The sequence below is a fragment of the Arvicola amphibius genome, chromosome 12 (genome assembly GCF_903992535.2).
Source record: "Arvicola amphibius chromosome 12, mArvAmp1.2, whole genome shotgun sequence".
Classification (NCBI taxonomy): domain Eukaryota; kingdom Metazoa; phylum Chordata; class Mammalia; order Rodentia; family Cricetidae; genus Arvicola; species Arvicola amphibius.
Window position 1 is genome coordinate 110,485,034 of NC_052058.2, and position 72,089 is coordinate 110,557,122.

General features: G+C 39.1%; 2 protein-coding genes across 5 annotated transcripts; one reads left to right on the forward strand and one right to left on the reverse strand.

Annotated features, from left to right (window-relative positions):
- Window positions 1-15,950: 15,950 nt before the first annotated feature.
- Window positions 15,951-28,960, forward strand: Serpinb13 (serpin family B member 13). Of its 2 annotated transcripts, none has more exons than XM_038350191.1 (7): window positions 15,951-16,115; window positions 16,794-16,859; window positions 24,525-24,653; window positions 25,020-25,137; window positions 26,718-26,860; window positions 27,028-27,183; window positions 28,559-28,960. In XM_038350191.1, the coding sequence occupies exons 1-7, from the start codon at window positions 15,951-15,953 to the stop codon at window positions 28,958-28,960; spliced, it is 1,179 nt and encodes a 392-aa protein (XP_038206119.1). The 2 variants fall into 2 exon arrangements, with proteins under 2 accessions (XP_038206119.1, XP_038206120.1); XM_038350192.1 differs by having other exon boundaries at window positions 16,794-16,850.
- Window positions 28,961-60,052: 31,092 nt separating this feature from the next.
- Window positions 60,053-65,351, reverse strand: LOC119828016 (serpin B4-like). Of its 3 annotated transcripts, none has more exons than XM_038350028.1 (7): window positions 65,190-65,351; window positions 64,597-64,653; window positions 63,398-63,526; window positions 62,570-62,687; window positions 61,520-61,662; window positions 61,083-61,175; window positions 60,053-60,457 (listed from the first exon to the last, which is right to left on the reverse strand). In XM_038350028.1, the coding sequence occupies exons 1-7, from the start codon at window positions 65,349-65,351 to the stop codon at window positions 60,053-60,055; spliced, it is 1,107 nt and encodes a 368-aa protein (XP_038205956.1). The 3 variants fall into 3 exon arrangements, with proteins under 3 accessions (XP_038205956.1, XP_038205955.1, XP_038205957.1); XM_038350027.1 differs by having other exon boundaries at window positions 61,083-61,238; XM_038350029.1 differs by lacking the exons at window positions 63,398-63,526; window positions 64,597-64,653 and having other exon boundaries at window positions 61,083-61,238.
- Between the last annotated feature and the right edge of the window lie 6,738 nt (window positions 65,352-72,089).

A 72,089-nucleotide genomic window follows, 5' to 3' on the forward strand; every position in this document is an offset into this window, starting at 1 on the left:
GACAAAGGGCCTACCTTGCTGCAGGCAGCAGGCTAATGCTGGTGTAGAGATTTTTAAACTCTGTTGTTCCTCTGAGTGTCTGGGGATGTGGTTCAGTTAGTAGAGGATTTGCATAGCAGGTAAGAGTGCTGGACTTGATCCCCAGTACCCCATAAAGAGGGCCTGGTGCATATATCTGTAACCCCAATGTGTGTGTGTGTGTGTGTGTGTGTGTGTGCGCCCGCGCGCGCACACACACACATACACACACACACACACACACTGTATAATATTCATGCATTCCATTGATTTCCATTTGCTTTTAAGAATTCTAAAGTCACTTCCCTTTCTTTCCCCCAATCCTTCCCTTTCTTCCTTTCTTTGGAAATGTTAAAGGACAAACCTACTGGATTTACCTTAGATTTCATCATGTACTGTCAGTTTTCCCAGTACATATTTCTAGGCAATTTCAATGTATAGATTCAAGATTTATTTTTTTTTGAAATACTTTCTTGGATTACAGGTTTAAATAGAATTTCTGCCCAAAGATTTTATTTTTGTTTTTTAGAGACTACAATTTCACATTTTAAATGCTTCCTTGTTTTCTCTATTTTTGTTCTGTCTGACCTTTTAACTCCACATTCTGTTTTTGTTCTTTATTTTTCTACCTCTTCTCTATTCCCCTTAAGGTACTTCACCCTGTAGGCAACTTATTTCATCTCATTTCTCGGAAGAATTATTTATTTCTATAATTTAATTTCTTAGTTTAAGACAACCATAGTTTCATAGCTTTCTTTTTATTCTTACTTTTGTTATTCACATGTGTTCCAAATCATGTTTTGGGGGCATCCTAAACATCCTTATTTCTTGTCAGATGTTACTTAGAAATTCTGGACTTCAGGTTTTCCTCCCATGGTCAAGTTCCCGAGTCCAGAAATGCTGATTTTGCTGCTTTGCACCTACCAATTTTCAGGACTTGTTTTAGACTTCATTATTCTCTGTCAGATTTTCCCAGGTTCATATTCTTAGGGTTTTTAATATCTAGATTTAGAATTTATTTTATTTTTAATTTTTTAAAAATAGATTTTAAAGGTACAGTTGCCTGTGTGTGCTAAACTGTGGAATATATTCAGACTATAAGTGACTGATATGTTATGAAAGGGACAGGGTCTGTTACTTTGTTTTTCTTGGTTCAAGACTGCCCTCTTCTGTTTGTGTAGATGGGTGCGGTTTTAGAAAGGATGCCCAGAATATGGTGATGTAGTTCCCTCAGAAGGAGAGTTAAGTACTGGCATGTGTTAAGTACCTAGTGTGTGTGAGGTTCAGAGTTCAAACTTTTGAAAAAAATATATATGTACATATACACATATGCATACATACATAAACACACACACACACACACACACACACACAATGTTGCAAGGTAAAGACTTGGAGACCACCCAGCATGACCAAAGTCCAAATTTAGAGTTAGTATTAAGCCAGACAACAACTGCCTACAGAGAAGCACGGGTTTTAAGGAGCAGACTTGAATGCATTTTACAGGGAGCTTTTAAAGGCAAAGAGCACAGAAAATCATACTTTGGTTGACAGTTACCGGGGAAGTCAAGCTAGCCAGCAGTTTAACAGAGCAAAAACTGTAGCTAGGGTATTTCTTTTTTTTTAATTTATTAAAAATTTTATTAAAAATTTCCACCTCCTACCATTTCCCTCCCCCTCTCCCCATCCTCCTCCCCTTCCCTCTCTGGTCCAAAGAGCAGTCAGGGTTCCCTGCCCTGTGGGAAGTCCAAGGTCCTCCCCCCTCCATCCAGGTCTAGGAAGGTGAGCATCCAAACAGACTAGGCTCCCACAAAGCCAGTACATGCAGTAGAATCAAAACCCAGTGCCATTGTCCTTGGCTTTTCAGTCAGCCCTCATTGTCAGCCACATTCAGAGAGTCCAGTTTGATCACATGCTCCATCAGTCCCAGTCCAGCTGGCCTTGGTGAACTCCCATTAGATCAGCCCCACCGTCTCAGTGGGTGGGCGCACCCCTCGCGGTCCTGACTTCCTTGCTCATGTTCTCCCTCTTTCTGCTCTTCATTTGGACCTTGGAAGCTCAGTCCAGTGCTCCAATGTGGGTCTCTGAAGCTAGGGTATTTCTTCCCTCAGTTTCTAGAACAGGGTTAGTATTATCCCATGGAACTTTTCACAGCAGGAGTAGAAAAGTCTTGGGGGTCAGTTTCAAGTAATATCAAAGAAGATTCCAACTGAGAGGAGATGAAGGAATTGTTGCCCCCACCTCCACGTTTATCTAAACCTTGTGTGTGTGTGTGTGTGTGTGTGTGTGTGTGTGTGCGTGTGTGTGTGGTTTTCTCAAGATTGCTGCTGTTACTAAATTTATGTTCACTGAGATTGAAGCAAAGTGGTTTCAGTTCTATCACAGTAATAAATATTGGTAAAGGGATACAAAGATGGCATTTAATAATTTATAACTCATTCTAGAAAAGTACCTATGAATAAGTTGTGAATTTATTAAGAAAGAATTATTCAAAGTGGTTAGTGAGCTATCCTTTGCAAAAAGTTGACTTACTAGCAATAATTTTACAAATTAAATCCTTTAATTAATTCATAGCACTGCAGTCTATTAGAAACTGTCTTTTGGTATTGTATTGTAGATATCTTGTCAAAAGAATGTGAATTTAATGATAAAAGACCTTTGAATCAGATCCATTACTGTACCTACTGTGGATCTAATGTAGAGTGGGTGCTCAAATGTAGAGTAAATGATGGAAAATTCCTAGGCTGATTCATAAGATAGAAAAAAACTGTGAAGCACTTGCCAATGAATCTAATCAAATGTTTTGGTATTTTAGTCAATGTTCTATTGCTGTGAAGAGACATCATGACCATTTAATTGAGACTGGCTTACAGTTTTAGAAGTTTGGTCTTTTATTAGCATGGTAGGAAGCATGGCAGCATTCATGCAGACATGGTGCTGGACAAGGGGCTGAGAGTTCTATATCTGGACCCACAGACAGCAGGAAGAGAGGAATTCTGGGCTTTGAATGAGCTTTTTGAAACTTCAACCTGCAGAGACCTCTGGCAGATAGGGCAGTGGCAGATATGGTCCAACTGGTCTCTCCCTGGGGCTGAAGAGGATGATGAGTGTCTGCTGACAACCCAGACCTCCCTGGCCACCAGAGAGAAACACACTGAGTCACGAGTGTGTCGAAGCAGGATCTCATTTTATTGTATCAGGAAGGGGGTTGTGATGGAGGTGGGAGTCTTGGGTTCCTAAGATGTCACGCCTTCTTCAGGAAGGAGTGCCGAGTTCAGGCTGAAAGAAACCAGGCTGCAAACCCCTCAACCCCCTCACCTACAGGATGCTTTCCAGAACTTCTGACCAGTTTTTCACAGGCCTTCAGCAGGCCACCATTTCCGCCCCCATCAGGATCAGGCACTGGGGCTGGGTCCCACTGAATCCCGATCTTAGGGATCACCTAAAAGGCTAGTGGGGACTTGGCCTCTTTTACAAATGGAGTGTCAGAGAGCCTCAAAAGAAAATTTCCTCCTGGTGAGCTTCCCGTGACAGGTTTGTTAGAACCTAGTCTGGGATGGGATGAACACGGATCATAAATTGGCCTGCGCTGGGCTGAGAGACCAATCCATGGGAAGATGGGTCATTGCCTTAAAGGATTTAGACTCTACCACCTACCAAATGAGGGCTATTGCATCTGCTATGCAGGCTGCCCATAAGGAGGAAATGACCACTTTGGTCAACGCTCTTCAGCAGGTTTTAATAGGGGGAAAGTGGACCTGCTTTGGATGTGGTGGAGAGGGCCATTTCAAGAGAGAGATCCCTAATAAAACCAAGGGCTCCTCGTCGGCCTCCCAATGAGATGGTGCACCCTGCAACTCACGTCTCCGCTGGGGAAAAAAAAAAAGATTTTACTGGGTCAGGGACTGTAAGTCCAAGTTCAGTCTCCAGGTGGAGCCTTTAAACTCTCCCAGGGGCCATGCTATCCCCAGCCCCATTAAATAAGAGGAAAACGGTGGTCAAAGCACACTGGATAGTGCCTCTGATAACCGGACTGAGACCAAAATTGACCCTAACAATTGGAGATAGGACCTTTAGGTTCCTTATAGACACTGGGGACAATTACACGGTCATCAGAAAAGATGGGCCTTCTCCGCCCCCCATCCCACCCCCGCCCTTGACAGCTAGTGCCAGGGCTGCCCCTACTTGGTGTGGGCAGGCAATCTACATCATGGCAGATAAGGCTGCCCTGGTCTGATCCCAATGGCAATGATTGGGAAGTGCGCTCCCTAGTGGTCTCTGGCCTGACTGCCAACCTCCTTGGTCAGGATATCCTCAGGGAGGCTGAGGCCTCTATCACTACTGACCAAAAGGCCTTTCATCAAGATTGAGAAATATGAGCAAATATTTGAAGTGGGGGGGCGCCCATCCCAATTATCAGGATGATCCATATTTGGAAAAACTCAGACAAGACTGTTCCCGGGTTCACCCCCAGTCCTAAGGGCCACTACTTGCTCTCCAGTGACAAAGATCCAATGGGCGCCTGGGAAGCCCGCATGAGTTGATCAGTGTCCTCTACCTTCTTTTAAGTTACAACAACTTGATGCCTTGGTTAAACAACTGTTATTGGGGCATGTCTGGCCATCTGTGAGCCCTTGGAGTTCCCCTGTTTTTGTCATAAGAAAAGATAATAGCTCCTGGAAACTCTTACATGACTTAAGAAAAATCAATGAGAGAATGATCCCACCTGGGACTCCCCCAGAGGGGACTCCCCTGGATACCTGCCATTTCTAATACTTATTACCTAACAATTTTTGATATTTTAGATTGCTTCTTCTCCATCCTATTACATCCAGACGACATGGAGAAGTTTGCATTCTCACTGCCCTCAGCTAACTTCTGGGGCCCAGATTAGAGGTTTGAATGGACTGTGTTATCCCAGGGATGGCTAACAGCCCACCCATACGTCAGTATTATATGTTACATATCTTTTCCTCCTTAATAGAATGTCCCGATATTTTATTCTATATTTATATGGATGACATTATTTTGGGAAGCCCCACTTCATCAGGCCTTCATGACCTCAGAGCTAATTACCTTACCATTCTAAAGGGTAATAACTTCAAGGTGGCTCCAGATAAAATTCAGTTCATCTCTCCCTGTTGTCAGGGTTTCTTTCTGCCCGGTTCCCCAGCCATTTAGTCCCAGAGAAAATCACACAAAGGTCTACAATAGATATAAACTGATTGGCCCATTAGCTCAGGCTTCTTGTTAACTCTTATAACTTATATTAGCCCACTATTCTTGTATATGTTAGCCACATGGATCAGTACCTTTTTTGGCAGGGTAGGTCACATCTTGCTTCTTTGGTGTCTGGACAGGACTGGGGAGGAATGGGCTTCCTCCTTCCCAGAATTCTCCTGTTCTATTGACCCACCTCTCCTTCCTATCTGGTTGTCCTGCCTGTACTTCCTGCCTGGCTACTGGTCAATCAGTGCTTATTTTAAAAAAAAAAATTGACAGAATATAGATAATTCTCCTGTACCACCTTCCTTTAAAATTTTGGGCTCCATCTTGTCCCTCAATTCAGTTTCTCCAGCCAAACCCCAATTACACACATTCAGCATTCCTATACCCTACCTCAACTGCAAAAGGTACTAGGAGAAATAAATTGGATGAGACCATGGATATCTGTTTTCACGGAACAGTTGGCTCCATTGTTTGAACTCCTAAGGGGCCTCAATCTCTCATGCAAAGATACTTTATCCTCTCACCATCAGCAAATCTTACATCAGGTCCAAAAGGCCATTGACACAGTCGCCCTAAAGAGGGTTGATCCTGATCTGCCTGTCTCCCAAATATCTTTCCTGGAGAAACTTTGTGTACTACACTATTAGCACAGGAAGGGGAGCCCATTCATTGGATTCACCTCTAGGTGGGCGGAGTTCCTGAGGTCTACTCCATGACCAATCAAATAGCCTAAAGCACAGGTTCCCACAGGCACCAGTTGAAGACCTCAAAATGATAGTTCAGACTTGTAAGTTCTGCAAGCCTTTCCTCCAGATTCCTCCCCTCCAAAATGTGGGGAGCAATTCCCAAGGGCTTCACCCCAATCATCTCTGAAAGATTGATGTCACACATTATTCTCCATTTGGAAAGCTTAAATATGTCTTTCTTTCCTTGAATACCTTCTCCCATGCCTGTTGGGCTTTAGTGCATGCTGGAGAAAAATCCAAACATGCTATTAGCCATGTGCTTCAAAGCTTTGCCACCCTTGGCTTACTTAGCCAAATTAAAACAGATAATGACCAATACTTTATCGATAAGGCCTTTATGGACTTTTTACAAACCTGGAAAATTTCTCATTCCACTGTATTCCATATAATCCAAGGGGCCAGGCCATCATAGAAACGTACAACCAAACAAGTCTCAATTACAAATAATGGGGAGAGTCCCTACCCTGCACAATCTATTGAGATAGGCATTATTGACGCTAAATATTCTAAATTTTTCTAGAGAAGATAAATACCTGTCTCCTTTTCAAAAACATTGGTCTTCATCAGTTACCTACAGTTCTATCTGGGTCAATTGGAAGGATCCCTTGACTGGGGCCTGGAGAGAACCAGACCCACTCCTCACTGCAGGAAGAGGGTTTGAATGTGTCTTCCCTCAAAATGAAAAGAGGCCCATTTGGGTGCTGGCTAGAGATCTTAAATATTTACCCCAACAAGGGGATGATGATAATGATGTTTCCAGGGAGTGTCCCACCCCTGAGTGTCTTTCTGCTTCTCCCCCAGAAACAATCAGAGATGTGGATGCTGCCGCTCATCCTGATATTGATGACAATGTCCAGCCTGGTGATGGAGGATTTGGAGACCCACAGGATGCCATGGCCATACTCAATAAGCAGATGGGAAAGCCCTGTGATTGCCAGGAAGGAACATATAAGACCCAGCCCATAAGCAGGCAAGTCATCCAGAAGATGACTTAAGATAGCCCTAAGATAGCCACCAACCTAATTGTTACCTCTGGATCCATGGTCTCCTCATCCAACAAATGGGTATGTATAGAAAAACCAAAGATCATACTCCAGGTAGATGGTAAGCCAGGACCTTGCCCTTGTGCTGTCTTTTATCAGACTTTCCATTCTTCAGCCTGTTACTCCACTGTAGAGCAATATACACATAGTTCCACAGGACAAATCTATTGGACTGCCACAAGAAATGGTTTGACATTCATAGGAAGAAATGAAGCTATAAGGGGAGATCCAGGACCCCAATTTTCTACCTGTATGGGAGCCCCAGGAGCCACAGTCTACTAGAAGCTCACCATCCCCATGAGCTATTCTGATGGTGGGGGTGTCCAGGACAAGATTAGAGAACAGGAAGTCCAACATAAGATAGAGAAGCTCATCTTGGCCCAATACCCAGAGCTAAATTACCATCCCATTGCCTTTCCTGAGAACCAGGGTGATCTTGATCTTGATCCAAACACAGAATCTCTTCTCCACATGGCTTTTTCTAAGCTTAACCAGACATGGGAGGAAGGCATGGAACAACCCTAATGAGATATGTCTATGTCTGGAGAGCTTGGCTATCAGATAGATCAAGGCCCCTGCTTTTAAGCAGGACCCATAATAGGGATTCCAAGGCAGAATTCTGCCTAGAAGAAGACTGCCCCGTTTCTTATGAGGGCACATTCACCCACGGACTGACTAACTGGTCAGCATTCTTCCGAAGTCCTCACAGGGGGCACCAGTCTGTCGGGATAGGCAGTGGAAGACCTGGTCCCGTTGGTCTCTCCCTGGGGTTGAGCAGGATGATGGAGTGTCTATCAATGATCCAGACTTCCTCCGGGCACCGGAGAAAAACACACTGAGTCAGGAGTCTGTCGAAGCAGGATCTTGTTTTATTGTATCAGGCACGGGGTTGTGATGGAGGTGGGAGTCTTTGGACAGGGCGAGGAGGAGAGGGGAATAAGGGCCAGTAATGTTTCACCATGTTAATGGTGGCTGGGCAGAGGCAGTCTTAGGTCGGGCTGTGCTGAGTCACTCATATCCAGAAGTTATGGCCAAAGACAGGTCACCAAACTCGAGTTAGGCTCAGGAAGTTACACTGAGCCTCAAACCCGGGCCCCATGAGGCCCATCATCCACCCTCCCCCACTTTATCCACCACATCTCCTAATCCTTACAAATAGAGGCACACCCTATGTGCCTATAGGGACTGTTTTCATTTAAACCACCAACATGAGGAATAGTATCAATGTGGGGCCATTAAAATACACATGTGTAGTTGGACATGATGGAGCATGCTGGAACCTCAGTACTCAAGAGGCTGAGGTCGGCAAACTGCAAAGTGGAGGAGAGCCCGTATTACACAGAGAGAGCTTGTTTTAAAATACAAACCACAAGTAAATGAAATTTCAAGTCTAGCTTAAACACTGTCAGAAAGTAAAGAGTTTGTAGTTGCTACAGAGGTGAAAGACGGAAGCGTTTCTTCAAAATGTCTGCCATGTGTCCTTTGCTGATGCTGTCTCTCTTGCTCGGCTTGTAGCGTTCTAGTACAGAAACCCAACTCAGAAACCCAACCATGTACTAGTATTCTTTTATACTTAGCTACTTTATAAAATACTATTTGTGAATCAATCCATTTTACTTTCTGCTGTTTTCCACAATGTGAGTAGATCACAGTTAATTTTTATTTTGTTTTAAAGTTTAAGTGAGAAGTTTATTGAGAGAAAGACAGAAAGGATGGATGAGAAGAGGCAAGGAGCGGCCTGCCTCTTCAGAAGAGCCGTAGGGGAGACCACAGCTAGTTTTAAAAATGTCGTTGATGCACATTTGGCTTCTTGGTACATGGCCATTTTGAATAGGGCTGTTGTAAACCCTTGTGCACATGACTCTTGGTGCCCTGCATGCATTTAACTAGATGCTTGCTTGAGGTGGAATTGCCAGGTCATGGGGTACATATGTTCAGTTTCAAAAGTATTTTTTGACTAATGAAAGTGTTTAAATTTTATACAGTACAATCTGCTAATCTTGAGTATTATTTTCTGTGCTTTTGTGTGTCTTTGTAGCCCTATTGAAAATGGAAATTTGCATATGGATTCTGGGAATATAGTCAAGATTTCTTTTTCCCAATGTGGGGGTATCTGATGGACTCAGTATAATTGTTGGAAAGTCCATTCTTACCTCATTGCCCTGCAGCAATAGCTTAAATCATGTGACTTTCCCAGCCCCAGCCTTCCCCACACCAGACAGGCTTAGTTATAATAATAGGTCTTCGGTCTGACAGCATAGCTCCGCTGGCCTCCTTTCTACCCCTGAAGGGTTGTTTGGCTACTCTTGGTCTTTTTCTAGTTCCTATAAGTTTGGTATCAATTTGAGTGTTTTGAGAAATAAGGCCTGGAACTGTGACGGAGATTACAGTGATGAATTTGGAAAAAATGGACATCTTTAAGATACAGAATTTTTGAAACCATAAATTGAACATGCACTTCCACTTACTTAGTCTGCTGGACTCCTTTAAAAGTATTTGTATTTTTTATTTTTAAAGTTTATACAGTTCTTGTATTTACCTAGTATATATTGATTTTTAAAATTTTGTTTTACAGGTTGACAGATAAATTGTATGTGTTGTGTATAACATGATGATTTCCATGGGTGTGCATTGCAATGACTGTGTCCAGCTATTGAGTCTCACCTTTCTCTCTTTCTTTCTTTCTTTCTTTCTTTCTTTCTTTCTTTCTTTCTTCCTTTCTTTTAGAAAGGTTCTTTCAGTGTGGTCTGGCTAGCCTGGACTCCTCTTCCTGCCTCAGTTTTCTGAGTGCTGGGATTACAGATACATGTCATCATATCCAGCATTCAATAGACTTTTGATGCTCTTTAAATTATATGCTAACATTCTCTAATACATGTTGTCAATGTATTTGATTTATATATCTATCTTGCTTTGAGTAATTTTTCTAAATTTGCCCTTTAATTATATGTTTGTTTCAATTCTTTATGAGTATATATATATATATATATATATTTGGTTTTTTGAGACAGGGTTTCTCTGCAGCTTTAGAGCCTGTCCTGGAGCTAGCACTTGTAGACCAGGCTGGTCTCGAACTCACAGAGATCCGCCTGCTTCTGCCTCCGGAAATTAGTTAATTTACTTATCAGTTAATTAGCATTTCTATTGTACTTCTGAGGGTCTCTGATTCAGTTTTGAATGGGTGTAGTGATGGTACGCACAGTCTTTTCATTCCCTTTTGTTGTGTATATAAATAATATTTATTTCCCATCAGGATCACAGTTCTTTCTTTTATATTCTGTTTATCAAAACTAAGTTATTTGAAGAAAAACATTATAGTGATCAAATGATATATACAAAAATCTTACATTTTAGAAATTCTTCAAGTCATATTTCACTTTAATTTCCTTGCTCTGATCACAAGGAGAAAACTCTTTCCTTCTATATGTTTCTGTCTCCCTTTAAGCACTACCAAGGGATGTGAAAGACAATAAACCTTTTGCACAGTGTGCAAAAATGAAAATATGTTAATTTAAAATAACCCCAATTTATATCCAAAGAATTTTTATAAGTCTTGTTGAGTCAAGAATTTATGTAAAGGAGAATATATATATATATATATATATATATATATATATATATATAAAAGAGTTGCTGAAGAATTTTGTAAATTTTGCAAACACAATGTGGTGTTTGGACTAGACTTAAAAACATGTTTGTATCAGGTCAAGAACCTTCAAAGAAAAGTCAAAGACACTTATTTTGTTTTTGCAATTTTTTGAGGGAGGAGATGCTTTGAGAACAGAAATTTGGAGCAAGGGGAAGCATTAATCATTAGTATGTTTCCACTAGAGATTTGTTTCTCTGCTACTACATGGCAAGTATAAAACCAAGACTACATGGCGGTTAGCTCTGCCTGATGCGGGCAGTGGGCACTTTCATGTAAAGACTATTTACAATTTCATGCATGGGTATGATGAGTACTAGTCATTTTACTCTCACCACCCTCCTTCATTTCTCCTTCCCTCCCACTAAACCCTTCTTTTTTATTATTCTCTCTTTACTTTCATGCCTTCTTTTGTGTGTGAGTCACTGAGTTCAACTAGAATCACTGTGGAGCATGGGTGGGAGATAACCAGATTGTGAGCATTTTTTTCCACTGTGACACTGGAGAAGATAATACTTCTCCCATTAACCACTAGCTAGCAATGGTCTCTCAGGAAGAGGTGAGGTCTCAGATTCCTGTCCTCTTCATGATGGGATGTTGAGAACGGTCAGTCTTGTGAAGGTCTTATGCTGTGGGATAACCCTCTGTACTCTGTGAATGTGTACTGCTCTAAATGGTTAATAATAAAGCTGGTTTGGCCTAATAAGACTAGGCAGGAAAGCCAAACTAAAAATAGAGAGAGGAAGAAGGGTTGAGTTGAGAGAGATGCCAGCCAGCCACCGGAGGAACAAGATATACTAGAGAACAGGTATGTGACAAAATATAGATGAATAGAATGGATTAATTTAAGTTGTAAGAGCTAGCTAGTAATAAGTCTGAGCTATAGGCCGAGCATTTATAATTAATATAAGCTTTTGTGTGTTTATTTGGACCTGGGTGGTAGGGATAAAAGAAAAGCTCTGCTTCTATTTACAGTCTTTTGCAGATACCTGAGCTGTAGTAAGTTCATGAGTGCAATGGCTGTAGCAGGCCCAGGAGACACCTTTTGCTGCATATCTCCCCATCCTCTGGCACTTACAGTGTTTCTGTCTCGTCTGCCCAGTGTTCCCAAACCTTGGAAAGGAGTTATAGACACCTCACTTAGTGCCAACCATGTCACAATAATTTTATTCTTGACACTTTGACTAATTATGAAGTTCTTGCATTAACCACCACCCACTGAAATAAGAAGTATCTTAGAAGAAGGCTGAATATCACTAGCCTTGGATGGTGGTCAGAAACTGGGTAGGAACTATCATTTCACGTCTGTTTTCTAGGGAACCACAGCTGAGTTATAAGTAGATTATAACTGGGTTATTAGATTCCATTCAGATGGGAATCATTGACTCTAGTAAAGGGCAGATGAAGGGGTAGATGTACAGGCTGTTCAAGGAATCTGATTGAGACACCAATAGCATCTAGAACAGCATTATAAACTTGAAGAACAATGCTGTAAGTATAAATAATAGACAAATAGATGCTGTAACAGAGCTGTGAACTGTGGTAGAAGTTAGGGAATTCAATAGTCTGCTTCACAGTATGTCTATTTCATCGTTTTATTCATTGGCACCAACATTTTCTTCACTGAGGCTGTTTTCAAGCTAGAAAGAAGTGACTGATAAAGTAGAAGTATAGTCCTCACAATTAAGGACTATAACAATACTGGGAATATGGAATGGGAATGTGTAACTAGGTGGAGACATTTCAGTGTCTACTAGCTTATAATAGGAGCAGTTCCTGTTGATGGCAATGGTTAATGTCTGACTGTGTAAGTAGGCCACTAAAGGACAGCAAAGAAGGCCAGAGAAATGGGAGATGCCAAGAAGACAAATAAAAAGAAACCATGGAGTGGTGGGAGCAGTTAGAAAGGACAGAGAGGCCAGGTACAGAGGACCAGAGGAGCCTACTGTTTGGAAAAGGGTCATACAATCAAGATAGTGAAGGTGTCCAAAAGGGAGCATTGAAAGTAAAGGGAGATTGGCTTGGAAGTAGCAAGAATGGGATGGAGCCATAAAGGACTATGCTTTCTGATACCAGGGTATGAATGACTGTACCCTGAGAAGACTGTGAAATGTCTGATCTCATGGGAAGACAAATTTCTTTGCAAAAGCAGAGATAATGTTTCTCAATAGAAGCAGAGGCATTTGCACGTATCTACACAGTGGGGCAGTGAGTATAGGAGCCACAGAGAAAAGATTACAGAATTAAAGTGAATAAGCAGGGCTGGAGAGATGGCTCAATGGTTAAGAGCATTGACTGCTCCTTAAGAGGACCTGGATTCAATTCCCCGCACCCACATGACAGCTCACAACTGCCTGTATTTCCAGTTTTAGAGGACCTGACACCCATGGCAAAATGCCAATGCACATAAATAGAAAAAATAAATTAAAAACAAAACAACCTCAAAAAAGTGGATAGACATACTAAAGCATGAAATATTATTGACACTCAACAATTTTATGCCATCAAAATCCAAAACATGACTGTATCATTGACATTAGGGTTAACTATAACTAATTAAAACACCTAATTTATTTCCATTTTACTGATGTCAGGGTTAACTATAATTAAATGCTAAACCTTACTTAATTTGCATATTCCCAGTGACAATTAAAAAGGTGAAGCTAATTAAATACTGCTTTGAATTTGCTTTAAAGGCAATAATAATTTTTTAAGAAATAGAAAAGCCAATTGTGAATATTAAGATGGGTCCATGAGCTGTGTCTTAAGGTCGCATCTCTCAGAAGGCCCCTCTTCAGGCTTGCTGGAGCTACATTGTCTTCCAAGGAGCAGTTGCTTAGCAACAGTGACAAACTCACATCCTTGATTAAGACTGAAGCTGAGTCCCAGTCTTTAGTATTTTTCTTGTTCTTTTGATGAGCTGGTAAAACTAGTTGTGATGTTCCAGGGTTGGCAAAACTGGATTTTGGAGGTGCAGTTTCCTACCAAGCTTTCCCTACTTTATAGATTGTTTTCCTAAACCCCATGGCGTTGTTGAATATTTATAAGCATTAGTATTTAGCACAGTGTTTGGCACATGGTAGACTCAATAATTATTTATTGAATGCATTCTGATGGGAGTTTTCTTAATTAATGGGCAAAATATTTGGTAACAATTATGGGTGTGTGTGTGTGTGTGTGTGTGTGTGTGTGTGCACTTGCACATGTATATGCCTGCAGGTTTGAAGTTGCCTGCCCAGACTGTTCTCTTTTTTCCTAGTTCATGCCTAGCATAATTATGTTCTTTAATCTTATTTGCATTTGGCGCCACAGAATAATACAAACGCCAAATAGAGCTTCATATAGTGAATGGCTTGTCAGGACCAAACACTGTTGATCGGTAGTAAATAAAGCCTACTTTAATTGGTGTTTTATTAGGCTACAAAAAGAAGTGGTGCCTAGCCTTGTCTGTGCATCCATCATAATCACGCTGGGTGATTCAAAGCCTTAATGCCGGCTCTTTCCACAGAAAGGCTTACTCTTGTAGGTCAGCGCTGGGGCACAGATGCTTAAGTTGCTCCGTAGAGTGTGATGTGTTTCTAACGTGCAAAACTGCTGCTCTACAGAGTCTTTCCCTCCCAGAACATCCCTGCTATTGTTTAAGGATAAAAAGCATCTCCTGACTTGTTCTTCTGCCTCACAGGCTGCAATTGCCCTGACCTTGCCATTGGTTGCAGCTCTATCCTCTAGCTCTGGTTTGAACATCTGCTTTCAATCTTGCTTTGTTCTCTGCTTGACTCGAATGCCTTTATGATTGGTTTCCAAGCAGAATGTCCAAAGGATCTTGAAGAAATTCACTTCCTGTGTATCTGAAGCACACATTATTTGTGTTAAAGTTGAAAATGCAGTTGCTGAATAATTTTGAGCACATGACTTTATGACCATAAGGAAAATATAAGGAATTAAGCTGTCAGTTGTCTCATAAACTTGTGTGCTATTTTTATTAGGGAAACCGTCATTGGGAAAGCAGAGGCTGTCTCACTGGAAAGACAGACTGTAATGACTGGGGAGAGGCCCAGAGAGCTTTAAATTAGAGGCCTCGGCTGCTCACTTCACATAGCTCCTGTCCAGCCACTCTGTCCCTTCAGGAGTCAGGTAAGCTCTCCCTCAGGTTCAGCTTAAGAGCCTGTGCTTTGCGAATAAGGATGTTTGCTGGTTTGAAATGAATATGTTTTATTGTGTATAGACTCTTCTTGCGGCGATTTTATTTATTTTAGTGCCCAAATGGCCAATGTAGTTTATCTTCTCCATCTTATTTGCCCGTGATTTAAATCCTCTTATTTCTGAGTAAGGACTCCCTACAGAGAACTGAGGCTGAGCCTCCAACAGTGAATGTAGGCTTGTGGATTTCACAGCAGGAGAGAGACCTAGAGTATAAGGCTCTCAGGAGCTTTATTCATTGTATTTTGCTTTGGGTTTCTTTAAAAGACTTTATGAAATAAATGTTGAAGAAAACATAAAGTGTATTTGTACTCTACTTCTTTATTTTTGATAAATATTAACTGCTCTTTGAAAATTATTTTTTTGTGTGAATTGATAACAGTAAGATTAGCTCATTGAGTAAATCAAAAACAATGCAAAAAAGAAAAGTATTGAATGTACTAAGAAAAGAAAACCAAATCCACCTAACAATCCCCAACTTACTCCACTGCCCTTTAGGAGAAAATTCAGTCCATAGTATACTTTTTGTGGGGGTAGGAATCAGGAGTTAGGGAACTTAATATGTTCTACTCTGGACTGGACTTTGATCTGTTCAGAAACAGGAAGTGTCAGATAAGAATACTACTGTTGTCATATAAATGAATCCGATTTGGATAACACTGTTTGAATGTGAGGCCAGTGAGGCTGCCTGTGCTTTGAGAACTCTGTTTTACCACAAGCTGGGTGCCTGGGTAAGGTGCAAATCAGCAAGTCAAGGGCGGGTCTGTTCAGATAGCTTATCATAAGATGTGGAGGTGGGAAGCAGACTCTGACTGTGGCTAAACAAGAGGAGAAAACCATTAAGGCATTACCCTACCTCCTGGGGAAATGAGAACTGAAAACTACTGAATGAAGCTAGAGTCCAGCTGACTTATGTCTTCTATTATGGGAGCAGAGGTAGGGATTAGGTAGCAGTTCTGAATCTCAGTGTTCTGGATAGATGAAGGAATGTGTGATCATAGCATAAAGCAGCCCAGTCCGGATGCTGTGTTGATTGTTATTGCTGTTCTAGGTAGCTTGGAAACCGTCATGGACTCACTAGACAAAGCAACTGCACAGTTTGGGTTTGATCTTTTCAAAGAGCTGGATAAAACAAATGATGGCAACGTCTTCTTTTCCCCCGTGGGCATCTCAACAGCCATTGGCATGATCCTCCTGGGGACCCGAGGAGCCACTGCCACCCAGTTACAGAAGGTGGGGAGCTTCCTTTGCTTTTGCCAAGTTTCAGGTGGAAACTTGGTTTTGTGGTTTAAACCTCTGGCATTGAAAATGTGCTCAAGCCGGGCGGTGGTGGCGCACGCCTTTAATCCCAGCACTCGGGAGGCAGAGGCAGGCGGATCTCTGTGAGTTCGAGGCCAGCCTGGTCTACAAGAGCTAGTTCCAGGACAGGCTCTAAAAAAGCTGCAGAGAAACCCTGTCTCGAAAAACCAAAAAAAAAAAAAAAGAAAAGAAAATGTGCTCATCTTGACTTGTTGGCCAGAAAATAGATAATGATGTGGAACAGTTTCAGGTCTCTCAGAGAAGGCCTCTTCCCTCTCTAGATACCGCAGTATCATTTTCTCTTTGATGCATGGAATTCCTTTGGGTGGGAGTTGTGGTGAGTGGCCTTGTCAAAAGCCACTATTCTTATATATAAAGAGAGAATATGAAAGTCCAAAGCCACTGTGATCAGCTTTTTAATTTCTATTTGGTCTACCTGACATAGTGAAGATGGTTAGGCTCCTCTGGACATTAGTGGGCAACCTAGACATTTCCCTGGCTCGTCAAAGAGATGATACCTGGGTACCTTTGAAAAGACTTTTCTAGCCTTCCCTTGGTTATGTGAAATTTTTCTCTACTCTGACAATAATGACAGTGTTTTCTCTCTATCAGGTACTTTACTCTGAAAAAGGTACAAGAAGCTCCAGAATAAAGTCTGCAGAAAATGAGGTGGGACATGTTTCTATATCCTTTAGTGTGATTCCTTCTTAGGTGTAGGATCAATGTAGGAAAGTACTAGAAAAAACATACCTCTTTTATTATCAAGCAGTAGTCACTAGAGTCAAATAATATCTCTAGGCCTGTTACTCCATTTTCTGTTGCTGTAACAAAGGACTAGGGTCTGAAAGCTTGACAAATAGGAGCTGGTTTGTTAAGCTCATGTTTTCAGAGCTTGAAAATCCCAGACTGAGTGTCTTTATGTGTTTGGTTTCCATGGAGACTCTTCTGGAATACATTATATGTGAAGGATTAGGGGATGAATGTTGGTGACACACAGAAGGGGCTAAAACTTGTGGGCTGTTCTTGCTTTGGGAGACTACCATTAATCTCTTCTGAGGGAAGTTCCTTTGGTGACCGAGTCACCTTTCCTACTAGGTTCCTTAAGGGTTTCACCACCTTAACTTAACATTGCTTTACCAGGGTTAGACTTTTAGAACATAAACTCCTGAGAGAAAACCACTTTCAATCACAGCATTTGTACTGTACACAAACAGTAGATTCTCAATAATTATAAGAGATCAGAACTTTAACACACAACAACCACTATGAATGCTAACACACCAACAGGTTGTTATAACAGTTTTGGGGTTACAGAGCATTGGGTAACGTTCTGGCTTGGATATGCCAGGACTTTGGGACTTTGGCAAGTAATTCACTTCTTTAGTCTTCTGTGACATTTCTGATAGAATCATCTAGATCATACATTTAACTCACCTAGTACTGTTGGAAACTGAAAGCAATATTATTGCTCAACTGAATTAATACTTTGCTTCTCCTGCTAATATTTCTTTAAATACTATCAGCACAGGCACATCTGTCATCTTCCAGATCTAGCTTTCTGGTATCTCTTCCTTGGTCCTACCAAATACAGTATGGGATGGGGCCCATTAGATTACAGGTCAGCATCTGGAAGTGACCCAAGGTCTCAGAATGGCACAATTGCTCTGTCAGAAAGCACAGCACAGTACCTCTCATAAAGTTATACTGTCAACGTCTCAGCATTGTTAGCTGGTCACTTCATAATCCCACAACGCTAGGCTGTCTGTGTGCCCTGTTTCAGCTGTGGACTTGTGCTTCCTTCTCGGGATTTTTAACTGAGTTAGATTAGGTGGCTGCTCTCATGTGCAACTGAGACATGTAGTAGCTTCCAGAGAACTCCACACAACAGTTCCTCAGACTACATAGGCACCTCATCTGGGGCAGATGCCATTATCCTGGGTGGAGAGATTCACGACTGGGTACATTGAAAGTTGCCTTTCAATTCATATACCTGCCCTCTTCCACCATGAGCCAGTTCTGCCCCTTCCCTAGGAGTTTTTGGGAGCTGAGGAAATGAAGAGTAGAGGTACTGACTGTGACAAAGACATTGTGGCTGGGGCATATATCTGTTGGGACACGGTCGATCGGCAGTTAGAATTAACCAGACTAGTTTTAATATAAAATATTCAGCTTTAATAAAGGGAAGAAAGGGGAACTTACAAAAGCCAAGGTTCCAGCGATTCAGGAGAGCAGGAAACCAAAGAGGAAAAAATAAGCACACAACTATGGTTTATAGGCTATTTGGCCCCCCCAGGGGGGGACACATCCCACAAACAAGATAATTGGCTGAGCTTCTCCATCATATTCCAGAGGCAGCTGGCCCAATCTCCTTATTAGTGAGTACCTGTATGAGGTACTCATTGCATTTCTATGAGAAAAATGACCATTGCCAATTCTTGATTCCCTTCCCTGAACATAAACCTCTTTCTTGAAAGTGGAAGCTCCGTTCTCTTGAATTAGGAATTTATTATCCCAATGTACTTCTTATTTTTCTGTGAATGGCATCTTTTGCCATCATATTGCAGTCCTAATGGGTTCATTTTTACAGCTGTTTCTTTATTTATTGTGTTAATGGGCCTTCTCGAATTTCTAGTGGTAAATCTTTTATCTGTGTAATAATATATTTAGTCATGATACTTTAAAATTAAACACATTTGGTATACTAATATTATGTTAATTTTAAAAAATTCTATAAATGATGTCAAAAATGTTTTTCTTGAATATTTCTGTCCAGTTTTAGTATCAAAATAACACTAGGCTCTTAAAATGAGCTTATTATGTATTTTAAGTATATAATATTTTATCAGCTCCTCAAAGGTTTTACGCATGTATAAAGTTTGTTTAATTGCTTTCATCCTCCCTCTCCACATCTTTTTATATTGTCCCAGTTCTTAGTTTTGCCCCCACTTTCATGTTCTTTAAAAAATGTAAATAAGCCACAGAGTCCAGTATGTGCTGCCCATGTACTCAGGAATATGGTGCCATCCACTGGGTCATCGTGACTCTAGAGAAGGCTGATGCTCCCTTCCCTAGAATCCGTCAACTGTCAATAGCTTCTGAGTTAGGGCTTAAGGCTCTTGAGCCCCTCCCATCCCTGTGCTGGAACCCTGACTGGCTTAACCTTATGTGGCTCGTGGGCAGGCAACCACAAATACTGTGAGTTCATGAGAACAGAGGTCTTGTCATTTCCTGATGACACTTTCGTCATGGTCCTCCCCAACCTCTGGCTCTTACAATCTTCTGTGGTGGGCCCTGGGCCCTGTGAGGAGACAATGTGATGTAGATGTCCCATTTATGACTGAGCACTTATTCTCTGTACTTTGACCAGTTATTTTTTTTTTATTTTTAAAATGTAGATGTGTTTGTATAATTTGGAAACTCACCTAATTCATTGGGTAGAATTTGGATTAAAACTATTTTTACCATTGCTGGTTCTATTTTTATGTGATTTAGGTTTTATTTACTTAGTGGGTTTCTTATTAGAGAGTTGTTTTGATTCCGTTCTCATTTCCTTTTGTGTCTAGTCTATAGATGAACATCTTGCCCTTAATATCAGTCTGGTATTTGAAACTGATGATCATCTAACATCTATCACTTATAGCGCTCTGCTCCTTCTGTCTGCCTTCCCTTTATGTACCAAAACACAGTTTAACCTCTTTTTAGATCATATATGCATATGCTTAAAAATCCCCTACCAGATTTTAAAGTGATTTTTGTACTGTAGGGTTCTATGTTTTCTGTATAATTACTGTTATGAGACAATTTTATATTTTCACATGGTTTTATGTAGTTACTTATCATCTTTTCATTTCAACTTGAAGCCATTTAGCACTTTTTATCAGACCCCCTACTTTTATTTAACTGGAAAAAGTATTAATTTCTCCTTTGCTTTTGAAGGACAGTTTTACTGGATATGGTATTCTTTTCTTTCAGTATATTTTAAATAGCATATCAATTCTTTCATAACATTTTTTTTCTGAGAAATCTGTCGATATAATAGATGCTCCCTCATATATAACAAGTTGTGTACTCTGGTTCTCACTAGATTTTTTTTTTTTTACTTTTTATAGTTTGGTTATGGTGTGTGGCTTCAGAGGTCTTTGTAGTTTTGTCTTGGATGGAGATCTTTGAGCTTCTGAATGTCTATATGTCTATTCTTGTTGAGAGCCAGGCCAATCCAACTTTCTCAGAGGTCTCTATGGAAAGGAAGCTAGTTCTGCTTCCTTCTTTACTTTCTCCTTCCCTCTTTGTCTCCATCTTTTTCTCTTTTCTCCTTTCCTCTCTCCCTTTCCTCTTTCTGTTCTTTTGTTGAGACAGGGTATCACTATATATTCCTAGTTGGCTTGGAACTTGCTATATAGACATGCTGGCTTTGAACTCATAGAGATCTGCCTACTTCTGAGTGCTGAGGTTACAGACATGTACCACTATGCCCAGCCTGGGATATACATTTCAATAAAATTATTGAAATGCACAAAATCTACTAAACAAACAAGTAAACAAAAACACTTTTCTGGGGATTGTCTGTGCGAAGCTTGTGCATGTAACACAGTTGGAGATTTGTGAGTTGCTACTTAGGCATTCTTCCTGTTGAATTTTAGTGTACAGCAGGCTCAGTGAAGGGTACCTTGTTTGTTGCATAGCTTAAATTTAGATGAGACTGAGACCAGTTCTTCCTGTGCTTCACCAGAAGTCAGAATGGTCGACATGTTTCCCTCTCTCTTTCTTTCTTCTCCTTGGGTCATAGTCAGACTCAGCTCTGCAGTATCCATGCTGTGCTGCTGGAAGGTGCTCTGGTTGTGAGTTCCAAGGATTTCCCTGTTGTTTTCAGTGTATTCAGCTTTACACTCACTTACGGACTACAGGACCTTTGAATTGGTTTGAAAATTTCCCAAGGTGACTTTGTTAGCATGAAGTCTCTTTGTCAGAGGCTTGGGCCATGTGTTCTTCCATATTGCTGGTGTTATTCCTTTGTGGTTTCCTTAGTAATGATTTGCATATGGTGGATGTCATCAGACTGTATTCAACTCTGCAGTGCTTTAATGACTGTAGAGAATTCTAGGTTTATATTTCTGGTAGCCATTGGAAGATTCTCTTCTCATCTTCTAATAGTACTTTGGCAAGCTGGCTTGATTGACATTCTTGACAGTGATCTACCAAATTATTTTCCATTTAAAAAATTTACCAGTATTTGTCTAGTTATGGACTTCTTTTATTTATTATAACTTTGACTCACTGTAATTTCTGAATAAAAAGTTCATGCATTTCATGGTGCTCTTTCAGGAGTCACTTATGTCTTATCCACTGTGTGGGTCCCAGTGATTGAACTCAGGGCTATCTCGTTTCTGTTTCTCGGATCTCCCAAGTGTCAGCTATGGCTTCCATTTTGTGGAATGGGCCTTAAGTCAAATCCAACATTGGTTGGCTACTTCTACAACGTCTGTGCCACCTTTGCCCTAGCATATCTTACAGGCAGGATAGATTGTAGGTCAAAGGTTTTGTTGCTGGGTTTGTGTTTATGCTTCTCTTTTGGTAGTGTACACAGTACCTTCCCACACTAAGGACACTAGAAGTTTCCATGTAGGCACCAGCTCCACTTTTCCATGTTCAATGATTTGTATGGGTGTTGTCCCTGGCAATTGGACCCAATGTCAGTGTGCAGAGAGCACTCTGTTGTCTTGGCAACAGTCTACATTCTTTTGGGATTTCCACAGGACACCCTTAGCCAAGGACTAAACTGAATGCAACCGAGTGCTGATACTAGAAGACTTGTTTGGTGACAAGAGATGGCCAGTTGGGACTCTGTCTCTCCTATTATTAGCAGACCTCATTAGGATATCTTTCATGCATTTTATGAAGTTTCCACTGCACTAGGTTTCCATATCATCCCTCAAATACCCCTCAATTCCATCTGCCTCTCCCTGCATTTCCTCCCTCAACCCTATTTTCTCCCCTTCCACCTGATCCTTCTGTTCCTGTCCACACCCATATCCACACTTGTAAAATCTTTTTGATTTTTCCATCCTAGTGAGATCCATGTGTTCCCCCCTAGCTCCTTCTTCTATACCTAACTTTTCTCATTCTATGTATTGTAGGATTATAGGTTGCTTATCATTTATTTAATGGCTAATAGTCATATATAAATGATTACTTGCAATATTTATCTTTCTGGATCTAGGTTACTTCAGTTAAGATAAATTTTCTAGTTCCATCCATTTGTGTGCAAATTGCATGTTGTCATTTTTTTAAACAGCTGAGGAATACCTTATTGTGTAAATACCTTGTTTTGTTTATCCATGCTTCAGTTGAGGGACATCTAGGTTGTTTTCAGTTTCTGGATATTATGCATAAAGCTGTTATGAATATAGTTGAACAAGTGTTCTTGTGGTATGATTGAACCATATTCCCAGGAGTGGTATAGCTGGATCTTGAGGTCGACCAATACCCAATTTTCTGAGGAACCACTATAATGATTTTCAAAGTGGCTGTACTAGTTTGCACTCCCACCAGCAATGGAGGAGTGTTTTCATTCTCTGTTTAGACCTGTACTCCATTTTTAATTGAATATTAGACTTGTTGATATCTATTATATGTTCTTTATATATTGTATGTATTAGCCCCTTATTAGATATAGGGTTGGTGAAAATGTTTTCCCATTTTGTAGACTGCCATTTTGTTCTATTGATGGTGTCCTTTGCAGAAGCTTTTCATTTTCATGAGTTTCCATTTATTGTTTATCTTAGTGCCTGCACTATTGGTGTTCTGTTCAGGTTGTTGTCTTCTGTGCCAATGCAGGGTGATACATATGGATCTATTTGCATTTTTCTATGTGCAGTTAGTTATCCAGTTTTTGAAGTACCATTTGTTGAAGATGCTGTCTTAAATTTTAAACTCTTATTCAAGGATAGACATTTTCCAGAAACATTTTTCTGTAATAGAGAACTGATGTGAACATCTAAATGTTTGTGTCTGTCTTGTGGATGCTTGCTATTTTCCCATGAGTTTGACTTAAGACTTGTTCGTTTACACTGTATAATTTTGGACCACAATCTTGCCCTTGGTTGATGACCTTGGGACAAAGTAAAGCCTATGACGTAGTCATTTTGTAATGAAGATACCTTTTGACTTCCGGAATAGGACCTTTGGGTTTTACCAACTCCGGGTCACTATCAAGATAGTACAAGCAGAAACCCCAAACCTGTTTGAAAACAAGGTTTTCTTCTTTTCCCTTATTTGTATGTCAGTTTAGTCATAAATGACTCACTAGGAAATTAGTACATATTAAATTCTTAATTCCCAAAGGGTGTGATGCACCTGACCTGTTCACTGCTTGCCCCGATCAACCCAAGCAGCAAGAAACTGATTGCTGCTTAAGTCACCTAGCCTTTCATAACAGTAAGGAGGCAGCAAAGGTCAGCCCCATAGATATGGCCAGAATGCTGGGGATATGTATTTTCAAGTCAAATGTCTGCAAAAAGTTACCAGTTATTTGCAAAATTTAGCTATTACTTTTTTTTTGGTATAGTTGTAGGCAGTTGGAATGTGAGCAATGAAAATAAGAGACACAATAAAGAATTAAATAAATCTTTATGCATTATTTTGTACAAGAAAATGACTGTTTAGTTCTCATGTGGAATCGGGAAAAGTCATCCATTTTAAAGCTGAACTGCATCTCTCTGCATCCTCTATGAATTATAGCAACCAGAGCCCACACGACAAGTCGTGAGACAACATTCTGCTCTGGTCTAAGAAACTGTTCTGGCTCACCCAGCTTTGCTACACAGTGCCTACAGCACACAGTCAGAAAGCTGGTACGCCCTATGGAAGATAGCCAGAAGGTTTTGATAATTATTTTTAAAAAACAGTGACAAATTTCATATTAGTTTGGTTTGCAGCTCTTATAAATGATCACTTTCTTCATAAAAAATTACTTTTAATATCCCAGTGTCAGTGGAGAGGAATGATTTAGGAGATCCTTTACATTTCTCAAGTGTTTAGAGTCTGTGAGCAGATAAAAACAAATGTATAAAACACTTAGTGAGCTGTTACGTTTGAGACCCAAAGTGACAGCTGGATCAGAAAACAAAGATTTGTGGTAATGGGGGCTTCTCCGTGGAGATCAGCTTGGGTTTGACTTGCATCTATGTTTGTAGAGAGCCAGATGATGTCCAGAGACCAACGGACACTTATATTTTTCTCTCAAATTTGCTCATAGAGGAAGGACTCTAGCTACATCCTTTTGGAAGAGAATCTAGGCTTTCTTTCGCCAAGATAACCCACTGAGTTTTTGTCTTGATTTTGAAGATTGAGAAGACAGAAGAAATACATGACCAATTTCAAAAGCTTTTGACTGAAATAAGCAAATTCCCTAATGATTATGAACTGAACATAAGCAACAGACTGTTTGGAGAGAAAACATACCTCTTCCTTCAAGTAAGTTCTGTTGTGCATGCCACATCTATGTGTGGCAGCAACAAATGGCCAATATTCCATTTAGGACTGAGTTCTGGGGCCATGCTGCCAAGTTGGCTGTTGCCATGGTCCTGTTTTACTAGTCTTTCTGGACTGCTCTCCAGACATGCAGTTCCTTTTTGAGTCCAGAGAGCCTGTACCTGACTTTTGCTTTAATCACATTGCACCTGAATGACAGTATGTGGAAGCAATAAGAAACATCTTCCCAGGACCTATACGTTCACATTTGACATTAGTTTTCCTAATGAACAGACACATTTATTAAGAGGTATTTGTACTTGACAAATTCTTCAATCTCTTTCTATTTCTTCCCCATCTCTCCTAAAGAAATACATAGATTATGTTGAAAAATATTACCATGCATCCCTGGAGCCTGTTGATTTTGTAAATGCTGCAGATGAAAGTCGAAAGAAGATTAATTCCTGGGTTGAAAGCCAAACAAATGGTAGAGTATGGATGGGTTTTTCACCAAAAAGCATACATCTTGATTACCAGCTATGATGACAGTCCTGGGCTTGAGGCTGCATAGATGCCAGATGAATGAACTTTGGGAGGAGCTAGAGATGGGTTCAGGCAAGGAGAGGCATAGAGGTTGGATAGGATACTGCAGGGGGTGGGATGGTCTTAGCATATATGGAGAGATGCAACAGTGGAAAATTGTTTGCACAAGCTGTGAGTCACACTTACCTTTGTAGTTCCAGGGCTGGCATCATGTTTATCGTTACCTTGTTCTTTGTATAATAGACTTCCTCTCTGAGTCTGGAGCCCCAAGTGTGAATGGCATAGAGCTCCCACTCTCTTTGTTAAGTGAGGCATACACAACTTTTTCACCAAGACTTGTCTGTACCTACAGCTAGGATTACTCAGGCCTCTTGCCCACTTGAGTATCTGGTAGGGATGATTAAATCTTCAGACACCTCTACTGTAAGGTTGGCTGAACAGAATTTTTCCGTATTTAGTGTAATGTGAACTGAATAAAATGCATGTTTCTGGGACTGAGGAGATGCCCAAACAACATGAATACTACAGTTTGGATTCCCAGAGCCTTTGTATGTAGTCAGAGACTGCTTGTTTGTTTCTTGGCCTCCTAGACCTGAATATTCCTATAGAAACTATATTAATTACAGCACTGTTTGGATGGTGTCTCAGGTGTATTCCGAGCTAGTTCTTACATCTTAAATTAACCCATTTCTATTATTTTATATTTTACCCCTAAGCTCATGGTTTGCTAACTCTTGCTTCTTGGGCAGCTACATGGCGTATGCCTTCTTCAGCAACTACATGGCATCTCCTTGACTCCACATTCTCTCTATATCTCTTCTTGGCTATATTCTGCCCTGCCATAGACTTAAGCATATTAGTTTATTAACCAATCAGAGCAGCACATATACAGAAGGACATCCCACATCATATGTAAAAGCTGAGTATAGTGGGATGTGTCTGCAACTAGCATTGAGGGTTACAGGGTGGAGAGAGGTCAGCCCTTGCTGGCCAGCTAACCACTTGAATTGGTGAGTTCCTGGTGGAGTGCAATAGAAGAAGACAATTTAATGTTGAACTTGGGGTGCACAGGTCAGTACTCCCTCTCATACATGCACTTTAAATCTGTTTCTTTTAAATAATTTCTGAACCACAGGTGAGGATTCTGTTGAATAGATAAGAATAATAGCTAAAACAGAATGCTTAAAATATCCCAGGTAGGTCCACATCAAACCATGTATTCATTTCAACAAGGCCATGAGGCATGTTCTATTTCTGTTTGATAAACATGGAAACCTAGGCACTCATAGTGTAAACAAGTTGCCTAAGATTCCTTAGCTGATAATAAATACAACTGCATGGAAACAGAGACAATATGAGAATTTCCCTGCTGACTCTGCCAGCAAATCCTTGGCATACAAGGCCCCCGGGTGTTGACATGGCTGCAGTGTCAATGGTTCTCCAAGTCCACCCGCATCCATATCTGTTACACTATAGTCTGTGATTTGCAGGACAGATCACCCTTTTCTGTTTCTCTGTTTTCAGAAAAAGTCAAGGACCTGTTTCCAGAAGGCTCCTTCAGCAGTTCCACCAAGCTGGTGCTCATTAATACAGTTTATTTTAAAGGCCTGTGGGACAGGGAGTTTAAGAAAGAACATACCAAGGAGGAGGAATTCTGGCTGAATAAGGTATGGTCCTTTATTTATGTGTCTGCTTACTTCTGGCATGGACAGTCTAAAGTCATTTGGCCAAATGCCTATTCAGTAGCTCAGACTTTGTGGTTATAATATTTTCAAGAGCTACTTGTGTGCCATATGATTTTCTTAATGTTTTTATCTCTGATTATTTGTTGCAGAACACAAGTAAACCTGTTCAGATGATGACTCAGTGCAGCTCCTTCAGTTTCAGCCTCTTAGAAGACCTTCAGGCCAAAATTGTGGGGATTCCATATAAAAACAATGATCTCAGCATGTTCGTGCTCCTGCCCAATGACATAGATGGTCTGGAGAAGGTAAACCTTGACACCTCCTGGCCTATGTCATTTTTTTAAGACTCTGTATTGCATCTCTTGTACCCGGGGAGCCTGGGAACATGGCTTCTGAACAAAATTTGATGCCTGGCTGTGCCACTTTGGAAGTATTTCTCACTTTGTGCAGTGACTACCCACTGATCTCTATTGAGAAAGAGGCTTATTGAGAGTAACTAGAATGCAGTTGTGTTGAGGTGAGCTAAATGAATATTTTAGGTTGTATGGGGGTGGTTCTAAAGAGTCTCAACCATTCCGAGCAGTCATTAGTCTCTATGAAGTCTTTGCCTGGAAAAAACCATATATGCATGAAAACAGAGCTTTTGCATGGAATTCAGTAAAGCCCTTAAAATTTGCATTTCTTCTTTTGATCCTTTTTTCTTGATGTAGGTCTATCCACTTTCTTTTCAAAACAACAACAAGGCTAGTGTTGTGGATCCTGGACACCAGGGATGCATAGCTTCAAATACTTATTCTTTAAGTTGTTTCCCAACCATAAATCCTCCAAACTGTTTCTCAGCATTCACATCTACAGCATTGACCTCCCTGGGACTTAATATGTGGCATTTTGTTGTGTATAGAAGTGCAGCCTAGATGTGTGGAGGACACAGAAACAGTAAAATTATAAATGAAAATATTTTGGAATACTGTGAAACATGTATTGAAGTTACACACACACACACACACACATATACACACGCACACACTAATTCAAAAGCCCCTTTTTGGGCAACGCTGAAACGAAGTGATTCAGAAGGAGAAAATTGGCTTTGTTAGCCAAATCAGTAGTTCCAACATTGAATACAGTAGGGTGCCTAGTTTGAAATTTATAGTAAATGTTAATTTTCTATCTTCAGAATTTATGAGCATATATTAGAATGCTTTATATATATTAGAAGTCTGTAAGGGAAATGGATAATGTTGACTGTTGTTAAAACATAGCAACTTGACAGAAGTGTTATCAGACTTTATCAGTTTATGAGAGATGTGGCGTGAAGTTAAATACATGTAAAATAGACATCCACTGTGAATAATTACATTCATACACATATAGAAACTAGAAGGGAGCAGAAATTGAAATGCAGAATTCGAAATACCTTGCTTTTAGTTTGAAAAAATCACTTCATGCTCTCTCTCTCTCTCTTTCTCTCTCTCTATATATACATACATACATATACACATACATACATACATATATATATATCTCAGGGAAATATACTAGAGAATATAAGACAACAGTCTTTTTCGTAGACAACAAATACATGAAAATTCTATTTGTTATTAAAAGTAGTGCTTTCTATCTTTCTGGAGCCAGTGTGAGGCTTTTAAAATGTTCTTGGATTTACCTTACCTACTCTAGATAATCGATAAACTGTCTCCTGAGAAGTTGGTAGAATTGACTAGCCCTGGACACCTGGAGCAAAGGAAGGTGGACCTTTGCCTGCCCCGCATGCAGGTGGAGGAGAGCTATGAACTGGAGCCGGTGCTGAAAGGTATGGGCATGCTCAGTGCCTTCAGCGAACATGCGGACTACTCAGGAATGTCTGCACGCTCAGGGCTGCACGCCCAGAACTTTCTGCACAGATCCTTCCTGGTGGTGACCGAGGACGGTGTCGAGGCTACTGCGGGCACCGGCATGGGCTTCATGGTCTCGTCAGCTGCAGACTGCGAACTTGTGCACTGTAACCACCCATTCTTGTTCTTCATCAGGCACAAAGAGTCGGACAGCATCCTCTTTTTCGGAAGGTTTTCTTCTCCTTGAGATGATCAAGCTACGACATGGCTCCATCAAGCGGCACTCGGGGTTGATAGACCATGGGATTCATTCACGTGCTCCAACCTCAGGCACAATAGCAGCGACAGCATATTTTCATATTTTGTTGAAAAGTGACCCCATCGTATGTGCCACGCAGGAAGTCCAGCTTAGTTCTCCCTTGATTTCCTTCGAAGGTCCATCAGTACCAGGAACATTTTTTTTTTTAAATAAAAAGTGTGGACTCTATGGGGAAATTCAGGGTTCATCCAGTTCTAGTATTTTGGCATATTACAATACGTCAGTAAAATAAAATAATAACTTACTCAACTAATGTGTTTCTTTTTCCTTTCCTGATAGATACTGGAGACTTGTACTCAGAAAACAGAATTTAGAAACATGTGAATGGAATATAACTCAAAAGCTGGAACAAATTAAACAACAGTATGTCAGACAGAGAGATTTCCTTATTTTCATCCTCCATTCTAATATTATATCCCCCACATTTGTTTCAGAATCATTTTAGTATTAGAAATAATTGCGAAGGTAAATGTACCTGATCAATACTGCTACCCAGCCATTCCCTTAAGCTTTGGAAAGTGAATATTTGGACTATCCTTTAGAAGAGTGGCCCTTTTCTTTCTGTCTTCTTGAATTTTTCTGTTGGATTCTTGAGTGAGGGATGGCTCTGGCCAAATAATATCTCCTTTAAAATTTTTTTCTTCTTTAATTCTTGAGATAATAATATAGTATTTCTCCCTCTCTTCCCTCCCTCCAAATACTTACATATACCCCTTCTTACTCTCTTTCAAGTCTATGGCCTCCTTTTTCATTAATTGTTGCATACATATATGTGCATGTACATAAATACACATTCATAAATACAATCTGCTTGGTCTTTATAATGCTACTCGTGTATGTTGTCATGGTTGTCCCTTTGGTGTTGGGTAATCAGTTGGTGGGTTTCCCTCAGAAAGATTATTTCTAGCACTCCCAGCATTCCTCCCTCGACTGGAGTTCTTTAGGGCTGAGGCCTCATGGGCTTCTCCAGTCCACTTTGATGTGTTTATTGGTAACCAGATGCCATTTTCTTAAAGCTGTGGTTGAAAAAGTTTTATGTATTTTGCTAACACCACATTTCAAATATGCTTCAGATTTAAGCTTTATCAGTTTTTAGTAAGACCACATTGCTGACTTATTTTAAACATTTTTCTTGAGCTATCATTACACATTGATTTTTTTGGTCAGTTCTTAGGGTTGCTCATGAATCATTATAAGCCAGTTTTACAACAGTTCCTCGATCTAAAAAGCGTCTATGTAGCTGCCTTCATCTCTAATCACAGGAAATTACTCCCTGATATAGATATGAATAATTTACATTGGTATGGATTTTAGGTCAATTTTGTTATATGTATATGTATTTCTGCTCTTGATTAAGGTATTGTGATTGTATAGTTCATTTTAAAAATATAATGTATAATTAGGAAATATAGGTCATTAGTGGATAATCATCAATAATAGTCAAGCTTGTAGTTATACTAGTTAGATTTTCTAGATATATATAGATATATTTCAGTTAGATAGGCATTCTTCATATCTTTCAAAGACTGCAGAATATGGCATTTAATGTTTTAATAACTTAGGGCTTTTCATTACAATGAGACACATCTGCTCCTGGCAGCACCAATCTACTTCAAGAGGAAGATGGGCATTGAAGAAGCTCCTTATGGAGTTTGATAGCCATTTGGGCAAATGGCTTGCCTGGACTGTTGCATAAACTGGACACAAAGAACCCACAGCAAGAGGACTGCTGAACTTGCCTAAAGGTGAGATGGTCTTTCAGGGTTCCTGACTCATGAAAGAGTCTATGAGACATTCTGCAGGACACAGAAAAAAGTAACTGAACTGTCTTTGAAATTTCCTGCTTCATGGAAATGTCTGCTGGAAACAGGGCCTGTAGGCCGAAGATGGATGCCCCAATAGTACAAAAGAACTTTGGGTGACTGTCCAGACAGCGAGATGTCTCTGTGATTTCTAGAGTTTTGGAAGTTGCTTATTTCTTGTTTGCCTAGGTAATATTATATCCTTCTGGAGTCTTTGATGGAGTTAAAGAATAAACAGATAGTTATAGTTTTCCTTAGTTATGATAAAAGATAAAGTAGATATAAGTATTGTAACTGTAATTCTTGCTTGATAACTGTTTTGTTATATGTAATTTTACTATGTTAAAGTGAAAGCCTGTCTTTTTTGTTTAAACAGAAAAAGAAGAAATGATGTAGGTGGATCTTCTGTCCATGTTACTTTCATTGGTCAAATAAAGAGACTGCCTTGGCCTTTGATAGGACAGCAGCTTAGATAGGCAGAGAATACAGAACAGGATGCTGGGAGAAAGAAGCAGAGTCAGGCAGTCGCCATGAAGCTCCGACCCAAGATGGATGTAGGTTAGAATCTTCCTGGTAAGCCACCACCTCATGGTGCTACACACATTAATAGAAATGGGTTAATCAAGATGTGAGAGTTAGCCAGTAAGAGGCTAGAGCTAATGGGCTAGGCAGTGTTTAAATGAATACAATTTGTGTGTTGCTATTTTGGGTGTAAAGCTAGCTGTGTAGGAGCCCTGGTGGGACAAAAAGCAGGCCTGCTTGCCTCTTCACTACAACTCCCTTCTCTGGCTTTGTAGCTTCTCGATTTCTATGTCTCATATAAGCAGACTCACAACAGATTATATTTTATGCCTGGCTTCTTTCATCTTGTAGAATGTTTTGTAGTTCATACTTTTGTGATACTGCTGATTATTAATTTTCTTCTATTGCTGAATGGTATTCTGTTTCATAGAAAAGATTCATTTTATTTATCTATTTGCCTGTCAATAACTTACTTATTTTCACTTTTGCTATGAATATTCATATTAAGGTGTTAGTATGTATACATTTTTTAAAAAACTTCTCTTGAGTAGATTGTGAGAGTATAATTGCTGGGTTATACAATAAGATGTTTTGCTGTTTCCCAGGGTCAACATCATTTCCCATTCCCACCAGAGAGTGTAAACTCCCAGTGTCTTCACATGTTTTTTAGCATCAGCACTTTGTCTTGATAGAGTCTTTCCTTTGCATGTGAAATGTGCCACAGTGATTTTTTCTTGCATTTTTCTAATGATTAAAGTGAGCACCCGCCCCAGGATGTACATTTGGCTATTTGTATGACTTCTTTGTTGAAATGTATAGTGAAATTATTTGGTTGTTTTAAAGGGTAGCTTGCCTTCTTGTCTTATTTTGGAGTTGATAAACTCATATTGTGGATGTGTGTTCTTTATCAAATACATAATAGGTGGGATCACCTAACCCTATGGTTTCTTTTAGTTTTCTCATTGCTGTCCTTTAAAATATACACTATCTTTAAAAGAAATAATTTAATATAAAATTATGCAATCACATTCATTAATTTCAAATCATTTTAATATCCTACAAAGAAACCCCAAATACATTAATAGACTTTTTCTATTTCCTTTTTCCTTCCTTTCTTTCTTTCTTTCTTTCTTTCTTTCTTTCTTTCTTTCTTTCTTCCTTTCTTTTTTCTAGACAGGGTTTCTTTGTAGCTTTGGAGCTTGTCCTGGAACTAGCTCTTATAGACCAGGTTGGTCTCGAACTCACAGAGATCTGCCTGCCTCTGCCTCCTGAGTGCTTGAATTAAAGGCATGTGCCACCACCGCCTGGCGATTCTTTCTATTTCTTTGTCCATAAACTAACAGAAGCAATCATTCTTTGTCTATTCTATGTATTTGTCTATTCTGGATATGTAACATAACACTGTGTAATAGATGGTCTTTGGGCTGGATAGATGGCTCAGCGGTTAAGAGCACTGCCTGCTATTCCAAAGGTTCTGAGTTCAATTCCCAGTAACCACATGGTGGCTCACAACAATCTGCAATGAGGTCGGTTGATCTCTTCTGGCCTGAAGGCATATATTGTATACTAAATAAATAAATATTTAAAAAAAATAGATGGTCTTTTGTTATATGATACTTTGTTGCTTACCACAACGATTTAAGATTCTCCCAAGTCATTGCACATATCAGTGCCCAGTTCTTTATTATGTTTAAAATTTCATAAGATATATTAGGTTTTGTTTAGCCATTCATTAGTTAATAAACACTTATTTTTGAGTTATTAGCCATTATTAATAATACTGATAGAGACATTTTGTGTATACTTTTTCCCTCATGGACATATATTTCCATTTCTCTTTGATTATGCTGGGTCATATGTTATCTTTATGTTTACCATTCTGAGAAAATGCTGAATTACCCTACTTTACAATCCTGAAACCAAGCATAATAAATATAATCTGGGCATGGTGGTGCACATCTTTAATTTCAACATTGGGTAGGCCAAGGCAGGCAGATCTCTGGGAGTCATGGCCTGCCTGATCTACAAGTAAGTTTCAGGCCAGTGGGACACTATCTAAAGAAACAAAAACACAAAATAATTTAGTTTTCCCACAATATTTATAATCTTTAAATTTTAACAAGTCCATTTCAGTGAGTGTGACATTGTATCTCACTACAGTTTTGTTCCTTCCTTCCTTCCTCCCTTCTTCCTTCCATCCTTCCTCCTTTTATCCCTCCCTCCCTTCCTCCTTCTTCCTTTGTTCCTTTCTCCTCCCTCCTTCCTTCTCTCCTTCCTTCCTTCATTTCTTCCTTCCTTCTTTCCTTTTTGTCCTTCCTTCTTTCTTCCTATTTTTGAGACAGGGTCTCTCAGCATAGCACTGGCTCTCCCAGAACTCACATGTACTGGTATTAAAGGGATGTGCCACCATTCTTGATTTGTGGTTTCAAGTGTGATCAAAGACCAACTTATCAGTGTTATTGCTTGAGATTACTTGTTTGGTATCACACCTAAGGCATCTTTTCCTAACCAAACAATGAAATATTTCTTTTTTCTTTATTCCAGAAGTTTTGGTTTTAGTTCTTCAATCTAGGTCCAGAGTTGATTTGCAAATTTTGTATATGTGCTGTAGGGGGTGGAATTAGGGCCTCAGCTTGCTTTATTTGTTGGACGTAGATGTGAAATTGTTCATTTTTAAAAGGGTAACCACATGGACATGGAATTTATTTTAAAAATCAACTGATTAAAAATATAAATGTTTGCTTCTACACTTTTAGTTCTATTTTGTTGATTTATATTCCTACTTGTCAGTAGTGAGTCTTCTAATCCATGAATGTGAAATAGTTTTTTGCTTATTTAGCACTTCATTTCTTTGATGAATATTTATAAGGGATAAATATGTATATTCAGCATACATATCTTCTGATACTGTCAGAGGTAACATTTCTTAATTTCTCTCAATTGTTTATTGTTAACTTGTAGAATTATACAATTTTCACAAATTGTTTTTATCCTTCAATGTTGATGTACTCATGCACTATTATAATTAGTTTCTTGTGGGTTTCAGAAGACTGAAAGTTATTTTTCTAAGTGTTCCTTATTATTTTCTTTGCTATCCCTATTTTGTGGGGGTTTTAATGATGTTTTTGTGAAATACTTTTCCTCCTCTATTTATATGTACATTGGATGTTAAATAAAGCACCCGTTCCTGGGAAAATACACTTGATCATGGTGTGTAATGTTATTGGATTCACTTAACTACTACCTGTTGGTGGATGTTTGCATTTAGGCTTGTAAGGGATGAATGCTCTACTTACATAAGGTTCTGAATCATTGGGACCAGACATCTTCTCAGGCTAAGCATGAGAAGGTTAAACCAGGTCTGCTGCTTCTACCATCCACATGGTAACCTTTTTTTAGTCTATTAAAAAAGGCAGGGAGGAAGGAGAGGAGGTGATTCATCATCATTATTAGTAATCAGCCTTTGCAAAGTGTAGTGACTCAAAATGCAATAAGGACAGGCCAATAGGTAAACAGATGTCAGAGCACTGTTGCCAGCTACAGTGACACCCTGGGCTTCTGTCAATGTTCTGCTAACAGCTACACATAAAGGGTCTCTTCACTCTACACACACATTTATATTTATATTTGGGTTCCCTTTCTTTGGGCTTCCAAGTGTCTTCAATGGATATGAGCATCTCTGTAAGTTGTAAAAAAGTGATTTTGGAAAACCCCAAGTAATATAGTTTGACAGTATACTACCTGACAAAATTAGAGGACTTCTTGTTGCACAGATGTGGGTATCAGCTGGTGCTAAGTTGGTTATGTTGCTAATCATTCATAGCAAGGCTCTTGGCTGGTCAAGGCTCCTAATTCTTAGCAAGGCTCTTTCTTGATTGGTCAAGGCTGATTATAATAGTAAGGCTCTCGACTTGTTTATTTGATCATTGTAGCCATTCTACTTCAGAGGTGGGAATGGGTACTGGAACATCATGTGATGATTATGGGAGAAAAATTTTCTTTCCTTGGGGTTTCCAGGTGAAGTACAGTAATGTTGACTAAAACTAGATACGCTTTTTATCATCATTGAAAAATCTTTTCTTAATACAGTTGATGCTAATGGGTATGGAAAGAACCACAATGAGCACATAATCTCCTTAGATAAGTCTTGACAACATGGGAATATTCTGGGAAGTAGCTGAAGTTCTAGCTGCTTGGAGCAATTAATTGAAAGCAGATTCAGGTGTAGAAATTAGCGGCATGAGTAGCAGAACTAAAAATTTAGAGAATGAAAGTCTTAGCTTCTATTTTTTACTGGGCATAAACCATGTACGTCCACAGAGAGAATAAAAGCAGGAAGTCATTTTCAAACTAAACCTCAAACATTTGCAAATTAAGTGATTTTCAAATGAAAATTCTTGCTTGCTTCCACTTGAGACAATTTACATTTTGGACACTTCACATTTTCTTCAAAATAGTTTTGTTTGATTTGCAGTGAGAGTATAGGATGAATTTGGAAACATCTACTGAAGGAAACACACTACCTAGATGTTACTTTGTGACATTTTTCAGAAGTTCCTCTCCCTGATCCTTCATGGATACAGCTAGAATTGTTCCTTCTTTATTGGTGCATAGTTATTTGCTTGTACATTTTTATCTACTGGGACACAGGCTAGCTAGTTGTATGTTTATCCCTTGACAAACTATTATGCTCTTGAGGCTAATAAACGTGTCTTGTTCTCCATTTCCAAATACTTGCACATGGTAAATAGTACCAAATCATCCTTCTGACACTGTTTGCTAAAGCCCACAAAAAGAGCTTTGTTTAGAAAGGATTTAGTGCAGTTGGTCCAACTTTATGGATAACAATATGCTTGTAAGGAATACAAACACATCCAAATGAGCTCTGAGCTTCATAGAGAGAACTAAGACCCATGGTGACTAAGGAATGTTCTTCCTGCAAGTCGATTTAAAACAATGTGTCTTGGCTTGGGTGGTGACGAGTCACACCCAATTTAGAGAAGTATTTGGGTCAAATATAAATGACTGGCCATTTTACATTCTTTACAAGTTAGATACTTCTGAGAAACGGGCAGAGTGGCTTAAAGAATTGTGTGCTTTGGAATGGTAGGATTATGACTGTGAGACAGGATAAAGATATGCTTCCAAAGGAAGATTCCAGAAGCTTATTAGCCAAGTCTGATTTCTAATTCTACCTCTTACCATGTGTCATATCATCTAGTATGTCTCAATTTTGACATCCATAAAATGCCAATGACTCTAAAATAGCATATAGGGCAGTTTTGGAGGTTAAATAACATTATTTTCTCATAAGTATTGTGACTCAAATGTGAGCATTTTCCATAAGGTCATGTATTTGAACACCTGATCCCCAGCTACTGTTGCTGTTTTGAGAGGTTGTGGAGCCTTGACGAAGTGGGTCTTCACTAGAGGAAGTAAGTTACTGGTGCTGAGCCTTGAGGAAGTGGGTCCTCACTGGAGGATATTGATGGTGGTAAGCCTTAAGGAAGTGGATCCTCACTGGAGGATGTTGCTGGTGGTGAGCTTTGAGGTTTGATAGGCAGACCCTACTTCCTAGTATAGTCTACCTCCTCCCCATGGTCTCAATGTGACATTCCTGCTGCAACGGACAGTACCGTTAAACTGTCAGGCAATACAAACCCTTATTCCTAGAATTTGTTTTTTGTAGGCATTTTTGTCTGAGTAACAGTAAAAGTAACTAATACAAAAGGACTTCAGAAAATGCCTTAGGATTAATAAATACTCAAATATTAATTGCTACCTTTCTCTTTCATGTTACTTTTTGACATCTCCACCACCTCCCTTACTCTGTTATTGGCCATAAAAAATGAATTTAGTAAAGTCTATTAGTTTGAATTCCAGAAAAAAAAACCATAATCAACCAAGGTGTTAAAGTAGAATTTAAAGCATAAACATTTTATTTAGATTATCTTAGAGTTACAAATATAGTACAACAGGTTGCCAAACACCTCCACCTACTGTACTTTAATTATTTCGCTACATTTAGCGGCATATAAAAAAGCAACATTTCTAAATTCCCTTGGCAGACAGAGTTTTAGGTCGAACTCCAGGCTTCAGGCTTCTTCCAGTTATTCAGGCACGTGGTTACCTAGCCATTTCTGACCAGGGGTTTTGCGAAAGTAATTATTATCCTGGACTAATTATTCTTAAGATAAACTATCAGAATGGGATACAATCTTCAATTACACAAACTCTTTAAATATGGGTTAGACTTTGGAGTCAGGAGATTTGGCATGAGTGAAATCCCCTTACTATCTTTGAAGACAGCACTATGCCCTCTGTAGAGCTTTTTGTATCCCATGGATTGATGGAGGAGTGTCTATGTGTTACTTTTATTGGTTAATAAAGAAACTGTCTTGGCCCTTTAAGAGGACAGAAAATTAGGTAGGCAGAGTAGACAGAACAGAATTGTGGGAGAAAGGAAACAGAGTTGGGGAGATGCTTCAGGCAGTCGCCATGCTTCTCCTCTCCGAGATGGATGCAGGTTAAGATCTCTCCTGGTAAGCGACCACCTCGTGGGGCTACACGGATTACTAAATATGGGTTAATTATTCAATAAGAGGCTGAAACTAATGGGCCAGGCAGTGTTTAAAAGAATACAGTTTCCGTGTTATTATTTTGGGTAAAGCTAGCCGGGTGGCGGGAAACAGCCTACCGTTCCATCTACAATGGATTTTGTTGCTTTCATTACTATAGTGAAGAATTCAAACCAATCTAGTTGTCCATCAACAGATGAATGTGTAATGAAAATTTGAATGTATATATACAAAATCATATATATGGTTTTACTTTCTTCACGGTGTTGTTTTGAAAAGTAGTTTTATGTTTTGTGAAGCCTAGCAGTAATTTTTTTGTTTTACAATGTCTACTTTTCCAAGTCTTACCTAAGAATTTTTTTAGCCCATTTCAACTTCACTATGACCCATGTTTTGTTTCTAGACATCCATAGTCTCACTTTTATGTTCAGTCCTATGGTCCTTTTGTGGATATTTGTGAAGGAAGGGTTAAGACGATTGCCTTCCACATGGATATCTGGTTGCTCCAGTCTCCATGATTCAAAGGAACTTTTTTGAATGGACAGTTGCCTTTGGGAACTGTGTGACATGTGAAATGTGAGGTCGTCTTTGGCATGACTAATGCTTTTATTGGTCTCTGTGATTCAAGTTCCACCTCATGTCTCATCATGATAGGGGTTGTTCTAAAGCTCAGTTTGACCTCTATCAGCAGCCGTTCAGGCCTTTGTTTATGAGTGTTAGAATGGTAGGTATCTTTTCATGTTTTGTTCATGATTCACATTTTGCCTCATGTTTTTTTTTACATTGTTTTTTGCTGTATTCTTTTTTTCCAGTTTATTTATTTTTTATTAAAAATTGCCATCTCCTCCCCTCCTCCTCCCCTTTCCTTCCCCTCCCCTCCACCCACACCCCCACTCCCTCCCTCTTGAGGCCAAACAGCCATCAGGGTTCTTTACCCTATATTGAGTCCAAGGTCCTCCCAACTCCCCCCAGGTCCAGGAAGGTGAGCAACCAAACTGACAAGGCTCACACAAAGCCAGTCCATGTCCTAGAGACAAAGCCCATCGCCATTGTCCTTGGCTCCTCGGTCAGACTTCACCATCAGCCACCCTCAGAGAGTCCGATTTGGTCGCATGTTCCATCAGTCCCATTCCAAGTGGACTTGGTGGTCTCCCATTAGTTCTGTCCTGCCGTCTCAGTGGGTGAACGCATCCCTCATGGTTCTGACTTTCTTTCTCATGATCTCTCTCCATCCGCTCCTCATCAGAACTTTGGGAGCTCAGTCCGGTGCTCCTATGTGGGGCTCTGTCATTTTCTCCATCCAATGCCAGGTGAAGGTTCTATGGTGATATGCAAGATATTCATGAGTATGGTAATAGGATCTGGACATTTCTGGCACCCTCTCCTCAGCTGCCCAAGGACCTAGCTGGGGGCATCTTCCTAGACACCTGGGAACCCCTCTAGAGTCAAGCCTCTGCCAACCCTAGAATGGCTCCCTTAATTAAGATATATAATTCCTTGTTCCCATATCCACCCTTCCTATATCCCAACCATCCTATTCCCCCAAGCTCTTCCCATCCTCCACTTCACACTTTTCTCGCCCCATCCCCCCTCCCCCCATCCCACCCCACCCCTATGTTCCCATTTTTTGTCCAGCAATCTTGTCTACTTCCAGTATCCAGGAGGATAACTATATGTTTTTCTTTGGGTTCACCTTCTTATATAGCTTCTCTAGGATTTTTACAAATTTAGGCTCGATGTCCTTTATTTATGGCTAGAACCCAATTATGAGTGAGTACATCCCATGTTCATCTTTTTGGGCCTGGGTTACCTCACTCAGGATGGTGTTTTCTATTTCCATCCATTTGCATGCAAAATTCAAGATGTCATTGTTTTTTACCGCTGAGTAGTATTCTAGCATGCATATATTCCACACTTTCTTCAACCATTCTTCCACTGAAGGGCATCTAGGTTGTTTCCAGGTTCTGGCTATTACAAATAATGCTGCTCTAAACATAGTTGAACAGATGCTTTTGTAATATGATTGGGCATCTCTTGGGTAAATTCCCAAGAGTGGGATTGCTGGGTCCTGGGGTAGGTGGATCCCAAATTTCCTGAGAAACCTCCACACTGCTTTCCAAAGCGGTTGAACAAGTTTGCATTCCCACCAGCAATGGATGAGTGTACCCCTTACTCCACATCCTCTCCAGCAAAGGCTATCATTGGTGTTTTTGATTTTAGCCATTCTGACAGGTGTAAAATGGTATCTTAACGTTGTTTTGATTTGCATTTCCCTGATTGCTAAGGAGGTTGAGCATGCCCTTAAGTGTCTTTTGGCCATTCGAACTTCTTCTGTTGAGAATTCTCTGTTGAGTTCAGTGCCCCATTTTTTAATTGGGTTCATTAGCATTTTAAAGTCTAGTCTCTTGAGTTCCTTATATATTTTGGAGATCAGACCTTTGTCTGTTGTGGGGTTGGTGAAGATCTTTTCCCAGTCAGTAGGCTGCCTTTTTGTCTTAGTGACAGTGTCCTTTGCTTTACAGAAGCTGCTCAGCTTCAGGAGGTCCCATTTATTCAATGTTGCCCTTAATGTCTGCGCTGCTGGGGCTATACGTAGGAAGCGGTCTCCTGTGCCCAAATGTTGTAGAGTACTTCCCACTTTCTCCTCTAACAGGTTCAGTGTGTTCAGATTGATATTGAGGTCTTTGATCCATTTGGACTTGAGTTTTGTGCATGGTGATAGACACGGATCTACTTTCATTCTTCTACAGGTTGACATCCAGTTATGCCAGCACCATTTGTTGAAGATGCTTTCTTTCTTCCATTGTGTGCTTTTAGCTCCTTTATCAAAAATCAGGTGTTCATAGGTTTGTGGGTTAAGATCTGGGTCTTCTATTCGATTCCATTGGTCGACTTCTCTATTTTTATGCCAATACCAAGCTGTTTTCAATACTGTAGCTCTGTAATAGAGTTTGAAGTCAGGGATGGTAATGCCTCCAGAAGTTCCTTTATTGTATAAGATTGTTTTGGCTATCCTGGGTTTCTTGTTCTTCCATATAAAGTTGATTATTGTCCTCTCAAGATCTGTGAAGAGTTTTGATGGGATCTTTAAGGGGATTGCATTAAATCTATAGATTGCCTTTGGTAGTATTGCCATTTTTACTATGTTGATCCTCCCAATCCAAGAGCAAGGGAGATCCTTCCATTTTCTGGTATCCTCTTCAATTTCTTTCTTCAAAGACTTAAAGTTCTTGTCAAATAGGTCTTTCACTTCCTTGGTTAGAGTTACCCCAAGATATTTTATGCTATTTGTGGCTATCGTGAAAGGTGAAGCTTCTCTGATTTCTTTCTCTGCTTCCTTATCCTTTGTATATAGGAGGGCAACTGATTTTTTGGAGTTGATCTTGTAACCTGCCACGATACTAAAGGAGTTTATCAGCTGTAGGAGTTCTTTGGTGGACTTTTTCGGGTCGCTTATGTACACTATCATATCATCTGCAAATAATGAAAGTTTAACTTCTTCCTTTCCAATTCGAATCCCCTTGATCCCCTTGTTTTGTCTTATTGCTGTTGCTAGAACTTCAAGTACTATATTGAAGAGATAAGGAGAGAGTGGACAGCCTTATCGTGTTCCTGAATTTAGTGGGATGGCCTTGAGTTTCTCTCCATTTAATTTGATGTTAGCTATCGGCTTGCTGTAAATAGCCTTTATTATATTTAGGAATGACCCCTGTATCCCTAATCTCTCCAAGACCTTTATCATAAAGGGGCTGAATTTTGTCAAATGCTTTTTCTGCATCTAATGAGATGATCATATGATTTTTATCCTTCAGTTTATTTTTTTGATGGATTACATTGATAAATTTTCGTATGTTGAACCAGCCCTGCATCTCTGGGATGAAGCCTACTTGATCATAGTGGATAATTTTTCTAATGTGTTCTTGGATTCTGTTTGCCAGTATTTTATTGAGAATTTTTGCATCGATGTTCATGAGTGAGATTGGCCTGTAATTCTCTTTCTTGGTTACGTCTTAGTGTGGTTTAGGTATCAGGGTAATTGTAGCTCCATAAAAGGAATTTGGCAATGACTGTTCTGTTTCTATATTATGAAATACCTTAAGGAGGATAGGTATTAGGTCTTCTTGGAAGTTCTGGTAGAATTCTGCATTGAACCCATCAGGTCCTGGGCTCTTTTTGGTAGGGAGGTTTCTGATAACAGTTTCCAATTCTTCGCGACTAACAGGACTATTTAGAGCATTTACCTGGTCCTGGTTTAACTTTGGTACATGGTACTTATCTAAAAAAGTGTCCATTTCTTTTACATTTTCCAATTTTGTGGCATACAGGCTGTTGTAGTAAGATCTAATGATTCTTTGGATTTCCTCTGTGTCTGTGGTTATGTCCCCTTTTTCATTTCTGATCTTATTAATCTGTGTGTTCTCTCTCTGCCGTTTGATTAGTTTGGCTAGGGGTTTGTCAATCTTGTTGATTTTCTCCAAGAACCAGCTTTTTGTTTCATTGATTCTTTGGATTGTTTTCTGTGTTTCTATTTTGTTGATTTCTGCCCTCAGTTTGATAATTTCCAGTCTTCTACTCCTCCTAGGTGAGTCTGCTTCTTTCTTTTCTAAAGCTTTCAGGTGTGCTGTTAAGTCTCCAATGTGTGCTTTCTCCGTTTTTTTAAGTGGGCACTTAGTGCTATGAATTTTCCTCTTAGCACTGCTTTCATAGTGTCCCATAAGTTTGAGTATGTTGTGTCTTTATTTTCATTAAATTCAAGAAAGACTTTAATTTCTTTCTTTATTTCTTCCTTGACCCAGCTGTGGTTCAGTAGTTGACTGTTCAGTTTCCATGAGTTTGTAGGCTTTCTGGGGGTAGCATTGTTGTTGAATTCTAATTTTAATCCATGGTGATCCGGTAAGATGCAGGTGGTTACTGATATGCTTTTGTAACTGTGGAAGTTTGCTTTGTTACCGAGTATGTGGTCAATTTTCGAAAAGGTTCCATGAGCCGCAGAGAAGAAGGTATATTCTTTCCTGTTTGGGTGGAACGTTCTATAGATGTCTGTTAAGTCCATTTGGTTCATTACCTCTATTAAGTCTCTTAATTCTCTGTTAGGTTTCTGTCGAATTGACCTGTCCATTGGTGAAAGAGGAGTGTTGAAGTCTCCCACTATCAGTGTGTTTGGTTTGATGGCTGTCTTGAGTTCTAGTAATGTTTCTTTTATATAAGTGGGTGCTTTTGTATTAGGGGCATAGATATTCAGGATTGAGACTTCATTCTGATAGATTTTTCCTGTAATGAGTATAAAGTGTCCCTTTCCATCTCTTCTGATTGATTTTAGTTTGAAGTCAACTTTGTTAGAAATTAGTATGGCCACACCGGCTTGTTTTTTAGGTCCATTTGCTTGATAAACCTTTTCCCAACCCTTTACTCTGAGTAGATGTCTGTCTTTGTGGTTGAGGTGTGTTTCTTGTAAACAGCAGAATGTTGGATCCTGTTTTCGTATCCAATCTCTTAGCCTGTGCCTTTTTATAGGTGAATTGAGTCCATTGATATTAAGTGATATTAATGACCAGTGGATGTTAACTCCGGTTGTCATTTTTTATTTGGTAGTAGAGATTGTGTGTTTCCTTTCTTTGCGATGTGCTGGTGAAGGGTCGCTAGATGTCTGAGTTATTTTGGGCAATGCTGGACTCCTTTGTTTGTGAATTTCCTTCTATTACTTTCTGTAAGGCTGGATTTGTGGCTATGTATTGTTTAAATTTGTTTTTATCCTGGAATATTTTGTTTTCTCCATTTATAGTGAATGAAAGCTTGGCTGGGTATAGTAATCTGGGCTTGCATCCATGGTCTCTTAGTTTCTGCAAAACATCTATCCAGGACCTTCTGGCTTTCATGGTTTCCATAGAGAAGTCAGGTGTTAGTCTGATAGGTTTACCTTTATATGTTACTTGACCTTTTTCCTTTGCAGCTCTTAATATTCTTTCTTTATTCTGTATGTTTTGTGTTTTGATTATAATATGGCGAGGGGATGTTTTTTTTTTTTTTTTTGATCCAGTCTATTTGGTGTTCTGTAAGCTTCTTGAACCTTAATAGGAATATCTTTCTTTAGGTTTGGGAAGTTTTCTTCTATAATTTTATTAAATATATTTTCTGGACCATTGAGCTGTATTTCTTCTCCTTCTTCTACGCCTATTATTCTTAGGTTTGGTCTTTTTATTGTGTCCCAGATTTCCTGAATGCTTTGTGATGAGAATTTGTTGGATTTGCTGTTTTCTTTGATCAGTGCGTTTATTTTCTCTATGGTATCTTCAGAATCTGAGATTCTTTCTTCTATCTCTTGTATGCTGTTGGTTATGCTTGTTTCTGTATTCTCTGTTCGTTTACATAGATTTTCCATATCTAGCTGGCCCTCGGGTTGTGTTTTCTTCCTTGCCTCCATTTCAGTTTTCAAGTCTTGCACTGTTTCCTTTATCTGTTTGATTGTTTTTTCTTGGTTTCCTAGTATATCGTTTACGGATTTACTCAATTCTTCAAACTTTTTGTTATTCTTCTAGTCCATTTCCTTAAGGGAGTTTTTCACCTCCTGTTTAAGGGACTCTATTACTTTCATAAAGTCAATTTTTTCTACTTCTTCTTGATTAGTGTGTTCAAGTCCTCCTGTTATAAGTTTGCTGGGTTCTGGTGCTTTCATGTTGTTTTTCAAATTGTTGGAGGAATTCTTGCATTGGCGCCTGCCCATTTGTTCCTCTGAATAATCCCCTTTGGGTCTTCTTTTAGAAGTTCAATTCACCCCAATGAATTCAATTCACTCACCCCAATGAATGATGGATCCTCTGGCAGACTGTCGGGTCCCCTTGCAGGCCAAACAACTCACTGACAAAGGGCCTACCTTGCTGCAGGCAGTCTAATGAAGGAGGGGACCTTCCACCGGCCTGGGTGCATTCAATTCCAGGTCCCCAGCGCCCAAACAGGCTGAGCTGTGGGATTTTGTGGCCCCAAAGACGGGAGGATGAGGCGGGGGGAGGGGGGGGAAGGATTCTGGGTGCAAGCTGGGAAGGGACAGGAAGAGAGATGCAGTATCTGGGGAGAATAACCCCTGCAGGAAGAGCAGGAAGTGTGCGGGGGGGAGGGGTGGGGGGGTGGGGGGGTGGGGGGGAATTGTGGAATGTCGGTGGTCCCTCTCCGGGCAGCTGCCGCGGTTTGGGCACTCACTCCTCACTCACCCCAAAGAATGATGGATCCTCTGGCAGACTGTCAGGTCCCTTTGCAGGCCAAGCAGCTCTCTGACGAAGGCCTACCTTGCCCCGGGCAGGCCAATGTAGGAGGGGACCTCCCACCTGCCTGGGTGCACTCAATTCCAGGTCCCCAGGGCCCAAACAGGCTGAACTGTGGGATTTTGTGGCCCCAAAGATGGGAGGATGAGGCAGGGGGAGGGGGGGAGGATTCTGGGTGCAAGCTGGGAAGGGACAGGAAGAGAGAGGCAGTATCCGGGGAGAATAACCCCTGCAGGAAGAGCAAGAAGTGTGCGGGTGGCGTGGTGAGTTGTGGAATGTCGGTGGTCCCTCTCCGGGCGGTTCGGGCACTCACTCCTCACTCACCCCAAAGAATCTTGCCTCATGTTTATTATGAAAAAATATACTTGATGCAGTGTTGACTCTTGGAAGTTGGAAGATCCTAGTAACACATAGCTGGTGGGATATGACTGCTGGACGATGCTTCACATGAACCACAAGGGTATGAAGAGATTGTTATACACTGAGGGTGTATGCGGGGAACATAGACAGGCATAAGAACATTTGAGAGGCTCAATAGGACCAATTGGTTTTGACTTCTACTAAGGTTAAGGTTGGAACAAAGGTGAAGTTTTTTTTTTTTTATTGTGGTCAAGGCTTGCTCACTTTGAATTTTTCTTGGCTGCCAATTGAGGGAGCTCCAGTACTTTCTTACCAATATTATGGAAAAAAAAGTTGAGATTAGAACCTTCAGTAATGCATCAGAAAGTGGAATCTGTTGTGGTTTCTGTATCTGCTCCCATCAGTTGCTGAGTGATGCCTCTCTGATAACAGCTGGGCTAGGCACCAACCTATAAGTATAATTTCATTATTAATAATATTTTTTCCAGCTGTGTTTGTTTCTATGTAGGGTCTCTGGGGCTATTCAACCTCTGGTTCCTGGCCTGTCAGGCAGTATCAGGCATGGGTTCCCTCTGGTAGTGTGGGTCTCAACTTGGACCAGTCATTAGTTGACCACTTCCACAAGTTCTGCTCCACCATGGCTTCAGCGTATCTCACAGGCAGGCAGATTTTGTGGCTTGTTTGGTGTCTCCGACTCACTGCTGGAAGCCTTGCCTGGTTACAGAAGATGGTGGGTTCAGGCTCCTAGTAGCCTTTGGTAGGCTCACTAGGGCAGATTCCAGGGGCTTCCCACTGTACTAGGAGTCCACAACATTCCTCCCAACTCCAGTATCTCTCTCAGCATTCTTTCCCTCCAATCCACATTTCCTACCCCGACCCTGATTCCTTCTGTTCCCATCCCCACAAAATCCATTTTATTTCCTTTTGCCTGGGAGATCTATGCATAGGTCTTTGAGGCTTTCTTGTTTCTTGGCCTCTCTGGGTCTGTGAACTGTAGCATGGTTATCCTTTACTTAACAGCTAATGTTTACTTACAAGTGAGTACATACCATGTTTATCTTTTTGAGTCTAGGTTACCTATCACTTAGGATGATTATTTTATATTTCCATCATTTGTTTGCAAATTTTATGATGTCATTGTTTTTAACAGCTAAGTAATACTCCATCATAGAAATGTATCACATTTTGTTTATCCATTCTTTGGTTGAGGGACATTTAGGTTGGTTCCAGTCTCTGGTTATTAAAAATAAAGTCACTATGAACAAAGTCAAGCAAATGTCCTTGTGGTTTGATGGAACATACTTTTTTGTATATGCCCAGGAGTGGTATAGCTAGGTCTTGAAGTAGACTGATTTCCAAGTTTTCTGAGGGACTGCCATATTGATTTTCAGAGTGGCTGTGCAAGTTTTTCCTCTCACCAGTAATGGAGGAGTTCCTCTTGCTCCACATCCTTTCCAGCATAAGCTGTCATTTGTGTTTTTGATTTTAGCCATTCTAGTAGGTATAATATGGAATCTCAGAGTTCTTTTGATTTGCATTTGCCTGATGGCTAAGGATGCTGAACATTTTTAAAAGTCATTTTGGTTTCCTCTGTTGAACATTCTCTGTTTAGAACTGTACTCCATTTTTAAATTAGATTGTTTAGTTTATTGATGTCTAGTTTCTTGAGTTCTTTATATATTTTGGATATTAGCCCTCTGTCAGATGTGGAGTTGGTAAAAGTCTTTTCCTAATCTCTAGGTTGTCTTTTGCCTTATTGACAGTGTCCTTTGCCCTTTTAGTTCCATAAGGTCCCATTTATTAATTGTTGATATTAGTGTCTGTACTATCAGTGTTTTGTTCAGAAAATGGTCTCCTGTGCCAGTGTGTTCAAGGCTATTCCTATTGGAGTAGACTGCTTGTTGATTTCTGGCTGCTTGGCCCCAAAATAGCCACACAGAAACTATATTATTTAAATCACTGCTTGGCCCATTAGCTCTAACTTCTTATTGGCTAACTCTTACATCATAATTTAACCTATTTCCATTAATCTGTGTATTGCCATGTAGCTGTGGCTTACCAGCAAAGTTTCAGAATGTCTGGCTCTGGGGGTGGCTCTATGACTTCTCCTTGACTCTGCCTGTTTTCTCCTAACATCCAGTTTAGTTTTCCCCACTTACCTAAGTTCGGCCCTATCAACAGGCCAAGGCAGTTTCTTTATTTACCAATGGTATTCATAGCATACATAGGGGAATCCCACATCACATCCCCCTTTCTGTTTAAATAAGGTTTTCACTTTAACATAGAAAAATTGCATTCAACAAAACAGTTATCAAGCAAAAATTACAGTTATAATAGTTATATCTATTTTATCTTTTTTCATATCTAAGAAAAACTATAATTATAAATTCTTCAACTCCATCAAAGACTCCAGAAGGGTATGTGATATTATCTAAGGAAACAGGAAGTATATTGTAAGCAACTTCCTAAACTCTAGAACTGACAGAGACATCTCACTGCCTGGACAGTCACCCATAGTTATTATGTACCATTGGGGCATCCATCTTTAGCGTACAGGCCCATAATATCCAGCAGACTTTCCATGAAGCAGGAAATTTCAAAGACAGTTCCACCTATATTGGCAGTTTGTCAGTTACTTTCTTCTGTGTCCTGCAGAATGTCTAGCAGACTCTTTCATGAAGCAAGAACCCCAAAGGATTGTTTCACCTTTAGACAAGTTTAACAGTCATTTCTCTGTGGGTCCTGCATGTCCAGTTCACATAGGAGTCCAGGCCAAAGCAGTTTCTTGCCCAAATGTCTAACCAACTCCATAAGGGGCCTCGTCAATGCCCATCATCCTCTTGAAGTAGATTGGTTCCTCCAGGAGCAGATGTGTCTCATTGTCATGATAAGTCCTAAATTCTTGAAGCATCTTAAATGCTATATTCTATAGTCTTTGAAAGGTTTGAAGAATACCTATCTAATTGAAATATATCTAGAAAACCTAACTAACATGACAATAAACTTGACTGTTATGAATATTAACTTATATATCTTATTATACATTACATTTTTAAATGAGCTGCACATACAGTACCTTAATCAAGAGCAGAAATACACATATAACAAAACTGACCTTAAATTTGTATCAATAAACCAAGATCCATATCAATGCAAATCTCTATAACATATCCCCTTTTAAATATAAAGAAACATTATATTAGGAAATATGAGCTAATATCCCTGAACCTAAATAATTTCCCCCACCCTCCAACCCCCAACCCTCTACCAATTATAATCAACCCTGAAATAATGTCCCTAACCCCGAGGACAAACTTTCTTGGGAGAGGGAATGTCATCTTCTATAATTACTTCCAGCTGTCATGGGATCCTGTGAAAGTAAAATGATGGTTAATTTTCAAGATTACTGTGTGGTATAATTGTGAATAGTCTCTGAGTATTCGGTAGGGTTTTTCCTGAGGTTTCCATTTGGAGTTCTGGCCAGAACATTGTAAAAAAGTACACCATTTCAGCTAACCAAGTTGGAACCATCTTGAGCAGCTGGTACCCAAACCAGGTCTTATAGTAGCAGTATCTGCATCATGACATCATATCAACTAGGTGGAGCTGTTGTGGGGCCCCATCTTCTTCCTGGAAACTTTAAAAATTACTACAGAAAAATTCATTGTTCATTGTGGAAAACTTAAATCTTATTTATACAGACATATGTATTCAATTAAAGGTATGATAGAGATAAAAATAGGTATGAAGAAAAGTAAATTTTTTTCTAAATTATTTTTTCTTTCTGTCCCATACCTTGGCTCCTGACATGAGACAGAAACTCTGAATTTTTATTGTAACAACATGCTTGTATTTAGAGAAGGATAGAACCATTGTCCAACTCCAAAGCCAACTTTGATTTTAAATGAGTCATGACTATTTTATTTAGTATTCAGAGATTCTTACCCTCAGATGACATGTCCTCACAAGTGATAATTCTCTTTGCTTGGTGATCTTACCTGGATAGTCATCTTTTCCTCTTCAGACATCTAGATGTCCAGGGTCTCTTAACTTTTTGAAGATGAATATTTTCCTGCAAAAATAGGAACAGAACCCTGCCCCAACCTATATGAGGTTTTCTTACCACCTGATTGGTTGTCACCTTTGTGGATGAGTCATTATTTCTCTTCCTAAAGAGATTTCTCTTTTTCAAACCAAATCTTTATTAATTTTGATGGTATCTATAATGTTTCTTCTCCTGTCAAAACAAGAGCAAAACCCCACAACATAGCACATCTCCTGGTTTCCACTGTAAAGTCAACACATCCTTGAAATACACCAGCTGATTTAATTTAGAGGATTTTTCTATTATCCAATGTCTTTCTGCTGCTGTTGTCCCTTTCTCATTAGTATTAAGAAAATTCAAGGTCAATAAAGCACTATGTAAACTATTTCTGGGGGGCATCTTTTTCTTTCTTTTTTCTTTTTTTGGTTTTTCAAGACAGGGTTTCTCTGCAGCTTTTTTAGAGCCTGTCCTGGAACTAGTTCTTGTAGACCAGGCTGGCTTCGAACTCACAGAGATTCGCCTGCCTCTGCCTCCCGAGTGCTGGGATTAAAGGCGTGCGCCACCACTGCTGGCTTGGGGGGCATCTTTCATACCTTTCTGTTTGTTTAACATATCCTTTATAGTTTGATTTGATCTTTCTATAACTGCCTGACTTGTAGAATTGTTTGGTATACCTGTAATATGCTTTATATTATAATAAGCAAAAAACTGTTTCATTTTTCTTAGAGACATATGCTAGACCATTATCTGTCTTTATTGTGCAGGTATATGCATGATGGCCATAACTTCTAACAAATGTGACATTACTGAATCAGCCTTTTCTGAGTTCAAAGCAGTTGCCCATTAAAATAAGTATCGATGCTGTGGTGTACATATTTTAATTTTCAAAATTCTGCAAAGAGGAACACATCCATCTGCCAGATTTCATTCCTTTGAGTATCCTTTGGGTTACTCCCTGCACGGTGTGGGACAATTCTGTATTTTGTCAATTATGTTTTACATAATGGCTGATTGGCCAGTAGTCAGGCAGGAAGTTTAGACAGGACAACCAGACAGGAAGTAAAGGCAGGTCAAACAGAATAGGAGAATTCTGGGAAGGAGGAAGCCCATTCCTCTCCAGTTTTGTCCAGACACCAAAAAAGCAGGATGTGACCTGCCTCACTGAAAAATGTACTGAGCCGTGTGGCTAACATAGATAAGAATAATGGGTCAATATAAGTTATAAGAGCTAATATGAAGCCTGAGCTAATGGGCCAATCAGTTTATGATTAATGTAGACTTCTGTGTATTTTCTTTGGGATTTACCAGCTGTGGGAACTTGGCAGGACAGAAACCCCAACAAGCAGGCCCTCATGTTACACCTGCAGGTAGCAGTGTTTGATTATAGAAAGAAAAAGTAGGACATTTCTTTATAATCCCTTTAGCTTGTTGTCATGCAATAGAAAACCCTTCTTTAAACCTTTGCTATTGACATAATGTTCTTAAGAAATTCTGAGGCCTTCAACATACTTCCTGTAGTAGGAGAGAAGGCCTGCTTTTGGTTGCAGCTGCCCCCAGCTTAACCCTTGAAATAATCACACAGAAACTGCATTCATTTAAACACTGCCTAACCCATTATCTCTAGCCTCTTATTGGCCAACTCTCACATATTAGTTTAAACCATCTCCATTAATGTGTATCACCACTTGACTGTGTCTTACCAGCATGAGTCTAACCAGTGTCCATCTTGAGCAGGAGAACCATGGCATCTGCCACACTGCCCTTCTTCCTAGCATTCAGTTCAGTCTACTCCACCTATCTAAGTTCTGCCCTATCAACAGGCCAAGGGGGTTTCTTTATTCAACCAATGAAAGCAACACATAGACAGAAAAATCTCCTACACCAACTTCCAATCAGTAATCAATCAATTTCTGCATTATCTAGTGCTAGAGGACCTTGTAGACCCATATAGGATCAAATGTGTGTTATGTATATGGGTCAGAGCCTATTCCTGATTATATCTTGAACCTGTATGAAAAATGAATTCAATTCTGTGTCATCTGGTATAAATTCAGCGGTTTCAATATGTAAGACAACTCTTTCTTCATGTTGTGAATCAGTAATTATATTAAGAGGTTCTTTAAAAATCCCTTAGCACCACAAGAATAGCATATAATTCTGCCTTTTGGAAACAATTATAAGGGCTTTCTTCCATCTTACTTAAATCTTCTGATTTGTGTCCTGTCATTCCTTATTTATTTGCATCAGTATAGAATGTAAAGGCTCCAGTTATTGGTGTGTTCCATACATTGCGTGGAAGGACCCAAGTAGTTCCCTTTATAAAGTTAATTTTATCACTTTTGGGATAATTGCTATTAAAAAATTAACATAAGCTTTTTGCCAAGGTTTATTGTCTTCCCATATTGTTTTTATTTCATCAGTAGTAAAAGGCACTATAATCTCTGCTGGATCTATCTATACCTGCTCATTGACAAAGTCTCAATTTTTCTTTTATAATTAATTCAGAGACTTTTTGACATAAGTTTTTAATTTTTTACTTGGTTTATGTGGCTAAAAGATCCATTCTAAGATAATATCTTCCCTTGGCATTAAAATTTCTGTAGGGGAAATTCTGGAAGGCAATATGACTAAAACACATTTAAGATTTAGTTCACTCTGTCCACATGTGCCTCCTGTAAGTTTTCTTCAACAATAATCAATTCCTTTTCTGCTTCAGCTATTAATTCTCTGGGACTAATTTGTCACCATCTAAGGTTTATTTTGTTTAAATAAACTGTTAGATCAGGATCAGGTGTTTTCTCAATAGCTGGTCATAGCCTGGAAATGTCTCCTAACAATCTTTGAAAGTCATTCAGAGTCCACAATCATTCTCTCCTAATTTGTGCCTTTTGTATTCTAATTTTCTGCAAACCTATTTTATAACCTAGGTCATTGACAGAATCTCTTCTCTGTGCTTTTTCAGGAGCAATTTCTAATCCCCATTTTGGCAAAAACTTCTTTACTTCTTAAAAAATTCTAAAGTATCTATGTTTGAATCAGATAGCAAAATTCCTTCCATGTAATAGTAAATTATATATTTAGGAATTTTTTAAAACATATTATTTCCAATGGCTGGCTTACAAAGTATTGGCATAGGATGGGACTATTGAGCTTTTCCTGTGGAAGGATAGTCCACTGGTATCTCCTAGTAGATTGAGAATTATTATAAATAGGCATTGCGAAGGCAATTTTTCTGTCCTTTTCTTGTAAAGGTATAGTGAAGAAACAATCTTTTAAATCAATAGCCACATTGGATGCCAATTTGTTGGAAGAAACTACTTGTTTGTTCCTGGCTGATTGGCCCCACAATAATCACACAGAAACTATATATTTAAATCACTGCTTGTCCCATTAGCTCTAACTTCATATTGGCTAACTCTTACATCTTAATTTAACCCATTTCCATTAATCTGTGTATTGTCATTTTGCTGCAGCTTAACAGCAAAGTTTCAGCAAGTCTGTTTCCAACGGCAGCTCTATGACTTCTTCTTGACTCTGCCTCCTTTCTTACAGCATTCAGTTTAGTTTTCCCTACTTATCTTTGTTCTGCCGTATCAACAGGCCAAGGCAGTTTCTTCATTCACCAATGGCATTCACAGCATACAGAGGGGAAACCCACATCATATTCCCTAATTTATCTCTTATTAGGTTCAGTGTTTCTGGTTTAATGCTGAGGTTTTTGATCTACTTGTACTTGTGTTTTATGCAGGGTGATGAATACAGATCTATTTGCATTCTTCTACATGCAGACATTCCATTAGACTAGGACTATTTGTTGAAGATGCTTTCTTTTTTCCATTGTATATTTCTGGCTTCTTTATAAAAAAAATTAGGTGTCCATAGGTGTGTAAATTTATGTCTGGTTTCTAGGCTCAATTCCATTAATCAATCTGTCTTTTATTATGCCAATACCATTTGATTTTTATTACTACATCTCTGTAGTACAGCTTGAAATCAGGGATGGTGCCAGGAGAACTCTGAACAAGAGAGAAAAGATTGTAGGAGTCAGAGGAGTAAGGATGCTGCAAGAACAGGGCTCATAGAATCAACTAAGCAGGACTCATAGGGGCTCACAGAGACTGAAGAGACAAACACAGACCCTATGTGGGTCTGTGCTAGATCCTCCACTTACATGCATGGTTGTGCAGCTTGGTGTTTTTATGGGACTCCTAACAGTGAAAGTGGGGAGTGGAGGGGGTGTTTCTGACTCTTTTGTCTGATTTTGGGACCCTTTTCCTCCAATTGAGTTGCCTTGTCCAGCCTTGATATGAGGGTTTGGGCCTAATCTTATTGTAACTTGTGATGCCATGTTCAGCTGATAACCCTGGGAGTCATGCCCTTTTCTGAAGGGAAATGGAGGAGGAGTGGATCTGGCGAAGAGGGGAGGATGGGGTAGTTCGGAAGAGTGGAGAAATGAGAAACTAAGGTTGTGATGTAATGAATGAGAGAAGAATTAAAAAATGGAGTCAAAACAGGTGCCCTGAGATCTTGCTTGTAGTGTAGTCTGACACATGCACTTTAACTTCTGTAACATGAGGGCCAGGCTTGTTGGGGTTTCTGTCCTGCCTAGTACCCCACAGCAGGCAAGCCCCAAAGAGAATTACATAGAGATCTCCATAAGATTATAAACTGATTGGCCCATTATCTCAGGCTTCTTATCAGCTCTTGTAGCTTATATTAACCCATTGTTCTTATCTATGTTAGCCACATGGCTCAGTACCTTTCACAGCGGGGTAGGTCACATGTTGCTTTTTCGGTAGTCTGGGCTGGACTGGCAGAGGGAATTTCCTGCTTCCCAGAATACTCCTGTTCTCTTTGCTCCACCTCTACATCCTGTCTTGTTTTCCCACCTATACTTCCTGCCTGGCCAATCCTCATTTATTTAGAACATGATTGACAGAATACAGATAATTCTCCCACACCAACACACCAAGGTGGACATTTGCTGTGACCATTTTTTGACTGTTTGTATTTCCTGTTTTTTCCTGAGCATTTTCATTAACTCTAGTGTCCACTTTCATCCTTGTCACAGCCATAACTGTGGTTGTTTAAGGATTATAGCACATTTAGTTGTCTTTAATAACACCAGACACCTTAGCTTACAGCAGTGCAATTCACCTTGGTGTCTTCTGTGTGTTGATTTTATTTCTACATTTATCATATATTCCACAGTAAGTACTTAACTGTTCTTTTTGCTTTAAATAGTTACTTTAAAAAAATTGACCACAATATCTTTTATATTTGCCCACATACTTAATATTTTGTTTACTCTTCATTGTTTGAAATTATTTCAGTTCCTGTTTTTTTTTAATTTTCTTTTTCTTTTTCTATTGTGTGACTACATCTTGGGAGAAATTCAATTCACTTACTGATTAGAATCATAGGGTGACTTGGCCTCTAAAAGTATTTAGGAGGGAATCATAAGGAATATGTCACTGGAAATTTTTTACATCATTTGAAAATCTGAATTCCTGAGCTTCAACATGACAAAACATTGTGAAGATAGCGGTAACTTTTGCAGGGTAGTTGACAGCTCTGAGAGAGCAAATCAGTGTAAAAGAACTAAAGCTGAGTATTCTGTGCTTGCATTTGTTGTCTATCGGTGAATGAAAAGCCCACTGACACATGTGCAAGTTTTATTTGTTAATCATAACAATATACTTGGAAAAAATTAAGTAAGGTTTTTAAGATACAAGTTTAGAGTTATAGAAAGCAGGCTGGATGGAGGCTACACCAGCATGTTTATTATCACACATTAGCCATGTGCTAATTAGCTAAGCTCCCAATCATCACCCAAAGGTGGCTGAAAATGCAGACTCTCCCCTAGGAGAGCACCATGTGATTAGGAGGTGTGCCTGTGACCCAGAGGGACAAGGAAGTTAAATGACCAAAGCAACATGGGAACCCATTGTTTCAATTTCTTTGTTCAAATGAGACACAGAAGCCTGAAGACACCAACAGCGTAACAGAAAACCTTTACATCAGTTCAGTCTGTGCTCAGGCTGCTCATTTTTAACTAGAGTGTCACGAACCTGCTCTTTTTCACCCTCAGAACTCCTGGATTTTTCTCCCCGTGGGTCAGTTAGTATTCTATGACTGAGATACAATACTTGACAGACACAACTGAGGAGAAGGAACTGTCCTTCCCAGTCCCTCATCAGGCCACTGAGGGAAGGGGTATTGGTTGCATTTTAATTTGTCTCGCATGGTGCTAAAAGCTCCTTTACAGAAATACCATAGTCTACATAGAGTCAATGGATATTCCAGATGACATCTTAAAGAGCCTGAGTTTACTCATAAATTCTAACTGAGACAATAATTCACTTGTAATTAACCACCTCTTCCCAAAATATTGTTTTATGAAACAATGTCCACAACATCATATCAATTTTACATAACTTTGGAGAATTTGCACTTCAGAAAGTGATAGTTTTTTACTTTGACTTGAGGTCAATAGTTCTCTAGAGATTAGCTAAATATATTCTCTGTTTTAAAACAAAACCATGGCTGACGGTGGAGGAGGACTGAGAAACCAAGGACAACGGCAATGAATGTGAACTCTACAGCATGGACGGGCTCACTGTGAGCCTTGTCAGTTTGGTTGCTCACCTTCCTGGACTCAGGGGGAGCTGGGAGGACCTTGAACTTAACATAGTGAAGGGAACCCTGATGGCTCTTTGTCTTGGAGAGGGGTGGAGTGGGGGTATGGGTGGAAGGGAGGGGAGGGAAGGGGGAGGAGGAGGGGAGGACATGGAAATCTTTAATAAAAAAATGAGGAAAAAAAATAAAACAAAACCAGAGAAGATGGCTCTTATGTGTTATGACATAACATAAGTGGACTATCTCCCCAGGTGAAGCTGCCCTTTTCTCTTTTCTTTTCTTTTCTTTTCTTTTCTTTTCTTTTCTTTTCTTTTCTTTTCTTTCCTTTCCTTTCCTTTCCTTTTCTTTTCTTTTTTTCCTTTCCTTTCTTTTCTTTTCTTCTCTTTTCTCTTTCCTTTCCTTCCCTTTCCTTTTTTAATTTAATTTATTTCATTTATTTTACATACCAATCAGTTTCTGCTCCCCTCTCTTCTCCTGTCCTCTCCCCTTTACTATTTACCTCCTTCCCCATCCATTCCCAGGGTTTGTGCCTAGCACTATGCATCAAGTTGAGGCAGGACTGAGCTCCTTCCCTTATGTCAAGGCAGGGCCAGGCAATCCCGCATGGGGAACAGGATACCAAAAGTCTGAAGCTGTCCTTTTCTACTCCAGAGTTCACACTATGAACACTCAGCTATGGAATCCCATGATATATTGTGCAATTTATGAACAAATAGAATCAATTTTATAAATACATTCTAATTCTGAGCCATATTTGTTACACCAAAGATAAATAAAAATCCCCATTATTTTTGCTTTCTTGAAATACCTACAAACGACTTATAATTCCAAAATCAAAACAGAACAAAAAGCAAATAAAACAAAAATAAAGTAAAACAAAACTTTCTGATGCTTATCAAGTTGTGCCCAGATAGCTGTGACTTCTCCCATGTAAGATCTTATTCTCTTCTAAGCAAGTTTGCCCCCGACTCTGCATGTTCCTACTACATGTGGAATTTTCAGAACAATGAACAGGAAGTTGGATTTCTACTGATTTTGAAAGTCAAAGTTTCCCTGAACGGGACCACAGCGGAGAGGGTTAAGCCTTTGTTACTAGACAGATCATCCATTAAACCTAACACCTTTCTTTAGCCAGTGAATGCAAGCTGAAGAAAGTGGGTCTCCTTTCAAGTTTAGAACACAGGATGGGTGGATAAAAGATGAGAGGAAGGATTAGAGAAGGCAAGCAGGTTTTTCCTGCTCTGTCAATTTGCATCCAAAGTAGATCAAAAGAGATGACTAGCGTCTTTTGCCAAAGCACTGTGAGAACATGCTCATTTCCACTGAGCCCTGAACATCAGGGGAGCTATCCCAGATCCTTTATTTCTGTGTGCTCTCTTGGGTTGCTGTAGTTTAAGTTTTTCCCTACAGACAGGGTCTATGCATCCACATGGGTATAGGCTACTATTTTTTCTTTGTAAAGACACAAACTATGCCACATTCTACAGACTCACTGGCTTTTTAAGTGAACTCATCTGATGTTGTTAAAAGTTAAAACCATTGGTTTTCTCTTATAGTTTTTGGGCTCAATATTTGTAGTGATTCTTATTCAATTTGAGTTTAGATTTGAAATTTGGGTAGTTCTATTTTAGTTGTTAAAGAATTAACCCCTTCTATTTTTATTTATTAAGAGCCCTTGTAAGGTACTTATGTTAAATTTTGTCACATAATTTTCTAGGTTATTAAGATGACCTACAGAGTGTTCTGTGGTGATGAAACTATAATGCTAGAAATATTAAAAATTGCATTGTGCAAGGTACTACATGCTAGCTGTTATGTTCAAATCTGCGAAGTCCCCCAAAAGCCAATAAAGAGACAGAGTAATGTATGTAAAATCAAAGAGCCTTTATTTTATGTAAGTTTGTAAACTCGGTCTCTCCACATGTCTAACATATTAGAATAAACAAAGAGCCTCGAGCTCAGTTAGAGTTGGGTTTTTATAGTAGCAAAGGTGGGAATGAAGGGTTTCTGAGGTTCAGGACCCCTGATTGGCTGATATTTGTCTAGGGGTGTCCTGGTGAGTATGTGCTCACAGGTGGTCCTATCTACAGCAGTTGGAATGCTAGGCATTTCCTTCGGATGGTCTGTTCTTGGGTGGTACTTGGGTAATCTCAGTTTGTGGTTCTTCCTGCAACCAGGTATTGCTTCAGGGTACATATTAACTAGTGAGATAAGAAAATGTACTAATTTTGCTTAATGTGACTTCATTTAATTTGTATGTGACTACAGCTGGCTAATAATTATTATACTGGACAATACAGATCTCTAGGAATCTCTTTCCAGGGCTGCTGATAAAGTAAATTATATTAATATATTCCTAATTTATCTTTGCTAAAAATATTCCTTTGCATTGTGGTATTTTAAATTTTTTTTGTGTTGGATGCTTGGCTCAGTGGTAGAGAACTTATCTAGTATGTAAGGCCTTGAGTTGAATTTTTTTTACCACAATAAACAATAAATTCATAAAGTTTTCTTACTATTAAAATAAAATAAGCATGTATCTGCATACCATCCCAGTTTAGCATAGCTGAGTTTGCTGGACACTATGGGCCTGAAGGCCGAAGATGGATGCCCCAACGGTACAGAGGAACTTTGGGTGACTGTCCAGGCAGCGAGTTGTCTCTGTCATTTCTAGAGTTTGAAAGTTGCATATGACTTGTTTACTTAGGTAATATTATATCCTTCTGGAGTCTTTGATGGAGTTGAAGAATAGATAGTTATAGATTTCCTTAGTTATGATAAAAGATAAAATAGATTTAAATATTGTAACTGTAATACTTGCTTGATAACTGTTTTGTTATATGTAATTTTGCTATGTTAAAGTTGAAGCCTTTCTTTTTTGTTTAAACAGAAAAAAGGGAAATGATGGAGGAGAGTTATCTGTCTATGTTACTTTCATTGGTTAATTAATAAAGAAAACTGCCTTGGCCCTTTAGGAGAACAGAAAATTAGGTAGGCGGAATAGACAGAACAGAATTCTGGGAGAGTTGGGGAGACGCTTCAGGCAGTCGCCATAGTGAGTCTCCATGTTTCTCCTCTCCGAGATGGACGCAGGTTAAGATCTCTCCTGGTAAGCCACACCTCGTGGTGCTACACAGATTACTAAATATGGGTTAAAGGAAGATGTGAGAATTAACCAATAAGAGGCTGAAAATAATGGGCCAGGCAGTGTTTAAAAGAATACAATTTGTGTGTTGTTATTTTGGGGCATAAGCTAGTCAGGAGGCCGGGAACTGGGCCGCAGGAACGCAACCTGCAGCTCCTCACTACATATCTCCTTCCATATGATTAATATATTTCTACCTTATATTCATTATGCATGATTGACCTCTTGCAATTGAAAATACAGTAAAGTAATGTAAGTTGAAAAAAATCATTATTTTATTGATAATATATTCTATAAAATCACAAAATTTAGAAGCATATGAAGATCCCCAGATATCTCTTAAAGTCAAAGAAGTGTAGGTGTTTTTAGTAATCAGTTTAAAGAGAATGTATAGTTTTCTTTAACTCATTTAAAAATAGATCATGAACAGATAGATATTAGTTTCAAATAAACAGTTCCTCATCTTTTCACTGAACATTCTTTTTTTTTAGAGAATGCTTATATGGGTATATAGAAAGAAAAAAAAATAGAAACATTCTGCTTTAACCACTACATTCTCAGTGATGATTCTGAGATGGGAAAGAAAAGTGAAGCAAGAGAAAATGTTGTTTCCAGGTCTCGATTAACTACAGCACCTCTATTAACTTCCCAGGAGCATGGTAGAGCACCAGCCTTAAGGAGAAGACATTCTGCCAAAGAAGAGGATGCTGTTGGTCTTGTGTTGCTTGATGAAGAATAGGAAAGGGTGATCACAAGAGAAATCTTCAGTTACTAATGTTGATGTTAAAGACACTTCTACCCCCGTGGCAGCTGCAGCTTCTGTCCCCTCTTCATTGACTTCCACAAAGGACTTGTGTAAAACTTTAGACACCACGAGATCTTGATTGCCACTGATGCCCGAGAAGTCGGCCTTCTGTGAAATGAAAGCATCCACCATCCCCATGTGCTCCAGTGGAGCCGGGAGGTCATACTTCTCTTCCACTTTGAATCGAGGTAGGGATAAATACATCTCTATCATGTTCATATTCTGTGGGCTTGTCCACTCTATTAACTTATCAGTGGTGAGATTATCTTCAAGCTATAAAAATAGAAGAAAAGAAAATGCTGTGATTAACTAAAAGCCTATAACTCACATGAGCAATGAATTAAAGGAAACCGTTAGCAATAAATATTATGAATGCTGTATTATATAAATACAACACATACTGATTATTTAGTATAGATATTATTGATTTAGATAATTTAAAATTAGATATTATTATTACCCAAATTCAAAAACAAGATCATCATTTTGTATAGATTGTTTATGCTACCAGCCACCTATGTTACTTTTAATAGATGTCTCTTTATATTTTTCTGACATCATTACCTTCTATAATTTTTATATAATACTCTAGGTTTTACATTTTTATTCAAAATATTCATAAACATTCTCTGCATTGTAATTTATTTCTTTCAACAAAATTTGATTTGTTTCGTATTATTGTCATGAAGTTGATATTTAATGTGTACAGCTCGACTTGATTACTAATTAAGCAATTCTTCAGTGTGTTTCAGGTTGTAATATAGGATGAAACACAATATCTCTTTTAAAATTTTTTATTGTTTTCATGTTTAATTATTTTCATTAGTGTCTTGTTTAAATCTGATAGCTTAGGAAGAAATTAGGCAGCAGAAGGAAGAGTAGGAGACCCAAGCTTCACCTTCTTCAGACCGTTGATTTCATTTGGTAGAAGGATGAACATGCTCAACTCTTTGCCTTTGTATGGTATTTCCACAATCTTGGCCTGCACATCCTCCAGTCTGTTAAAGTTAAACTCGTTTTTTTGTTTCATCATCTGGACAGATTTACTAGTATTCTGTAACAAATCAATGCATCAAACACATTCAAGGGAGACATAAGACAGCATAGACAATATTGTTGTGATACCAAACACATCAATGTCCTCTGAAGAGATAATTCTTACATTTTGTGAAGTCTAAACAAAAGTTTCTTTAGTTGTCCTTAGTTAAACAAAGTTACAAGAAAAAAAACCCACAAGACTTATTTTATTTTGTACTTTCCATGGTATCACTTACATTTGAATTGAATTATAACACATCACTATATAACATTATATAAATAAACTGCAAACAGTACCTCATTAAGCCAAAATTTTCCTTCTATAGTATGCTTTTCATCAAATTTGTGATCCCATTGTCCTTTGAAATATACTGCATTCACAAGAACCAGTACAGTGCTACTGCTCAGGCTCCCATTCGGAAATAAGTCTTTGATTTTTCCTGCCGGGAAAGAACAAGATGCCTATCACCAAAATAGAAGGAACTTGTGTGGAGGATGCTCTATAAGAGTTCACCATTGGTCACTTATTGATTATTCACCCAAGTCATTAATTGAGGGACTCATTGACTTGTTCATAAGACACAGCCTTCCTCTCCATGCCTTGTGATTTACTTGGGATGGACAGCTCTTGTCATAGGAAAGGCATTTAGGCTTTCTATCTGGGTGATTATGGCCAACTCACAGTGAACACTGACAAGCTGTTTTGATCCACTCTACCAACGTGTCTTTGTTCCTTCCTTTCTCTGTAACTTACCTTTTTTTTTTCAATTTAAGGATTACTACCCAAAGTGTTTTTCTACCCAAGGCCTGATTGTTCTTTTGCACAAATGAGAAGAACTCTATTGTCTCAAGTGCTTTCCTGGTAATGCCAAACACTACTCAAGGTGTGTCCTGTTCACTTTCATGCTGGACTTCCTGAAGGCTTGGCCTATCAAGAGAGTGAGATATGGGATAGGTGTCTACAGATAGGAAGCTTTGTTGAGAATTCTGCCCCAACTGGTGAAGACAGCATGATAAATCCTTTCAGGAGCTCAAGGTGCAGACATGCTCTGAGAGGAGAAGTTCCTTATTTTCTTGACTGGCAAAGAGAAAGGGACTTCTTCTAACATTTTCTCTTAGCTTTCCAGAATTGGCTGTGACTTAAAAAATTGATATATCAAAACATGTCTGGGTGGAGTCTTCAGATTCTCAAAAATACCACTAACTAAACTAAATATAAACGATTCTCTTGTGTCCACTGGTTGGCTTTCTGCTAATTTCTCCATACTTTGTCCTGGCTCACTTCACATTTATGGAGACCATCCCACCATCCCTGGTACTTTCTCCAGTGACCCTCCAATACAGTACCATTTGTTTGACTTTCTACCCAGGAGTTAATCTTCTTTTCGCTTTCTCCTGCAGCATGTACAAAATCAAGTGATTCCACATTCGCTTGGTAAAATTCCCTAATGTCATCCAAAAATTCCTTTGAGAGATGGAGAAACCAAAAAGAATTAAGAACAATTTAGATATAATTTAGATTTTATTATTTGTGATACTACTACTATAATGTGATAGCAGACCCTGACCATATCTGCTATTTTATGAACACTCAATTTTTTTTGACTAAGGTAATAATATGTAGGCAGTGTGAGAACACAGTGAAGCCTGGTGTAAGAATGTCAGTGATGGTCAATACTTTATGGTAAAGGAAGACAGAAAAGATTTCATAGTAATAGAGAGCTGATTTATTCCTGAGCTAGCCTACCACTAAGTTCAACCATTACATTTCTCATTTGATTACATCTTCAATGCAGGAAATGCTATATTTCCTGGTACCTTCCCAATTCTCTCCAGGATTTCCCTAAGGCTGCCCATTACAGAAACATTCCATTTCCCAGAAATCTCCTACTGTACTCTCTGTGATTGAGTCAGCACTGGTTCATTACTAACATCTCATGACGAGATCTGCTGACTACATTCTTTTTCATGGGGCTGTTCATGAGTCTATGCTTGACGCATACAGCACTAGATTCTTGGACAATGCAGTGGCTTAGAACTGTGGCGATGGGGCTGGTGCTCCCTGGGCAAATGTTGCCTCTCTGAATCTGCCTGGTCTCACTCTTACATATGGCCATTCAGACATGTAAGACCTAGGATGCAGATTAAAGTTATGCAAAGCCAGGTGCAACTTACCTGGAGAAATGGGAACTCCTTTGCTCCATAGATACCGTTGGCAGACTTCAGGTCATAAGCATCATGGGATTTGTTTAGTTGAGTCATAAGCTTTTGAAATTGGTGATGAACATTTTCTGATGTTTCATCCTTCAATGTAAAAAACAGGTGTTCATTGAATCACTCTGCTAATGTAAGTACTAAATTCAAAATAAAGAGCCAAACACCTGTAATCTCAAAGACAACCTTTGGAATATTCTCTGATAACTGTTGTATTTTATCTTAAATATTCCCAATTTACATTCAACTTCCTCCAGAAATGCCTTTCTTCTTCTTCTTTTTAAAAAATATTCCTATCTGCTACTTTTGAACTAAATATACAGTGCTTTCAGGCTGTCTTGACTTAATTTGTTTGATGTTTGAAATTCTCTACATGTACGATAGTATGTGCTCACTTTTCATTTAAGGACTGGACTACATGTTCGTAATCTATGACTGAGTGCAATCTAGATGAAAACAAAAAGGTGCAGAGAATTTAATGACCTCTTTAAAGAGATGCTACACAGCCAAATTATGAATCTAAGTATCTTTGAATCAGGATAGCTTTTTTTCCAGCTAAGAGGTTAGCATGGTTAAGGTTCTAAACCCATATAGATGTGAAACAATCATTTTCCAAGATGTACTTGAATATGTGATTGTTAAGTTAAGATAAATTGTAACATGATTGTGATAATGACAATAACTGTTATCTTACAATAACAATAGCTAACATTCATTACACTTTCTTATTTATTGCAGGTCAAAGATTTTTGTGTTTGCTGGTATATATTGAATCCTATTCCTTTTTAGTTCCACTTTACTAGAACGCGGTCCCAGGATTCAGGTCTTTTGTGGTTTGCTCATGTTCTGTATTTGTGAGGTGTGGAGCTAGAGCTGAAGCCAGGGCATCCTACTCTAGATCCAGCGCTGACTTTCTGTGCTTAAAACAAAATCATCCACATGCTGACTACAAGAAAGAAATGTGGCGCTACTCTGTGTTTTCATATCTTTTGTTTGGAAATTCCCTTACAATTGATTTTTTTAAGTTGTGAAATTTTAAGTGAATTAATTTTTTTAAGTTATTAAAATTATAATGCTTCAAATTATAAACACATTGTTCTCTTTAAATCATCGTGTTAGGAATCTGCAGCTCCCCTAGGCACGAGGTGCCCTGGACTCACATGACAGTCTGGAGATTTTTTTGTTGTCTTCTTTGTGGCTCCATTGAATTGAAGAACCTGGAAGAAATAGCAAGTAGGGCAAAAAAAAAAAAAAAAAAAAACTTCACCGAAAGTTCTGTCTAAGTCCAATGAAACAAAACCAGAACAAAACCTGGAAAAAACAGATGAAAAAAATGAAAAAAATCCTCTAAACTTTAGTAGAAGAGTTTGTACGAAACACCAAAAGTTGATTCACCAGGCATGTGAATAATGCTTATTTTCTTGTTGCTCAGGAAACACCTCAATTCACCCCCTCAGAGTTGAGACAATCAATGGCTTTTATCAGTGCTCTCCACAGTTTATGCTCACTTCTAGTTGTTGGGCACATGAAGGCAGTCATCTTCACCAGCACCCAAAGGTTGTCCAGGAAGCGTCTGGACCATGTTTGGAAAGGGTGCGTCCCTCCCATAGTTCTGTGCTCATCTCCATGGCAATGAGAGATCAGCATCTTGTTCTGCATCTCAGACCTCTGACTTTATCATCATCCATCTGCATCCTGACAGAGTGATGGAGACACAAGTTCAAACTGGTCAAGAAATGAAGCTTACACCTACCTTCTCAATTTGCTGTCTAGTGTTTCCTTTGGCTCCAAGCTGGAGCATTGCTAATGCTGTCATGATACTGATCGGGGAGTAGAAGATGTTGTCCTTTGTTTCCCTGAGCTGCCGGTACAGCTCGAGTGTGAATTTCATAGTTGCTTCGGCAAGCAAATGCATGGTGATCCTAAGGTCCTAGAGCATCATAAAGTCAGCGCAAAGTTTAGAATAACTCACTAAATGGACCTTCACTCTGTAATGAGAATTTCTTAAAGGAAACTACACATCTGCACTATAAGATTCTGGCAAATAAAATTATTACTATTTTTGAAGCCTTCCATAATGTACATATGCTAATCTTCTAATTAGAATTCGTGTCTTTAAGTCTTTTGCAAACAGCTAAAAGAGAATCCTTTTGTCTTTCCTTTCTCACTGGCTGTGCTCAGTCTTGGCAGAAGGTTTTTATAATGAATTCCAGGATAAAGATTTCTGTGGTTAGCATTTAGTTAGCTGTCTAAAATCACATCTCAAATTTTCCTTTAAGATTCTGTAGTTGATAGACACAGTCCTTGCATATTCGAGAGAATACATATGTTCATAATAAATAGGATATACATGTTTACTTGGAAATAATTATTTTTAGATAAATAACAAATTAAGAGAAGGAGGCATTTAACTTTTTCTTAGCAGATCAAGAGAATTAAAACCAGGAAAAATATCACATACACATGAGATAAAACACATCATTGTTATCAAATTACCTCAAAGGTAATTTATATTGTTTAGCAATAGTGGCTGGAAAGCACTTACTTGGGTTTCTGAAGGAAGAAGTGGGCAGGAAGGTGCGTCTGTGTGTGGCTGATGCTGAGATCTGAAATATATAGTCTGTCTTTTTGCCACCCTGTCTTGTCATTTCAGTAGTACTTCAAGTAAATCAACTTCAGGTTTCGTAACCAGGTTAGCTTTTCAAGCATGCAAATTTGGGAGAAAAGACTGGCTTAATATCTTCCCACTCTATTTCCCTTCTCCACAGGCCACACTCTGGATAGAATTTTAACTGTTGTTAACCACTGACTCATCAGAATTGCACATAGGTACTTTTTTAGTGGCGATGACATTACTTTAAAACTTCAACCTTGCTGTGTTCCTGACCACTCTGTTTTTCTGTGTGACACCCTCTTCAATTATTCCAGTAAAACTACCTTTATTTTAGGTTGCTGAATTGCCTTTAGGGCACACTTTGGATACCAGATGGCTAAAATGCTTACCTTAGCTACCTTTTCTTCATGAAAGATTCATTATTCCTGTTAACTTCTCGAGTAATTATTCTGTGCAGAGCAGAAAGTGGTTTTAATTCTAGTCCAAGGAAATGCGCAAGATTCTGGAGAACAGTTTTTTTTTTTTTTGTCTTTTTAAATCTCTCCATGATACTCTGTCTTGCTACAGTCACTTTCTAAGCCTCCTGAAGCCACTCCAGACTTGTCTATTGCTTAAGGAATGTGAGAAAATTATTTATTTATTTTCCCGAGACAGGGTTTCTCTGTAGCTTTGGAGCCTGTCCTGGAACTAGGTCTTGTAGACCAGGCTGATCTCGAACTCACAGAGATTCGCCTGCCTCTGCCTCCCGAGTGCTAGGATTAAAGGCCACCACCACCTGGCTTATTTATCTTCTTGTACTGACATTTCAGTAAGTGGAAGAGCAGTTGAAACAAATGAGTCCATTTGAACGGCAGTTTCCCAAAGTTTTATGTAAAAAATGAACAGCAGAGTGAGTGCTGTCTGCCGAAGTGAGTTGTCTTGAGTTGTCAAGAAATGCAAGCTCTCTCTCTCACTTCATTGATAAGACACCGATTTAGCCTCATGAATGTCCTAATCAAAAGCATGCATGGAATAATGGAAGACACTGAGTGTATTACTAAGTTATTTATGTGAGATGTCACTAATTATTCAATGTAGATATTTATAGCTCTAAACTCAAAGCAACTCTCATTGTATTCTACAGAGTCTAATATGTTGTTTTTCAGTTTTCATTTGATAGTATGGATTTTTAAATCTACAGAGTTTAATATGTTGTTTTTCAATTTTTCATTTGATTGTATGAATTTTTAAATTTCTCTCTTAAATTCTTTGGCAATCTATTAATTGCTCAAAAATGTTTTATTCAACATCCACATGTTTATGTATTTTCTATCTTTGTCTTACTGTTGATTTGCAGTTTTATTCAACCATTATTCAACAGAATATAAGAAGGTATTTTAATATGCTTGCATTATGAACACTGATTTTATGACTTCTTTTGGAGGGACTCAATGGGTGCACAGAATGTACATCCTGTAGCGACTTCTTTAGATATCTGTTAAGTTTCATGAAGCAGTTCCAAGGTCAGCAGAAGAAATAACAAAGAGCTGAGTTAAAAATTAATGAAGTGGAAACTGAAAGAACAATAAAAAAGATCAGTGAGACAAAGATTTGGTTCTTTGAAAAGACAAACAAGTTTGACAAGCCCTTGCTAAACTGACCTAAGACAGACAGAAGACTCAATACAATTTCAGTGATCCCGCTGAAATCCGGATGATCACTGGGAATGTTTTAAAAGCGTAGTGTCTTAGAATTTCTATTTTGATAAAACACCATGACAATCAGCAATGTGGAGCAGAAAGGTTTATTTCACTTCCACGTCCATATCACATCGAAGGGAGTCATGGCATGGATGCCAACGAGGCAGGTGCCTGGCACCAGGGGCTGATGCAGAGGCTGTGGTAGAGTGCTGCTTACTGTTTTGCTTTTATGCCAGGGCTGCTCTACTTCACAGCTTCTGCTGTTTGGGATCATTATCCTATCTTACTGGCACTTCCAGGTTGCTGGGACCTTCTGCGGCTATTGGATTTCACTTTTACCTGTAGCCTGTCCTGGGATCTCTTCAGGTACTCTGATCCTTACACATGGTCCTGAGCCTCGACTTCTCTCCACAATCCCTTCAATCATGGCCTTCTACTGCAACTGAGGCTGTGCCTTCACCCATGGCCTTTTCCAGTGCCAAGTCTCAGCTACTCTCCATACACCTTCATGCCTTTAAAACCAGTACCTGCTGAATGATGCTTACATATGACTGTTTGGTTGCAAGCAGAATGCATCATTGTCTCCATCTTAGACTGCAGTTTATGTGTGCTGACCCTAAGGAAAAATACCCAAATTTATGATCCTCAGTGATGCTGCTCTCTTAATCACAGTTAATTCTTCAGCTACAGTTAAGCATACAACACAGATTTTTTAATACAAACTATCACGCAAACAGCTCTGGTAGAGTCTTTTGGGGACCTTGAAACTTCCCCTCGAAACCTCACTTACCAGACCCCATCTCTCTGCATTATCATCCAAGTTCTTACAATAGCTGATTAAGCTCTGAACACTCAATGATTTTCCAACCCAAGTTCCAAAGTCTTTCAACATTGACATTCTAATACACTGGAAGATTTAGAAGAAATAGGTAAATAATACACACACACACACACACACACACACACACACACACGTACATGCACACACACACACACACACACACACAACAGTACTTACTAAATTAAAGAAGATTTAAACAACTATCTAATAGATCAATTCTAAGCAATGAAACTGGAACAGCAATGTGGAGTTTTTCAACAAGGAAAATCTTGGGATTTAATGGACTCACTGAGGAACTATATGTATATGAGGAACATACATATACATACGCGCACACACACACACACATATGGTGGAAAGGGAGAGTCTCACAATAAAAAGTATACTGTATATTCCATGTAATAACTGTCAAAATTCCAACAATAGTATTCAAAGAACTAGAAAAAATAAATCCTAAGATTCAAATGGAAGTATAAAAGACTCAATAAAAAAGAAATCATGAGCAAAAAACACATCAGAGGGCTGATCTCCAAAATATACAAAGAACTGAAGAAATTGATCATCAAAAGAACAAATAATCCAATAAAAAATGGAGTACAGACCTAAACAGTGAACTCCCAACAGAAAAATCTAAAATGGCTGAAAGACACTTAAGGAAATGCTCAACATCATTAGCCATCAGAGAAATGCAAATCAAAACAACTCTGAGATGCCATCTTACACCTGTAAGAATGGCCAAGATGAAAACACTGATGACAACTTTTGCTGGAGAGGATGTGGGGAAAAGGGAACACTCCTGCATTGCTGGTGAGAATGAAAATTGGTACAGCCCCTTTAGATTTCAGTATGGTGATTTCTCAGAAAAATTAGGAAATCTTCCTCAAGACCCAGCAATACCAGTTTTAGGTATATATATATATATATATATATATATATATATATATATATATACCCAATTGTACCACAAGGACATGTGTTCAACTACGGTCATAGCAGCATTGTTTGTCACAGCCAGAACCTGGAAACAACCTAAATGCCCCTAGACGGAAGAATGGGTAAGGAAAATATGGTACATTTACACAATGTAGTACTACACAGCAGAAAAAAATAATGACATCTTGAAATTTGTAGGTGAATAGATGAATCTAGAAAACATCATTTTGAGTGAGGTAACCTTCAACCCAGGCCCAGAAAGACAATTATCACATGTATTTTCTCATAAGTCATTTTTTTTTAGATATAAAACAAAGAAAACCAGCCTACAATTCACAATCCCAGGGAACCTAGACAATAATGAGGACCCTAAGAGAGACATACATGGATCTAATCTACATGGAAAGTAGGAAAGGACAAGATCTCCTGAGCAACTTGGGAGCATGGAGACTACGGGAGAATGTTTAAGGGGAGTGGGGAGGAAAGGAGAGGAAAAGAGAAAAATGTATAGCTAAATAAAATCAATAAAAACCATAATGGAGATATTGTAATACCCTATCTTTAATAATATCGATAGCAAAAACCAAGCATGCTACTGGCCTAAGTAGCAGACATGAAGGCCAACACATTAGAACAGAGGATTCAGAAATAAATGCTTGCAGCAACACCCGATTGAATTTTGACAGAGGTGCTAAAGACATACTTGAGGAAAAGATACGATCTTTAGCAAATGGTGCCAGGGAAATTGGAGATCCACATGCCCAAGATGTGAACTTGCCTTCTACTCCCCTGTTTGAATGAACAACTCAAGCCAGATTTTATGGGAGATGCCTGGAAACCCAGCACTTGGCTAGTGGAGTCAGGAGTTTAGTCCATCTTGGATCACCTGGTGAACTGGAGGATAACCTGCATAATGAGACCTTTTCTCAAGAAAAATAGTAACTTAGCATGGATAAAAGCCTTTTTTTAAAAAATATTTATTTATTTACTTATTATGTATACAATATTCTGTCTGTGTGTATGTCTGCAGGACAGAAGAGGGCACCAGACCTCATTACAGATGGTTGTGAGCCACCATGTGGTTGCTGGGAATTGAACTCAGAACCTTTGGAAGAGCAGGCAATGCTCTTAACCACTGAGCCATCTCTCCAGCCCCGGATAAAAGCCTTTAATGCAAGATATAAAGCTTTCAAAATACTAAATGTAAACAGAGAAACTGGGGGTGACTTTCTAAGCAGTAATACAACTGCTCAGAAGGAATAAAAGGAACTGGATAGGACAGAAACAAAAATTCTGAGCAACAAAAGAAATGATTGCTAGAGTGAAGAGACAGCAACAAGATGGGAAGAAATCTTCACCAGCTAATATTGTGATAAAGAATTGGTGCTAGGAATATATTAAGACCTCAAGACTTAAACATCAAAAAAACCCCAAATAATTCAATAAAATGGAGACATAAAGGGGTATATAGTCCTTGAAAGAGTTATAAATGGCTAATAAATATATAACTATGGCCAACATGGAAATGCAAATCAAATGAAAATTAGATTAGTCAGAATGACTGTCTTCCAGGAAACAAAAACAAGTTAATACTGGGCAGGTTTCGGGAAAGAAGAAACACTTGTGTTGGTGGGAATGTAAATCAGCGTGTAGGTTCCCTTCAACACCCTACACCTCAAATTACCATGTGATCCTGCTATACTGCTCATGAGTATACGTATGAGGGAACCAAGGTCAGCTCACAATAGAGATACCTGAATTCCCACATTTGCCATGACTCTATTCATGACAGACAAACAATGGAATCAGTCTGAGTATATAACAGTTAATGAATGGATAAAGAAAATGTGTACATATATGTAATGGATGAATAAATGTTAAGAATAAAATTATGTCTGTTTCATAAACATATATGGAACTGGAGGTTATCACGTGGAGTGAAATAGACTCAGACAATATTACACATTTTCAGAGAGAGAGAGAGACAGAGAGATAGAGAGATAGAGACAAAGACACACACACAAAGAGAGAGAGAGATAGAGATAGAGATAGAGAGAGAGAGAGAGAGAGAGAGAGAGAGAGAGAGAGAGAAGCAGGATTCCTGGGAATAGGAAGAATAACTCTTGGTGATAGGAGAGTAAATATAATGTGTCTATGTATAAAATGTTGCAGTAGAATTTATTATTTTGTATAATTAATATATTTTAATAAATATTTAACCAAAAGAGGAAAGGAGAAAAGATGAGACTAACAGGAAGAGTCAGGGCTGCCTTTGAGTGTCACTGTAAAGTCCATTTTCTCTGGAGTCCTGTTGTCTGCATATTAATGGATTTCCTTTTGATAAACTAATATTAGTGTTTGTTGACTTTATTGAGATAGAGTATACATTTACTTACTTTTATCTTAGAAGTTAATAGGTTAATTGGTCAGTTCTCACTTATCAGATGACAAACTTGAAGCAAAGAGTGATTAAAGTCTGGTTTTGTAGCTATGGAATTGCTCATGAATATTTTACAGTAGGCGATCAGGCTAAGGAACCCAAATGGTCATCTATCACTGTACACCATGTAAAGCCTTCACACTTGT

What these genes read in the sequence shown, in the direction of transcription:
- Serpinb13 (XM_038350191.1), top strand. Translation starts at nt 15,951, where the DNA reads ATGGACTCACTAGACAAAGCAACTGCACAGTTTGGGTTTGATCTTTTC. An exon ending in CAGAAAATGAGGTGGGACAT is followed by an intron (nt 16,860 to 24,524) that starts GTTTCTATATCC and finishes TTGATTTTGAAG; the next exon opens with ATTGAGAAGACAGAAGAAAT. An exon ending in GGTTGAAAGCCAAACAAATG is followed by an intron (nt 25,138 to 26,717) that starts GTAGAGTATGGA and finishes CTCTGTTTTCAG; the next exon opens with AAAAAGTCAAGGACCTGTTT.
- LOC119828016 (XM_038350027.1), bottom strand. Translation starts at nt 65,351, where the DNA reads ATGCATTTGCTTGCCGAAGCAACTATGAAATTCACACTCGAGCTGTAC. An exon ending in CTAGACAGCAAATTGAGAAG is followed by an intron (nt 64,654 to 65,189) that starts GTAGGTGTAAGC and finishes TATTTCTTCCAG; the next exon opens with GTTCTTCAATTCAATGGAGC. An exon ending in AGGAGTTCCCATTTCTCCAG is followed by an intron (nt 62,688 to 63,397) that starts GTAAGTTGCACC and finishes CATCTCTCAAAG; the next exon opens with GAATTTTTGGATGACATTAG.